The sequence below is a fragment of the Rattus rattus genome, chromosome 3 (genome assembly GCF_011064425.1).
Source record: "Rattus rattus isolate New Zealand chromosome 3, Rrattus_CSIRO_v1, whole genome shotgun sequence".
Taxonomy (NCBI): Eukaryota; Metazoa; Chordata; class Mammalia; order Rodentia; family Muridae; genus Rattus; species Rattus rattus.
In genome coordinates this window covers 86,166,758-86,238,846 of record NC_046156.1, presented here as the reverse complement: position 1 = coordinate 86,238,846, position 72,089 = coordinate 86,166,758, and the positions used below count along the sequence as shown (strand labels likewise).

Here is a 72,089-nt window from a genome sequence, read left to right as displayed (position 1 = left end):
AGAAGAACTGGAGTAGAAGCATGATCAGAAGAATCTCTTTCTACCCAGTATCCTTGCTTACAGGAACCCACTCTGGATCTTCTCCAGCCACACTTTAGCACAAGAGTAGGAGATCTCTGAGAAAATGCCTGCCCTGCTTTCTGGGCCATGCTCTGTGTAGTGGAACCCCTAAATTCTGTAGACATTCTGAGCCCATTTCTAGAGATGCACATGATCTCCACTGGGACATCCACGGCCAGGGGAAAGACTGCAGTGACAGATATGAAGCAGGGTGGATGTTGATGTAGTTGTGTGTCCTAAAGACCCAGCCACTCCACAGGCTAAGGCAGGAGACTTCCTAAGCTGAAGGCCAAGACCAGCTGAGACAATATACTAAGATCCATGAAGAATATAGAAGAAAAGTCCAGTGAGTACAAGACTGGCTAAATGTTGGGAACTGACTCTTCTTACACCACATCTCACTTCTACTATAGAGGAAGAATCCTAAACTAGAGCTCAGGCTTCCCAATGATTACAAAGATGTAATTGTGCCAGTTATGGGCTGTTCACCCATAACTGGAGGAGGCAGAGGCAGGAGGAGCACAAAAAAAAAAAAATGTAGTAGTCAAAGGAGGAGAACAGAATGAATCCTTTTTAATGTTAAATTATACATTAAAATATTTAGACATAGGTAACACTGACTCAAATTTATGCTTCTGTTCTTGACCTGCTGTAGTTGTGCCTCTAATCAGAAGGTGTGGGCAAAGATAACTGGTAAGAAAGTAGAGAAAATGAAGGAACATGTGATTCTTCAAGTTCTAAGAGCAGGTCCCACAGGGTGGCAACAAAAACCTTTGCTGCTTAAATCAAACAAGGCGAAGGTGTATCTTAAAGGCACTATAGGTTGGGTCCCAGATCACAGAAATGAAGGAAATATTACAATAAAATGAGTCATATAAAGTTGTTAGTTTCCCAGTGTATAAAAATTTAATGCTTACATTCAACTGCAGTCTATTAAGTGTATATTGTCATTGTGCCTAAAAGGTACATATCTGGATAAAAATATTTTACTGCTAGTTTGGAAAGACAGCTCAGTGAGTAAAGGTGCATGTGGCACAAACCTTGGAATCTTCAGTCTCTGGAATCCTTGGAAAGGTGTAAGGAAAGAATTAGCTTCATGAAATTGTCCTTTGGTTTCCACACATGTACTGTAGCACATGAAAATTAATTTTTAAAGAGTCATGTTTTTGAGTGTGGGCTGGACACTGGCTAGCAGGACCATGAGACTGTCCCTGCCTGTTTCTGCTGTGCTTGAGTTTCTTGCCAACACATTGTCATGCAGTGGTACCCAGAGGGTAATTAGCAGTGGCTTGGAATTAATGAAGGATATAAAGGTAGATGATAAAGCTGGTAGAAGATGAATCTGCAGAGTAATAAACTAGAGGAAATAACATCTAGAGAGGATGATGTGCTGAAGATTCATTTGGTATAGATGCAACATCCTGCCATCCTGTATATAACAGCAGAAGCTTTGACAGTAGAGAACACTGTAGAAATCTTACTCATTGATTGTACAACAAAATCTGTAATGCATTTTACTTTATATTTTGAGACAAGGCTTTCACTGTGTAGTCCTACCTGTACTGGAACTCACTCTATAGACCAGGCTGGCCTCGAACTCACATAGATCTGCTTGCCCTTGGCTCCAGAATGCTGGGACTCAAGGAGTGCACCACAATGCCTGGCTTGGTTTATTTTTAAAGTTTTATTCACTCTTCACTTATACAATACATTCCAACCACACCCTCCCCTCCCTCCCCTCCTCCTAGTTGCCTCCCTTTCCTCCCTCTCTCCCCCTAAAGTCTCTTTCACTTCTTGTCTCTCCAAGAAAAGAGCAGACCTCCCAGGGACATCAACCAAACATGGCACAAGATACAATAAGACTAAGCAAAAACCCTTTAAGGCTGGATGAAGCAACCCAATAGGAGGAAAAGAGTCCCAAGAACAGCCAAAAGAGTCAGAGATACCCACATTCCCACTGTTAGGAGTGTCCCAAACCAAGTCAGTAACCATAATATATATGCAGAGGATCTCTAGCATAGATCCATGCAGGCTCTGAGACTGCTACTTCAGTCTCTGTGAGCTCCCATGAGCCCTGCGTAGGATTCCTACAGGCCATGCTTTCCTAGTATCTCAGGTCCCTCTGGCTACTACAATTCCTCTTCTCTTACCTGGTTCCCGGATCCAGTTATAGTAGGCTCAGCTATACCAGTCTTGGGCATAGCCAAAAGATGTTTCCTCCTATCACAAGGACACTTGATCAATTGTGATCATAGAAGCTTTATCCATAATAACCAAAAACTGAAAACAATCTAGATGTCCCTCAAGCAAAGAATGAATAAAGAACATATGGTATATTTTAAAAATGACATCATGATATTTGCAGGCAAATGGAACAACAAAAACAAAACAACCCCACATCCTGAGGTAACCCACACTCAGACAAACATGGTATACTCACTTAAAAATGGATGTTAGGGGGTGCTGGAGAGATGGCTCAGCGGTTAAGAGCACTGACTGCTCTTCCAGAAGTCCTGAGTTCAATCCCCAGCAACCACATGGGGACTCACAACCATCTGTAACAGGATCCCATGCCCTCTTCTGGTGTGTCTGAAGACAGCTACAGTGTATTCATATAATAAATAAAGATCTCTGAATTAAAGACCAATCTAGTCTACAGAGCAAGTTCCATGACATCCAAGTGTAGGCAGTGAAGGAAAACATCAAAACCAGAAAGCTAGTGAAGATGTAACTGAATAAGGGGCTGTGTTTAAGCCCCAGCAAGCAGCAGAAGTTGGCAGCTTTGTTCACATATGTCTTTGGTGACAGGTACATTATTAAGAAGTATAACATTTTGAATTTTTTCCCTGAGCATTAATTTTTCAACTGTTCTAAATATTCAACAAACTAAATCAGCCAGTGGTGGTGCACAGCTTGGGAGGCAGAGGCAGGCAGATCTCCTGAGCTCAAGGCTAGCCTGGTCTACACTGTGAATTCCAGGACATCTACAGTTATTGAGAAACTATCTTAAAAATCCAAAAACAAAACTAAACCAAACCACAAACCAAATAAAAACCAAACAAACAAAAGCAAACCATGTCATAGGCAGATGCTGTTTAGTTGTTTTTCTGCGTAAACATAAACACAAACAGTGCAGATTTAACTGTTAAGGGCGCTGAGTTCTCTGGAGTGGTAAATGAGTTCTGGCTTTAAGGTCAGCAGCCTTGTTAGCCACTAGTAAGAGTTGCCTGTCCTTTGAAGTTAGGCACTGTTTTCACTAGTATCAAAATCCAAGCTGACATCTTCATGTATGACTGTCCCATTTACATTTATAATTACTGACATGCAAAAGAGATCAGCAGAAGGCTAAGTAGATGATGGAAATGTGAGATCTCCGAGAATGCTGGAGGTGGGGATGTTGTGCAGTGTGTAATGTCTACCCAGTGTGCATGAGTTACCTGGGTTTGATCTCTAACACTGCACAGAAAGGAAAAATTTCAACCTTTATGTTCCAAAAAGAGAAAACATTATCAAAGAAAAAAAAAGCCCCAGAACATTACCAAAATCTATAAAAATGCATGCTAGCCAAACAGGATGAATCCACACTAGGTACAGGAACTCTTGTGATGCTTCAGGTGAGACAGAAAAGGGGAAGCATGGCGAGGGAATTATATAATCTGTTTATATACTCAAGAGTTCAAAGATAACAGAGAAAACAGAAACAGTAGACAGAAAGGGTGACATATAGAGTACAGGACTGGGGATAAGAGTTCATGGCTCAGTGTTGGCTTAGCATGTCCAAGACCCTGGGTTTGATCCTGAGCTCCCCTACTCCATCAAAGAAAAAGGAAACACGGGAACCAATAAAACTCTTTAAAATACCTTGGTAAACATTCTAAGAAAGAGAGTGGAAAGTATTTTTTTTAAGATTTATTTTATGTATATGAGTACACTGTCACTGTCTTCAGAAGCACCAGAAGAGGGCATTGGATCCCATTACAAATGCTGTGGACCATCATATGGTTGCTGGGAATTGAACTCAGAACCTCTGGAAAAGCAGTTAGTTCTCTTAACTGCTGAGCCATCTCTCCAGCCCAGAAAGTACCTTTAAAGAGCTCAAATTTTAAGTCTTTTGTCTTTTGTGTTACAGTTAAAGCATAATATCTAAAGTTGGTAAAATCCAGAAGCTTAAAAGGTTGAAAAAGAAAAAAAAAAAACAAAAACAAAAACAAAAAAACCCAGTGGTGGTGGCACACGCCTTTAATCCCAGAACTCAGGAGGCAGAGGTAGGTGAATCTTGAGCTTGAGGCTAGCTGGGTTTCAGGACAGTCAGGACTACACAGAGAAATTCTGTCTCAAAAAAACCAAACCAAACCAAACCCCAACCCCAATCCCCACCACCAAGAACAACAATAAAAACCTATAGAAAAATAAAGCCACCGGGTGTGGTAGGTAGCACAGAAGGCAGAGGCTAGGTAGAACTCTATGAATTTGAGGCCTATGTAGTGAGTTTAGACTAGCCAGGGAAGAAACAACAACAAACCTTGGCATCCACTAATCTATAGGAGGGTGTTGGTAAATCATTTTAAGCTTTGGGAGTAGCCTTGCAGGCAATGAAAGGGGGAGGGAGGAGAAGGCTGAGCCATTTCATTACAGCCTTTCATACTGTTTCTTGTTCCTCACATGGGCCGTAGTTCTTTAGTGAAAGCAAATGCTACAAAACAGATGAGGACACAATGAGGAAATAAGAGAATATTTATGTGGCTTCCTCAAAATGCTATACTGTATAGAAATATATTCAACATAGTTTCAATCCTCATTAGAGCCCTTAGAAAATCCAAAATAATATGTCCTAAGACAAGTTTGTAAAACATGTCATTTCATTAGAAAACATTTCATTTCTATCGAAAGCCTTTAATACTGCCACCTTGTGGTGGCAAAATAACTCTGGAAGAAAAAGAATAGACAAAACACTTGCATGATCTAAAATTTAAAACTGCTTTCTGCTGTGTAGTGACACAGGCCTATAATCCCACAGTAGGGAGGGAGAGGAAGGAGGATGGCTTTTAAGTTAGAGATCAACTTGGTCTACACAGTGAGTCCCAGGCCAACATAGTGAAACCCTGTCTAAAAAACATCAAAACCAAATAAAGTCATAAAGATCTAATATAGTGTCGCTGCCCACCACAATACCTGTTTCTTTTTAACATGTAAAATTAATCCATTTAGTAAACGTCTTTCAAAAGACTGCGTAACTTTTAATTTAAACCTCATCTGTTCACGCCCCCCACTTCCCGGTCCATATCAAGCCTAGGGCAAGTGATCTACCACTAAGCTCTTTGTTCCCAACAGCAGCATTTTAAAATGGAAATATAAATCATGTAGTTGCAACACATGATGGGGCTAGACTGCCAAGAGTGATGCCAGCTTGTGCTATCAGGCAAAGCCTTGTCTCAAAAAAACACAAAAAAATAATAATTAGCTCCTCACTCTTTAGAACACATCCCTTGCCTCCCTACTGCATGGCTACCACTGCTCAATGTTTTCTAGTTTTGCCTGTTCCAGATCCACCATCAGATTAGCAAGTAGCACAGGGTCATGCTTTTGGACTTGACTTCCTACCATCAGCAAAACCTTTCTTGCTATGTACTGTCATATCTCGTATCCCTTTCTTCTTAGTGGAGAGTGCTAGTCCATTACATTGATATATCAATGGAATGAACTGATTCCAGTTTGGACCAAGTGTGAATAACAAAGCTCCCAGTATTCAAGTACAGATTTTTTTATGTGGCTCCACTTGAGCAACTATCTAGGGGTGGGACTGGTTGCAAAGAAGGTAATGTAACTTCCTAAGAAATTGCAATGCTTCGAAACAAGTTGGACGTAGTACTCCATCAGGCATCCTTACAGCAGCAAATCACTTTAATGACAGAGTATCTAAACATTTTTGGACATATTTCTTGTGATTTAAGATGTTGAACATCTTTTACAATATGAAATATTTTCTGCTTACTTTATTCTACTTATTTTTTCCTTATGAAGTTATCTGTGCAAAGTGTTGGTCATTTTAAACTTGTCTCCTAGTTGAGTTTATACATTGAGATTTCACTGATTTTCTACAGCAACATTTAAAGTTTTCTCTAATTTGGAATATGAAGTTAGCTCTTGGACAAAGTCTAAACATTCTCCCCGCTTCTAAATGACACCCAGCAGAAATGGCTCGTTTGAACTGCTCTCAAGTTAAGGAAGCATGGCCTGAAGACAGGAGATGGTTCCCAAGGGCCAGGGATAAAAATGGTCAGCTGGAGCTCCCAAGCATCATTTACATAGTTCTCTTGTGTCACTTTAGAGCTAGGATAAGGCTTAACACTGAACCACCTTATAAAGAAAACTGCTGACATGGTGCCACAAAATAGGAAAAATTAGATCTGGAGCTTTTGAAACAAAACATGCTGACCCTCTTCCCCCCACACGTTGTAGGTCACCCACTTCATTATTTCAACTTCACAATGCTATATTCAGGCACACCCTTAATGGCCAACTGCTCTAAAAAAGTTTCTCCAGTGTTCTTGTCTTCATTCTTGTCTCATAACCAAATCGACAAATTTAAAGGACCAAATTGATGATATCCCTTAAGATTCCTAAACCATACCTCCAAGATACCATGTGCTGCTCAGCCTGGGTCCTCCTCAATATTCTGGCTGTTTAGTCCTCACTGTCCTTGGAGACTTCCTCACTCTCTCCTTCACATCTGGGATAAGGACCCGTCCTTTCTTCCCCATGTATTCACTCATTCAGTGTGTGTAGGACTGAGGGTGTGGCTAGGTGATAGAGCACTTGTTAGCAGGTAGAAGGCCCCAGTTTTGCTTTGTACTCTTAAAGAGGCAAATAAATAATGAAGACCACCCCCGATCAAAGAATGTTTTATGTCCCTGGCAACCGACGACATGATTCTTGCTATTATCAGCAATTTAGACTCTGCCTCCTCACCTTCACCTTGAGACAGTATCTCATTTTGTAGCTCTGGCTGTTCAGGAACTCAGCAGATCTTCTACTTGGACTTAATCTGCTAGACTAAAGGTGTACATACTCAAAAAAGAAAAGAAATTCCCAAGACTTACTTCCTATATGTGGTAGTGGGCACTGAATCTAGGGCCTTGAGCATATTAAGCAATGTTATGCTTTTTCTTTTTCTAAATGTGTGCTGGGGTATGAGAGCTTTTAGAGATCTTGTACAGTAAGTACAGGGTAGAGGTTGGGTATGATAGAGCACACCTGTAATCCTAGCACTTGGGAGGTGAAGGAAGATTTTGATTTGAGAGCATTAAGAGTCATAAAGCAAGATCTTATCTTTAAAAACAAAACAACCCACAAAGAGGTAGTACACCTAAGAGGCTACAGAGGCAGAGATGAGGGTCACTGTTGATTACCTGCGCACTGCTGTCCAGGCAAACCTGTAATTATGCGCTGATGCGGTCAATCAGCACCATTAACCAATTTCTACATTACTCACCTTTATGATTTGGGCTCTGTGCAAAATCTGTTATCATGGAAAAATATTTCAATAAACGACACTTCAAAAAGAGCTATGCCATTAATCTTAGAAGACACAAGATTCTGCTTCATAGTATATGAACTGGTATTTGTAAAACACACAAGGACCCATTTCCATATCTTGTGGATGCCAGACATCCAGATTGGACATGGAGAAAAGGAACGAGCTTTCATCTATGAAGGAGTAATGTTTCTCTCCTTCCTACAGACAGTCCCTAGATTTGAAGTAATGAGGGAAATTTTAAAAACTCAAGTTGAAAAGACTTTTAGGTAGTCATGTGAGAAGTTGCATCATCATCACACACTTTTATTGGGTGCCCACAGAATTCAGGCACGTTCATGTTTACAGAGCTTTGCTGATACGCTGACCTTGCCCTTAAGGAGCTTACAATCTAGCAGGAGAAAGACAAGAAACGCAGGTGTGAAAGCAATGAGTGAACAGACACTACAGACTGAAAAACCACCATAAACATAAAACACATATTGCAAAATGAGTTAATGGGGATGGCAAGGATGGGAGATAGCCTTTGCTATATTCCTGACTTCCTGAAGGTCACAGGTTTAAACTATTTGAGGGACAAGAGTGGAGTTGAGAAAAGCCAGGATACAAATGAGATAAGTTCTCCCTTACTCCCTGCTCCCGGGGGTCACAAGGACTACAGGGATAGTGATAAGACAAAGGTTGCAGTGCTCTTAGCACCTCTAGCCACAGTGGATTTGGACCAGAACAAAGCTACTAGTTAGATGACATCCTGGCCTGGTTCAAAGGAGGATCAAAGTTTTTTCTGCACCAGCTCTATCACACACATAATGCCTCAGGTCAAATGTTTAAGATGGCCAGAGGTGCCACTGTGTTAAGGAGCAATAGGCCAGCTATAAAAATAGAGATGTGGCAGAACTGCAGGAGTTACACCTGCAATACTGGGAGGTACTAGATTTGTTGAAGATTTCGCCTGTTACAAAGGCAGCACATTGGCAAATCAAAGGGGGAAATGGCTAGAGGTAGAAGCTATCCAGAATACCTGACAGTTATGTCTAATGCAAGGCTGAACAGAGATAAAACCCTTAATACTGTAAGGGGAGAGGTTATCTAGAACATCCCATCAACTATGAGTCAAATTATGGAAGGTTTCCACATTTCTTTGGAAAAAGACACTCTTTAGTTTGGAGAGTTAGTATTACTATATGCTTAAACAATAAAAAGGCAGGCTGGGGATGTAGCTCAGTGGTGTTCAGCATGCTCAGCGTGCGCGCGCGTGCGCGCGCGTGCGCGCGCGCACACACACACACACACACACACACACAGAGTAAAAAAGGAAGGCATATACTAATGAGGAAGGGCTTTGAGGAATGGAGAGGCACATGAGGGGATTATCTGCAAGGCAAATAACCACAGATTTACCATAAACATGTAGATTATTAGATATTCCTAAGAACTGCTTCAAATTAGAGTGAAAAGCAGATTGAATGAAGCATTGGGTAAAACTAGCAACTATAGTCAGAGTTCATTAGCTACTGCTGTTATGTCTCCCAAGCCTTTACCCATTTTGAGGTATTAAGGGTGCCAACTTAATCTATCAATGGTATTTACAGGTGGAGCATTTGGAACTAGCCAAGGTCACTAGAATTCCCATGGTCATTAGAGCCCCCATGATGCAAGGTTTATGGGATAAGAGGACACCAGGTAAAAGAACACACACAAAGACACACATATACACACTAGTGCTCCACCTCTTGTCATATGATGTTCTTGATCACTAGAGGACAGCCATTGCTACATGCAGCTCCTGACCCCGGACCCAATTCAAACCTCTTTAATTTTTAAGAGAAAGTCAAAACCAGTCCAACAGAGCTTTCCAGAGCAAAAGTCAACTACAGTTAGGGGAAAAAAGGATACAAGCCTTAAGAGTTACAGAAGAATATAAATAGAAAGGTCATTCCTAATAATTTTTCTAGTGTGTGCTATGTGTGTGTGGGTAAGAGACAGGGCACACTATGGGCACCAGAGGCCAACTTTCAAGAGTCAGTTCTCTCCTTCCACCATGTGGGTTCCAGGGGTCTAATGTGCATCAGGCTTGGTGTTAAGCACCTTAACCCTGTGAGCCATCTTACAAGGTCCCAAATACCTTTATAAATATTACAAGTATAACTGATAGTTTGGGAAAACTAAGTAAGTTGGAGAAGGTAATATACTTTGATATACACAGGAGATGAAATTTGTGGAGAAAAGACAAGAAACAGGGCAGGATCAGGAACCGCAAGGGGCTGCTGCAGTCCTGGGGGGAGGCACTTTCCTGTATACTTAGCTGGTCTCACAAAGCACAAGCTATTAAATTAATGTCAGAAAAAGAACAGCTTGACATAGACATCCAGAGCAAACCTATTATTTAAAGGGCCTGCTATTTTTAGGACTATTCACGTTAATGGAATTGCTGGGTTAAGTCTCTGGAGGTTGGGGAGCATGTTAATTCTATTCTTCTCATATATAACTAATGCATTATTTAATAGTAAAACAAGTCCAGTGGACACCTACTTCTCATCACCGTACTAGGCTTTACAGCATTCTTTATTGAGAGTTAATGTGCACTACATAGGAAAGTGCAGCGGCATGTGGAGGCTGAGGCATGACGATCGTATGAGCAGACAGAGACGACAGGCCTGTCTCAGCAACGTAGTGAGTACAAACTTTACAAGAAAGGTTGTACTATGGCCATCAATGTGCACTGTGATTTAATTTGGATACCTATGCAGCAACACTTTTCTATGTATTTAAAATAAACCATACATATGAATGTTAATATACATGTATACACACACCCCTTCTCTCATACATGTATGTGCTAGGTAGGCTTCCCACATACTAGACAAGTGTCATACAACTGAACTGTATCCCCAGCCTTAAAAAGAACAGGTTTTAATAATGTATTTATTAAACAAGTTTACAATTAAACTATTGAGGCTAAATTTTAAGCACAGATTTGCTAGTAAAGTATTTGGATAATATTGAAGAGTCATCTGGATTTCTTTATATTAAATTATTGGGTGATATGTAATAAATGTTGCCAATAAGTAATCACATAAAAAAGATGTAAGGACACTCAAGTATCTAGGCCTCTAAAATAGTTGGCAATAATTTAAAAATAAATTTTAAACAATAAAAAGGTTTGACTGTTTATTTTGTACTGGTTTACAAATTTAAATAGTAACTCAAAACACTGCCTAACAGTGGAAATAAAAACCTAGACCTTAACCTGGCCCTTAACAATATGTGACTTTGGATAAATCTTTTCATAACTCTTTAAGAGGGTTAGAATAAATCACTTCATTGTATAATTTAGGAACTCCTAGAAATTGCAACACTACATGGAAACTGCATGTATGTGTACTTTGGAGGTAAGCTAAACCAGAATATTTGATGGGTTCTCATAGATAATCTTCACAAAAAAAAATTTAGCTTATACTGTGTGGGTAAATCACTTTTAAACTGTCCCAACTGTGAGATTCTGTAGCCTAATGATATGTAGACTGTACGACAGCCCCCAACATGACCTGGTACGCAAACCACAAACCTTGTACAACACCTTCTTGCTAGAGGGCAGGATGCATCAAATGTGAAGGGATTTTCCAAGTGTTATGAAGGTTTGGGGTTTAATCAAAAGAGAAATCACCCTGGGGGATGAGGGACCTGACCTTACCAAGCCAGCCCTTCAAAGGAGGGCACCGGCTTCCCCTGAGATCAGAGAGTCTCCTGGTAGTCTTAAAGAAGCAAGCAGCCAGGAGCTCTATTGCTACAAGGAAATGGATTGTGTCACATGAACAAACAGCAAAAACCCTCGTTTCAGATGAATTCAGACTTGTAAGGCCCTGAGTAGAGGATCTGACCAAACTTTAACTAGATTTCTGACCCACAGAAACTGTGAAACAAACATGTCATGTTCTAGGGCAGCAAGCTTGAGGTAATTAGTCTTAAAAGACAAAAACTTATTTCTAACTTTTGTTGAATCTGAAACAATAAAGAATTGGAAAATTGTATACTGATATTACAACAAACCCAGTCATTTTAGAGCTTAAAAGAAAAAAAAAAAAAAAAAAGCAAGAAGTACCAACTCTCTCGTGCATCTTAATGGTGTGTAGGTAGCTTCAATTACAGAAATGCTGTAGGTTTGGCCTAGTGCAACATGGAAAACACCAGGTTCACCATTCCACACAATCACTGATGCCTTTCAAAATTATAAAATAAACATATACTACTCATACTTCTTAATGTAATATTCTCACTTTTTAGTACTTGAGAGGGGCTTGGTGTCAAAAATGGCAGTTTAAGATCATGAAAAATAAGAACATTTAGCTTATTAGACTCACTACTACTCTATTTTCCCCTTATCAGATATAATAATGATTTCTGTTAAAATTAAATCAATTTCCTAGATCACTGAAGAATATTTAAAAAGTTGTTTATGTGGGACAAATTTCAGATATACAAAAGCACACCTTAGAATCCTAGGGGGAAAAAAAATCAATGTCCTATAGAGATCATGGTTAGACCTTAGACAAATATTTAGACCTTCAGATAGTAGCCCTTAGAGATGGGAATATTGCTCCTACACATTAATTTCTGAAGCAGGATCTTACGACAATAAAGTCCAGGCAGGATTTGAACTTGGTAATTCTCCTGCCTCAGCTTACAGAGAACTAGAATGACATGCTCACCTACCTACCAGGATTCTTTATGGATAGCTATTCTGTGTAACTGGCCTATTAGAACTGCACTGGCTACTGTTCACTAAAAAAACAGAATTTAAGCTTTCTGAAAAAAACAAAACACAACAAAATAAAAGGCCTTGTATCATTCTATCATTTGGAGCCACATGCTGGCTATGTTAGTATTTAAAACACAACTCGAGCTGTCTCTTAGTCCTCTTGACAATGTGAAGGAAGGTCAAAGCCTTGGTTAGTGTCAACAGGGAGACACTGCAGCTGTAGATGGTGTCAACTGAACAAATTCTGTGAACTGAAATAACAATACGCCCAGAATGAGATTACAGAGCTTATGACATGTCTTATGTTGGTTCTAGGAAAAAAGGCTTAAGACAGACAAGAAGCTAATAGGAGCCATTGAGGTATACTCTTAAAAACATTAAATAGAAAAAGAAATCCACACACCACACACACGCCCCATGTAAAACATTGCTTTAAGTTTTAATGTTTATTTCCCCAAGACAGCCTAGCCTGTACTCTACTTGAATAAATTTTACAAGCTAGTTTTCTGCTGCTTCTAGTTTTAAAGTTTAACCATGTTTTTTGATGACAAGGAATGCTGCAAAAATACTCTAGTTCAACAAAGAGTTATGATCACAAAATAATTTTTATCCATTCTACAGTGTTTCAGAATTACCAGTTGATTTTTAAACACAAAGTAGATATAGATGCTAATGGTGGCTAACCTGGTATGTTTCTTATAGCAAACTGTTGTTCATGCAACACTTGTGCTCAAAGGGGAAGGCACAGGATTTCCTACAATGAGCCACCTTATAAAGAGTTCTTTTTGTACAAATTAATTTATGACATATTTAATTTAGTGTGCATAACCTCAAAACTGAGGTATTATTCCAATTTATAAAAACCACTTGCATAATTTTTATGCAAGTTTTAAAAATACAAAGTTTTTCTCCCTAAAGTGGCTCAAAATAGATTGTTCATGGCTGCCTACATCTAAGATAAAAAGATTCTAAAACAATTAAACAGATTAGGCATATTATTAAAGGTGTTCAAACCATTACTTGATTTGTACATCTACTCAAACCTCTTCATCGGTCTTTATTCAGCAGTACATATGCACCAAATTCCATTTTAGAAGTTTCCATATCATTTTCATAGAAAACAAAGTTTGAAAACAAGTTAACATTTAAACACAGCACGGTATTCTATCACAACTGAAACTTTTCTTCTTTACAGGACTCAACAAAATCTAAAAATGAACTATGCTGTAGATTTACCTCATGCAAAGATCTTTATGTTATCTCTGAAAATGAAAAGAATGGCTTTTAAAGCACATTTTATACTATTATGGCAACTTGTGTACTGCAACACAGTCTATTGTGAGGGAAATTTATGATTTTTTTCATGCAAAAATCTACACAAATTAGTTTTGATGATATGGAAAGCTTTTCATAGCATCAAACACTCATCTGGTGCAAATGCACAGGGAAACCTTCCTGAAGTTTTCTGACTTGAGAAGCAACTAAAAAAGCCATACTAGGTAAAGTAAATAAAAACTAAATAAAAAAAGGGTTGGGGTCGGGTGGGGTGGGGTGGGGTGGGGGTAAGGTAGAGGGAGAATAGACAACACAGGCTGCAGAGTAAACCAGTGTCTGCTGCTAAACCGGTCTTTGTTCTCATGTCCAGTGTACATTAACACTTGGGATCTCACTTTGATGATCTACTAGGTTTGTTATCAGCCCCCTGAAGGCAAATCAAGCTTGCATGCGTCCACATACAGCACCACAACCATACTCTCTTACACAGTCACTCCAGGACTAGGAGTCTGCTTCACGCGTGAAGAGCCCTAGATTTGAAAGATGAACCTGGCTCTTTCTCTACCACGGAGCCAGACATTCATTCAACACTGTTCATTCATACACTGCTTCACAGCGAGGCCTGGGCTCATTTTCCTTGACTTATATGGGCATCGCTTTTATGCTTACAAGGCTTGATGATGATGGCATTTCACTTCTCAATTGATAGAGTAAGTCAATGCTCCGTCTCAGGCACCGAAGTGACCTGTAGCCCTTTACTCTCAACCTAAATAAGCATTTGTGTCACGCTTTCCTTACATTGCCACTCATTCTCACTCGCACCCACTCGCCACCTTGACTCATTTGGGCATTTTCTGTGATTCCAAATGAAATCTTCACATTTTCTCTCCCGATTTAATGCAGCAGCAGATCCCATGAGCCAAGCTTGATGGATCAAACCTTTTTATATATATGTGTATATATATATATATTTCTCGGTGCTGCATTGTACCTAACTTCCACAACATCTTTCTAAAACTGGAACCCCTCTGTTGGTACATTGGTAGATGAATTGAAACCAAATGTTCCACCTTGAACTGACTCTGGAACAAGGCTAGGATCTTCATCAATCTGAAGGAAAAGAGGAAAAAACAATGAGATGATTAGGTTTAAAGTATTAAAAAACCTGAATCACAGTAATAGTCCCATTATTCTCTAAAAAGATAGACCACATCTAAGTGATGAGTGTCTGCCAAGAATGTACTACCATCCTAACACCTGTAAACTCCTTCCTTAAGGGATGTGAAGAAACAAGAATATACATGATGGACACCTTATGAAATAGAACACTGGAGCCGGCCTCAGACTCTAAATGTGAGGGTAAATACTGGTACTCACTGTAACTCCTCTTATATCTAAGACAGTGTAAGGAAGTATACTCTCTTATACTTGGGAGGCGTGGTGGCACATGCACTGACCTCGGCACTCGGGAAGGGAAATCGAAGAACTACCTGTGAGTTCCATCTACACGGGGAGTTCTAGGTCATCCAGTGACACACAATATAAGAACCTGTCTCAAAAAGCACAACCTGAATCTCCAAACAAACAAACATGTATTAGCAGGAGTAAATGCTCTATTCATACTTTTAGAACTGTGTAACTCTGCTATTCCTAACTACAACTTAAGACTTCCAAATTGAGTATTTGGGTGGTGGTGGCACAGGCCTTTAATCCCAGTACTTGGGAGGCAGTGGCAAGTGAATCTCTGTGAATTGGAGGCCAGCCTGGTCTACAAGTACAAGTTCCAGGACAGCGAGAACTGTTATACAAAGAAACCCAGTCTTGAAAAACAAAAACAAAACAAACAAAAGGGGACATGATTAAGACCATCTTTCCTTGAGAGTATGTTTTGTCTGGATCTTATTTATGATGTATTTAACTGCATTTTAAATAAGATTTGTGTCAACATCCTTTTTCTATTTGTTTGGGTTTTAGAAACCAGTGGGTCCACCACAAGAGTAGTAAGTGCTCTTAACTGCCGAGTGAACTCTCCAGGCTGGTTTTCTCTATTTGCTTGGTTGCATCCATCCATCCATCCATCCATCCATCCATCCATCCACCCACCCACCCACCCACCATCTATCATGTGGGGGCATATGCCACATGGGATACATGTGGAGGTCAGGGGACAACTTGGGAGAGTTGGGGTGCTCTCCTTCCATCACATAGGATGGTTCTGGGTACTGAATTTAGATTGTCAGCCTTTACTCTATGAATCCCCTTGTTAGTCCTATGGCCTAATGGCCTATGATTTTCTTTTACTAATGCTTTATTCTTTTTAGTAATGTGGAAATGTGTTATGAAACTAGAGTTCTTAAAAATTTTGGTTATTTACATGGGCATTTTGCCTGCATGTATGTCTGTGAATCACAGGGGTAGCTGGTACTCAGGAAAGCAAGAAGGCGGCTTTGGATTCCCTGGAATTAGAGCTACAGATGGTTGTGAGCCACCAAGCAGGAGCTGGTAATTGACCCTGGGTTCTCTGGAAGAGAAGCCGGGCCTCTTAACATCTTCCTCCCAGTGCATTTCTCCAGCCCTGAAACTTGTATCTTGAAAAGTTGAAAACATAATTCATATAGGGTGTAGTGGTGTGTGCCTTACACCCAACAGGAGGAGCACTTGGAAGGCTAGATAGGAAGACTGCTCCAAGTTCAAAGGACAGGCTGGCATATACAGCAAAACATTTTCTAATAAAACCCAACCAAATAAACAATCCTTTACTTACTATTGTTATTTGGTGGTACTATGAATAAATGTAACTTTGTAACATTCCACATCATACTGTATATACCGTTCATTTTCATGATTTACTGTGCTCATCTTGTTTCGTCATCTTATTTGATTTTAACCACCAACAAAATTACACTTGAACATATGGATTAAGGTTTTACTGTAGGTTATACTAGTACTACTAGTTTTGTTTGCTTGACTTTTGATTTCTTTTTTAAGGCAGAGTTTCACATAGTCCAGGCTGGCCTTGAAATCACTACATAGCCAAGAACACCTTTCAATTCATTTCCTAGTCTTTCTTCTGCATTAGCTCTGAAGTGGTGGAATTATAGTTGAGTGCCATTATGCTTGGTATCACTATTTTCTGTTTCGTTTATAGACATACTATTACCAATTAAAAAGCGTGAGAACTGGAAAGAAATCAGCTTATCCAGTGCAACAAAAATTCTTATTGTTTTGTTCTTGAGTTAATGTCCTAACCAGATTTAAAAATACTAAAATTTGTTTTCAAAGACAGTAATATTATTGTCACATACCTATTAAGATTTCTATTGAAAAAATTTTTATATATACATCCTAGTTTACTATATTCTTTCATTCAGATTTGCTTAGCATATAAAACTAAGAAAACTATAAACATATTAAGTACATCATCTGAAGAGAAGAACTGGTCAATGATCTCATAGGCCAATTTGTAGATGTCCTCATTTTCATGATTCTGAAGTTGTTCAATTTTCTCCAGTCCTGCAAGAAATTTTATGAAGTGAACAATAGCAATTAATGTGTTGCTAGAAGTTACGGTAACTTTGAAACACATAATGCAATCTCTGTACTATAAAATTTCTGGGTTATCGTCTTTAGGGGTCATTTCACTGATGAGCTTAATACTGAGATTTCATGCACATAGAGACCACCTTAAAGAGACCGACAATCTGAGCAACAGTATATAAATATGCCAATTAATAGTGTGACATCTATTAGGTAAATTACAGACCAATGGGCACAAAAAGTGTAAAATTACTTTTGATTATTAAAAATAGATAAGCACATATTCTTTCTAGCATCTGCCCAGCCTTTTAATATCTATGAAAAAGAAACTGAAGATACTGGCAATAAGTACAATGATTCTGTGAGCTCACTAAAAACAATCAAGCCGAAGATAGTATTTCAGGGAAAGGAAAACTGAACCTTAGGATGTCTATCAAGTCATAGGCAGGGCGTTAAAAAGCACATACACACTAAGCTTACTAAGATGTTTACAGAGGGATACTTTAAAAGACTACTGAAATGAAAAGTTACTTTTCCTCATGAAGTTTTCTTCCTCTACTCAGTCTTTGGATAGAGGAAGTTATCTTGGTAGCTTGTAACTACTCATTCTCTTTTGTTGTTTCTTTTATTAAAAACTTCAGTTACTTCATAGGACTTTATATACTACTTAAAATCTATTATCTGTTATCTTTCCTACTGTTCAGTTTAATAAAAACAAAATTCAAATGCCTAAATAATTCCATAAGAACAGTTACAGATTTCAAAGCCCAAAACTATCTGACCAGTTATTACTTGCCTTCTTCATTTAAACTTTTCATCTGCAATTTTTTTTCTCAAAAATCAACAAAAGTTTGCTTCCCTTTCCCTCAATCTAATCTCAAACACCTCAGATAATCATTCAAGAGTCCTAGTGTTTTCCTGCTGTCTACATCATCGCTGCCTTCATTTACTGTAGCCTGCTTACTGTGTACTCTGCTAGTCTTTCTGTCTCCTGTCTCCAAAAGCCCCATGGGTCAGACATCCACTTGAACATATCCACTAAAAAAAAATGTACCAAAGGCCTGCCATTCTTTATGGTAGACCCTACTGAAACTTATAAAACACATACTCCTTACCATCAATGAAGCAAGTAATGCTCAAAACCTTTTCTATCTTAATATATTAAATTATTCTACTCACTAAAATAATTTTTATCAATTTTTCTTACTAATTAGTTTCCCAAACTATTTCCTATGTCCTCTTTCTACTTTGATGATTATTACACTACTTTTGTTCTATTTCATGTTAGCAATTTTAATATTCTTATGGCATTAATCTGTTTCAATTTTTTCTTCATTTTTTTTCAGGGGTGGAGAGAGACATACTGGGGCTTCAAACATACTTTAATAAGCATCGTACAGTGCTTACAGAGCTGTATGCCAGTGTCCTAATACTTATTCCTTATTGCAACAGTCTTCCAAACCTAGGCTTCTCACTTAAGTTTTTATAGGTTCTCTTACTCTTTCATCCATGTTCCAACTTCAGTCAGACATTTATTTTAGGCTTATTCAGGTGGACATTTACATTTTGCTCCACATCCACAACTGGCACAATTTTTTGGCCTAAAGGTTAACTTTAAGAGTTAAAAGTATTGTGTTGTTCACATTCTAGGTGGCTCTGGACCAAAGCAAGATTTGGTAACTATTGTCCTATAGAATAAATAAGTATGTGCTGTTCAAGAAAACTCCTGACTTCCCAACATCTCATCACTGGCTGCTTTTCAAGCTTCAACTCAAGGCAGTTGCCATCCCATATTCTGTGATTCAGCAATACTGAATTATTTATAATTTGCTGAATGCTAATTCTCACCTCAGACTTTGCTCATGTTGTTATCTCTGCCTGGAACACCTTTCATCCCTTTTTACTTTATTAATCCTTATTCATCTCTCACAATCCAGCTCAGGTGCCACTTCCTGCTTCTTCCAGGATGGATTAGGTATCCCATTTTGTTGTACATTTCTATTAGGGTAATTAGCACATTAAATCAGTTCATATTTCTCTTTAAGTCTAAACTACATGCCTTGCGGGGCTGTTTTGTTTACCACTGTCTTCCTACTACTTTAGTATGGTGTTTTTATTATATGGCAACAATTCAGTTACTTAAGAATATACAGAAGGCTAAACAGGGCTGTACATATAGAATATAGCATACTTTATTTTTATTTGATTATCTAAGACAGAAAAATATGGAAACACTATATTAACCAGAAAATAAAGGTAGTTACTTACCACCACATTCTTCTATGAGATTGGCTATGGTTTCCGCTTGATCTTCAGCCATTTTTAATATATTACTTAGTCCATCAAGCACTACTTGCACGACTTGTGCATCTTTTACAGTCAGCAAATTGCAAAAAGGTGGAATAACATTTTGTTGGATGAGATAGGCGACCTGAAAAATAAGGGTACCATAAAATAGGGGTCAATTGCCAACTTTTTAAAATTAAAATATGCTGACTTCTAAACTCTGAGTATGAAAACATGAACTCATTTCTCCCATGTTAGACTACAATAAACAATATTCTTTTTTTTATACCCAAGATCTTTTCTCTTTTAAGAAATTATTAAATCACCTAAGAGGACGACTGACATTTTTTAAATACTATGATTGCTCAAGTAACAACACTATCTGCTATCTCTGAGGTGTTTTAACATTCTCAAGAAAGATGAGAGGCTATTTTACAATGCAACAGAGGAAGACATCAGGTGCACTAATTTGTCACTCTACACTTTATTCCCTTGGGATGGGGTCCTCATTAAATCTGGAGCTGAAAGATACTGTCTTGTCCCAGTGTCTGCTCCCTGCACCCTCATGTTCAGTGCTGGAGTAATATACCCTATTACAAGGCACTTGGTGTCTAAGATTAGGGTGTAGAAGTATCTTCACAACCTCCATGTTTACATTTAAATAGAGATTTTTTAAAAATGAATTATCAGTTGCCAATTGGCTCTTCATTTCCCTTTTTACCTGCTCTATGGACAAGATGAGACCCTTGTACCAGGGTTGCTCTCCACGTGTATAATTTACATTACCCTTTGGATGTCTCCTTGCATTTACACCTATGCTCCTCGCATTCGTCACCCTGCTTCCTAGTCCCAGCTCTGTGACTGGAGTGTACTGTCTCCTTTGTTTTGGTGTTAGTGAATTTATTTGTAGTTGCTCATTTGTTCAGATTCTCGAATGTAGTTTCTTTTTGCTATATTAATTTTAAAAGTCGTTATTTCTCAATACTATTTAAATAAAAAACAACAAACCAACCCTCACTTGGTCTTACTCTAGATGAGAAGACTCTTGCATGGAGTCTGGGAATCTGAGTTAGTGGGCAGCAGTACTGTGCCTGGCACACATGAAGCTCTAGGTTTGATGCCCAGCACTGTAACTGTTATAAAAACATGTCTCCTAGGAAGTATGGGTAAAGGAAGTTAAGGAGATATTTATATATATATACATACATACATACATACATACATACATACATACATATATATATATATATATATATATATATATATATGAAAAAAAATCACACACCAGAGTTTGGAGGCAGAGCTGAGATACAGAATACAGGCTGTGGTCCAATCTTCAGCATGTGTTTGTATGCGTACATGGATACACAAATACACACACAAACAGCAAATACAACCTAAAACCAAAACTAATCTACAAAATATAATAGCCGATCTTTTAAATAATGAGTCACCGAAATACAAAGGTATAATTACCTATACTGTTATTTTTACTGGTTTTGTTAAATAATTAAAAGTTCAACTTACTTGGTCTTTCCTCCCACTAATTGTTAAGTTACTTATGGCCCAAGCAGCTTCTTTCTGAGTGCCAAAATCTCCCTTAAAAACAAAAGAATACGAGAATACAGGGTAAATTTGAAAAGATAATTTCTGAAATGATTTTTTTTTAGCTGTTTATTTCCAAGTTTCTCTGGCGGTATGTTATATATATGTACAATTTTTATTTACTGATAAGTCCTGAACAACCAATCTATTTTGAAGAAATAAAAATTACTTTGTTTATTCTCCTGGGTGTGTGACTTAATATTATGATTCAATATCAGAATAAATAAAAGTTGAATGCAATTTCATTAAAAAAGTACAAATTGAAAACATTTAAAAAGGGACATAGAGAATTTAATAATCTTACCTTCAAGATTTTACCAGCAAACTAATTTAAAACATGGTAATAATGCACACCTTCCTACATATGGCTTCAGCACAGTAACAAACAAAAATTAAGCTCAGTTAACATTCTCAACAGGTACAAAATACAGAAAATCCACAAAATGAAACAATAACCCAAGCAATTAAATTCAAGACTAGAAGCCTAGAAAGAATGCTTTATTAAGCAAAAACACTTATAAAAAACCTACATTAAAATGGAAATGAGGCATAGTATCAGATTGAGGATCTTTGAGGCAGATAATGGTGTAAATGGGTACAATCCTTAGAGCAGTAAAAGGGAATTATGCAAGAGCATTTTGCTATTTACCCAGTCATACTAACTTGGGGAAAAATGGTCAGTCTCCACAGCTAGTCCAGGATACCCTTAAAGTCCATACTGTACTGCGTCTGCCTTAAAAGTACTGGGATGATATTACCATACCTCAGAAGCTATTCCTTAAAGTATATTCTTTAAATGTACATATTATACATGTATAAAAGTATATATTACTATACATATATTTATGTGTTATATATTTTAAATAACATTTATACAATATATATTTTATACAAATCTAAATTATTTAGAAATTGTAGATAAAATGTAACACTAATAAATATTATATATCATTTTAGATAAATCTAAATATACACATAGACATACAGTGTAATTGAAGTTATAGTACTTGGGGTGATAGATTATGTAGCAAAAACCCCAGTACCTTGCATGAAATATCCGAGTTATTGGTCAGAGGGGTTCAAGAGACTACTCAAACAATGTAGGCTACTCCTTTTGCCCTTGACTGTCTCTTAGTGACTGAAGCCTCTATTTCTGATGGTACTTTACACATCTGGACAGAAGACTAGGAAGATTCAAGCTAGATCTAACCTAAAAGCATCCTTCCTGTGGTAAGACTAGGAAGATTCAAGCTAGATCTAACCTAAAAGCATCCTTCCTGTGGTTTAGCTTCCAGACTAGTAGAGAGCATGAAAGCTGTCAAAGGAAGGGAAGCGATCAACAGTCCTATCCAGCCATGTGATACCTATGAATCACAACAATGACCAGCATGGTTAGACATCACTAAATGTGCAATAAATGGTACTCGTATATTAGCAGTAACCAATAGCTATCTAACTGGACTTAAGACCTGCTAACACAAGGGAAATCATATGCTTGGTACTAGAAACCTAGTCAGCTACCCCAGACTCACAGTAAGGTGATTGATCTTAGAAGAAATCCTACTACTGCTACTTTTCTGGACCAGTATAATCCTAATTGCATCTTAAAACCTACTCTTATGTCCACAGATAAATGCAGCTCTCGCAAACCTCATCAAAGCTTTTCTTCACAGCATAACAAAACTACAAATGGGCTTAACACAGAGATAACAGATCATGGAGTGTCTAGCTCCAACAGAGAGGGGTGGAAAGACTGTAAGAGTGTAAGAGGCAGAGGACCTCTGTTGTGAGGTTGTGCCTCCTAGAAAAAGCAGGGAAGCTATACCCATTATAGCTGATTACTATGGCAGCCTGGTTACAATTCTAAGTTATAACAATATCCTTATATTAATGGCAAAAGGTTGACATCTAACAGTGTCCCATCCCTAGACAAAGAACTACAGAAAATTATTCGAAATTAGAGACAACTTTCCTAATAATTGGGTGACCAATACAAAAGGTCAGCCCTGAAATTATATACATTCAAGTAGCAAAAATGGACTCACCATGCTGTACTTAACTATTTATGCATTTCTACATGTAACAATCAAAGCAAGAGGTCATCAGTGTGATGGCAAAGGGGAGTATGGGAGGAATTGAAGAGTATATAGAGGTTAGGAGGCAAAAAAAAGGGGAAGTCATGTAAGTACATTTTAATTTAAAAAGATAAAAAGAAAAAGAAAAGCCAAAGAACTGTGGCCAATACACAAAGAATGGGAGAATTAAAAAGTCACCATTTTGCTACTCCCAAGCAACAACAATGACTATCTGAAAACAAAGTCTTTTTTCCAAATCTTAATGAGCATAAGGAATAATATGACATACAGGAGCATGCTCTCTGGCCACTGGATTCTGGGCAAGTGATTTGTTCATGCAATAGTTCCATCTGACAAATGGGGATAACCCCTGACTTGGACACTACTCTGTGAAGAAGAGGCTCTTCCTTTGTTCTATCTGGGTCCCAGGGATACAACTCAGGTCCCTAGGCACTGGCAATTACGTTTTTACCTCCTGAGCTATGTTGCTGGTTCAGCTTTGTCATATGAGAAGTGGTAAGATTTACACAATGCTTATAACAATATGACAGCATTTGTTATTGGTAAGGATACTACTTGTTTTAACTCCAAAGCAATGGCTATCTTGTTAGAGTAATGACAAGAAAGGGACAGTTTTCAGATAGAAACATTTGTACCATATACTACTGTTGGGTTCAAACACCAGTACCAGGCACATTTGACTGTAATTTCCATGCCATTGTATAGTGTCTTGTTAAACAGAATAGTACTTACCATATAATACTGCCTTACTACGATACATGTTTTCTTACCTTATCCAAAAGGTGTATTATCATTGGTACAAGATTGGCATCAATTACTGCCTGAACCTGCTGTTGATTTCCTGCGGTGATGTTGGAGAGGAACCACACTGCTTCCTGTGGAACAAGATCCTTTCAATATTTCTCATTAAAAAATAAAACACATATCTAAACTATGAAAAAGTAAATAGCTAGTGTCACAATTATTTTATTATTAAATGAATTCTGTAATAAAAATCTTAAAGAGTTTAATTCTACCTCCCCTCTGTATCTAAAAAAAAAAAATCTATGTGATTAAAATTGTGACTCTGGCTAACCTAAAACTCCTAGAAATCCACCCGTCTCTGTTTCCCAACTGCTATCACGCCTAGTCCTCCATAGTTAATTTTATGTATCAAATATATAATTTACACACTACATAATATCTTTCCCTATTTTCTTTGAACCAATCACTACTGGCTTCTAATTCAAGTCACGATGAGCTAACCCATCTAAGGAATTTTACAGGCAATGTTGTTTGGAAGCAGGATGACTCAAGAAGCTTGGCTGACCAAATACCAAGGAAGACATTATAAACTATACACCCTACAACTACTGCATATGAAATTCAACCTCCTTTTCTCAAATAATATGCTTTACTCTCTCTATTCTCTCTACTCTACCTTAACAATCCCATCCTAGTATATAAATCTCAATTAGCTATGATAATGAAGACATCAGAAATACAACTGGATTCTTTTAGCGTTCTTATTTATAATAGTCATTGCACCAGTTGTTGGCTTGCTTGATTGGTTTACTTAAATGATCTTTGAATACTGCCCTTAACACCACAAAGATGCTGTGCTATTGCTAGAATGATAATGGTCACAAGTTTCAAAGGTAATAAATGCATTACTAAAACCTGTTTAGTAATCAGTAACAATATCAACTATAAATATTTCACATCCATGGAAAACAATATTAGAATTTACCAAATTTAAATTCACCAATATACTAATTAGCATAGTGAACACTAGCATATACCAGACTCTTTTGGATCAGATCACAGGACATTTAATGATCCTGTTAGAGAGTTTAGGGTGCTGGGCTACTTAGGTGAGCTGTTTTTGGGTTATAATCATCGGCGATGTTGTTATCAACAACCCATGTTATTTCTACAACAGCCTCAGATGCACTCCAATATCAGCATCACCATTCAGTGCCCCCTTTCATAGCCACCACACACACACACACATGCATGCACGCACTCACACTAATAAGTACCAAGGAAACAGTAAACTAGGAGAATTACTATATGTATTAAAACTGTCCACTCATAGCAACATTCGACACCCAGATATCTCTATTTCATCATTTCCAAAAGAGCCAAAAATACAGTTTATTGGTGATAGTGTAGCTCATGTGCTTAGTATGCCAAAGGTTCTAGGTTTGAATCCAGAAACCCATGACCGTATTATAAAGAATAAAGTATCTTCTCTTGAGGCCTATAATATCTTATAGTAAGAAGTCAGTGTTATTAAGACATTCCTTAGAACTCAATTCCACAAATAAAAAGTACCATTTTATTAATATTTTAAAAATACTCACCTTATTAATTTTCTCTTTGGGATGAGTGAGGAGTGCTGGGAAGTGTGAGAGAGCATCACAGTTTAAAACTACTTGTGTTTGCTCATCAGTTCCAGTGACAATGTTGCCCACAGCTCGCAGTGCAGCAGTCTGAAACAGGAGATGCAATGAGATGTTTGATATTAAGAACTCTTATCAACCAGTGTCAGGCAATCTGGGACAGATTCAGTTGCTCATACAGTTCTTTCACTGCAACTAACCTATCCTTTCTGAGCACTGTATTTCAGGTACTGATCTAGGAACAACAGTGGAAATATGAAATATATAAATTCTAGGCCTTATGTAGCTTAAGTTATTTCAACAGAATTGATATCAATAAAAGGGCAATTACATAATAATTACTACCATGAAGAAATACTCTTCAGCTATTAAAAACAAGGACATCATGAAATTTGAAGGCAAATGGATGGAATTAGAAAATATTATCCCGAGAGAGGTAACCCAGACCCAGAAAGACACATGGGGTATGTGCTCACTAATAAATGGATATTAGCCATAATGTATAGGATAGCCATGCTACAATCCACAGACCCAAAGAAACTAAGTAATAAGAGGGACCCAAGGGAAGACTGATGAATTTCACTCAGAAGGTGAAACAAAATAGTTACCATCAGAGATGGATGGAGGGAGGGACTGGATGAAAGACGGAATGGTGACGGAGGATCGGGTACAGGGAGAGTCAGGGAAAGAGGACCAAAGACCTGGGATGGGGGAGGCTCTAGGGAGTCTATGAGGATGACTCTAGCTGACTCTTAGCAGTGGGGGATGTGGAGCCCCAAGCACTCTCCTCCTGTAGCCAGGTGGGACTTCCAGTAGAGGGAGGGGAACATCAACCCATTCATAAAACCTTCAACCCAGTATGTGTCCTGTCTACACAATATGCAGGGATAAAGCTGGAGCAGAGACTGAGGAATGGCAAACCAATGACTGTCCCAACTTAAGACCCATTCCAAGTGAGAGAGCCAACTCCTGATAGTATTAATGATATTCTGCTATGCTTGTAGACAGGAACCCCATGTCTTCTGAGAGGCTTCATCCAGCAGCGGCTGAAAACATGCAGAGACCCATCATCTGGTGGAGCTCTGGAGTCTTATGGGAGAGTCAGGGATAGAAGTGAGTAAACCAAAGGGGCCAAGAACACCACAAGAAGACCTACAAAGCCAACTAACCTGGTCCCATGGGGGATCAGAGACTGAATCATCAACCAAAGCGCCTCCCACACATTTGTAGCAGATGTGCAGCTTGGTCTTCACATGGGTCGCCTAACAATTGGAGCAAGGTGTGTGTGTGTGTGTGTGTGTGTGTGTGTGTGTGTGTGTGTGTGTGTGTGTGTGTGTGTGTGTCCTGTCATTGGATCCCCTTCTCCTAACTGTAGTGCCCATTTGGGTCTCAGTGGGAGAGGATGTGCCTACTCCTGCTGGGACTGGACGTCCTAGGGTGGGGTGGTACCCATAGGAGGCTTCAGAGGTGGTAATGGGGAGAGATTTATAAAAGTGGAACTGGGAGGAGAGGAGGGAGAGGGCTGTGATTGGGATATAAAGTGAATAAGTAAATTAATATAAAAAAAGCAAGTAGTAATTTTTATGTTCAGTTAATTTTCTTATCCTCTAATTTTTCTAATTTTGTTTATATAAACTTATTCTTTCAAGAGTTGACAATTTAGTACTTACTAGCTCAATCCCAGGTCCCACAAATTGCAACCATCATCTCTATGTTTATTAATGTGTATATTCTGTCTATATCTTATACAAACAGAAACAAATCACAGCACTTGGTGGTACTTGTCTCTTTTTATAACCAAGTACAAACTGGTTAGCTTTAGTAACAGTTTGCTTCCATTTTGGGGCTATTATGAATAATGCTGCTACAGGCATTTGTATTAAGGTTTCTGAGTGGACCAGTGCATCTCCACAATCTTGAATGTACAGAACAGTAGGAATATTGTCACACAGTACTGTGTCTCACTTTTAAGGACTGTATACTCTAATGCTGCCATAGCAATGTGACCCTTCTTTGTCCACATTGCTGTCTTTTAACTGTAGCCATTCTCAATGTGAACAGTTGTCTAGTTCAACTCACATTTCCTTAATAACTACAGTTTTGGGGCATCTTTTTTCAGGTGCTCACTGACCATTTTTATGTCTTTCTTAGAAAATTGCAAATCTTTTAGCCACTTTTTTGTTCTTTGTTTTGGTATTTATTTTTTTAATGTGTTAGGTTTTCCGCCTGCATGCAGGTCTGTGTACCACGTGCATGCCTTGTACCTGAGGAAGCCAGAAGGAAGGGTTGGATCCCCTTGAACTGGAGCTACAAACAACTGAGAGCTACCACAAGAGTGCTCAGAGTCAAATCTGGGCTGTCTGGGAGAGCAGTTAGTATTCTTAGTTGCTGAGCCATTTCCCCCACCCTAGGTTTTTAAAACGTCTTAATTTTTGAAGAAGTCAGATACATGAAATAATATGCCAAACGAGATAATAATTATGTCTAAATTTTTTTTTTTTTTTTTTGATTCTTTTTTTCGGAGCTGGGGAGTAGGGATTCAGATTAAGCCTACACGACATGAGAAGCTTAAGAAAACATCTGTTACTGATAAAGTACAGAGCATTAACTTTCTCTGAAGACTGCCTAAAAGACAACTCCTAGCCCTATACTAAAAGCCATAATTCTAAGGCCAGTATTAAGACTAAGGAAGTACTGTGTGAGTTTTTGGTGTGTGTGTGCAATACAACTAAAGTACTGTTTGAGTTTTGGTGTGTGTGCAGGCACATATGTGTGTGTGTGCGTGCATGCGCGCAGTTTCATGTAGCTCAGGCTAGCTGTGTGATCTTCCTTCTATCTCCATTTTGAAAGTGCTGGGATCATGGGACTGTACTACCAGATTCTGGGTAAAGTAAAAACAAAGTAAAACCAACAAAAATAAAAATAGCAAACTTATCACTTGTAAATTTGGGTTTTGCTCAGCAGGTCAGAGTTCTTGCTAAATCAAATCCTCAGAAACCTTGTTAAAGAGCCAGTCAAGTTCATGTGTCCACTTGTATCCCTAGTATAGTGGGGATGCTGACAGCACACCCAGTGTCCTCTTCTGGCTTCTGGGTGCATACTTGCTGCGTGTGTGTGTGTGTGTGTGTGTGTGTGTGTGTGTGTGTGTGTGCGCGCGCGCGCGCGCGCATGCGCGCATAAATCACACATATACACAAAAGATGCAAATTTAATAATAAACATGTAACAAAGATATTTACAATAAATCATACATTCAAATAACTAGCATTGGTCAAATCTTTCTAAATTAGCTGTTTCTCTTTTTTTGGTTTTATAGAGTTCCTAGCTATACTCGAACTCTGAAGACCAGGCTGGCCTTGAACTGAAGAGATCCATCCTCCTCTGCCTCCCAAGTGCTGAGATTAAAGGGGGATTTTTTCTTTAGTTTGTATACACATGTATAATGAGCTTGAAATCATGTGTTTTCCTCTGTTGTTTTCCTTTTATATAATTATTATTTTGAGGCATGGTCTCTCACTGAGCTTGGAGTAACTGAACTACCAGGATCCCCCTGTGCCCCCTCAGTCCTGGGCTTACAGGCACAAATTGCCACATCAGCTTTTATGTAGGTGCTGAGGATCTGAACTGGGTCTTTTTTTCTTTTATTCCCTTTAAGCTTCATTGTTGATTCTAATGTCCAGCAAAGGGCAAGAAAGGTAACTTAGGCTATAGCTTTCCTTACTACAACTGCTCAGTCAACTTTAGATCATTCTAGGATTAAAGACCACTTTTACCTTAAAAAATGCAGGGAAGGCTTTCTGGTTCTGCTTTAGCCCTGCAGTTTGACCATCACTGTGTTTGAGTGTGCATGCACGTGCCAAGTACGCTTATGTGGATGTGGTACAGTAGAGGCTGAACTTCGTACAAGTGAAGCAAGTGCTGCACAACTGAGTGGGGGCGAAGGAACGGAAAAAGGAAACAAGAATGGTTTCAGATGCCACCCAAGGTGCTACACTAATTATGCTTCTCGGTATTGAAAATCAGTTCTTCACAGTAGTGTCTCCCTGTCTGGTAGGGAAGGGCAGTTCTTAATAAACTACAGTAGTTTTATCTCGATTTCTCCACCTTTAAAACTAAAATAAAATAACTCACCTTTTCCCATCAAGGACACATTACATTGTTAGGTGAATAATATGCTTTAATTAAAAAAAAAACCAAAACTGTTCATCTTTGAATGCCATGCTTAAAGCATGGTGAGAAAAACCCAATTTAATCAAAATAAACCTACCTGAACTTTAACTTCCTGGTGGCTGAGTAGCGGAACCAAGTGAGGAACTATTCCGGAGTCTATTACCATCTGTATCTGCTCATTGCCAGCATCCGTAAGGTAAGATAGGGCCCAGACAGTATCTACCAGTATCTAATAAGTAAAAGAAAAGTTCAAGTATTTCAATATTTTCTCGTTGTAATATTTCCTTTTGATTTTTCTTGGGGAGGGGCATAGGATTTTGAAACAGGGTTTCTGTGTGCAGAACTTGCTCTGTAGACCAGGCTGGCCCCAAACATAGAGATCTACCTGCCTCTGCCTTCTGAATGCTGGGATTAAAGACATGAGCTACCATACTCGGAAATTTTAATAATTCTTAACCATAATGTGAGATCTTTCTCTTCTTGCTTCAACTCACTAGAACATCAATCTCTATTCTATAGCTGTGTTTAAGATGTGTAAGTTATAGTCCAAGTCCCTTATCAGTATCTAATCCTAATTCAGCAAACTACACATGCAAACTATATAGCATATTAAATAGAAAACCAACCAACCAACCAACCACAGATAAAGATCAAGGTAAGAAATATATAAAAAACAGTAACTCCTGAAAAAATAATTACTTCATATCACTGCTACTATGGGGGAAGAGGGGTTTTGATTAATTTATAATAATGATGATGCTTCGACACATGCGAGTCATGTGTTTGATACTTCTTTGTATTCTAAACCCTACTTCAAACCATGGCCAAAGGACAGTAGGGTAAAAAGACAGTAAAAGGTGATATATAAATAACACAATTGTTTATAAAAAAAACTCCCTCAGGAATAGCAACTATATCTGGAACTCCAAAACCCTTTGAACTCTGTATCAAAAAACAGAAGTTTAAAACCTTTTCAATTCCTAACCAATATTATGATTAAGACACTAAAGGGACTGTAAAAGGGGGAAACAGCACAGCATAGCTCCTTTAGAAATTTAAGAAAGCAGTTGAGCATGGTGGTGCATGCCTATAACTGCTCTCAGGAAACAAGGAAGGAAGAACAGAGTGTGAAGCCTTCCTTAGTTACATACTGAATAGGGTCAGGGTGGAGGCATTCAAAAAAGTTCTAAAGATACACACATTTTTTTTCCTCAAAGAAAAAGAAGCCAACAAACAGCCAACCATGGTGGTGCACATGGCAGCTTTAGGCAAAAGGATTTTGACAGAGGACAGCCTGGGCCATATACTAAGACCCTGTCTTGATAAGCAAAACAGAACACCAAATAAAAGAATTTTTACAAAGTGGTATTAACATATGTAAAACAATTACATTTTAATTTACAAACAAGGATCTTTGTCTAGAGTTTCATCATAGGCTAAAATTCAAGCTATTTGCTCTTGACTATACATAAAACTTGATACACTCATGACTATATATAAAATCTTGATACACTCTTGACTATACATAAAACTTGATACGCTCCAAGGTTCAATGTTAAACAAGTACCTAGATCCAAATTCCTCAAATCCAACATGAACTCTTACACATTTGTACCTGATCAAATTGATAAGTTTTCTAATTATAACTACAATATAATTTCTTTTTTTATTTCTTTGAGGGCTGATTTAAGAGTGAACAGTTCTAACTTATGAAGGCTATACATATAGTAAATGTTATTTAGTAAATGATATAGTATTTGTGAAAGTCCTAAAAAGAAAAATTCAAACAAGAAATTAATATTCAAGCCCAATTAAAAACAAAACACTGAAGCACAAGCTCATCTTGTGGTGGACAAACAAGAGGTAGGTAAACGAATGGAAAGAAAAACAAAGTTGTTTGATATTTCAATAGTTACCAATGTTCTTGCGAATCTTTGAAAAATAGAACACTGAAATTTATATTTAATCAAAGAACTTTGCTATAACAGGAGAAATAAGAATGAAAAAGGAACAACAGGTTTTCATAGTTTGATATATATATGTATGAATTAGTATTTAAGCTAAATATTCATTTATGCTTCAAAATACAAAAATACAGCCATGTGTATATATATTCTCAAAAGACAGACTACCAGAGGGGGTTAACCATAAACGTCATGAACAATCAATCATGATGAGAGATGACTAACTGTATCTTTATAACAGTTTGATTCCTCACTGAAGCTACAGAAACAGAGAAAATGTAAACAGAACAAATATGTACCTCAATTCTTGAAATGGTAAAGGATGAGAGAATACAATTACACATTGTTTTCAGTTCTTTCCTATATCTAGTGGGAGTCCAATACATATACATACATACATACATACATACATACATACATTAATATACAAAGAGAAGAATTTACTCACATTTACATCTGTGTGATGAATTAATACACAAAGAGCTGGAAGAATCTGAGGAAAGAAATATGTACAACTTAAACATACACTGATTAAAAGAAAAAACACATAATGGTATTTATTTTTTTTCTTTTGTTTACCTCCTGAATTGTCTCCATTGGTGGTGGTGGGTCCTTGTGGCGACATAAGTTGACCATGACCCAGGTAACATTTCTTAAGAATGTTATAGGAATAGATGGACTTATGAATGAAAGCAGAGGTTTTACAACTCCAAGGCTTATCACATAATCTCTACACTGAGGTCCATCACCTGTAGAAAGGATTAATTTAATAAGATGAATCAACACTAAGCTTTCCAGAAAACAAAGTATTGGGTACAATGATGCAGCTACTATTAGTTTAATAAGATTTCTTTAGTTTTATATAATATACTAGGAATTTAACTGGTAGACATTCTAGGTCTTTGAGCCAAGAGAATCAATATAATATTACTCCTGTCTGTCTGTGTCTTTATAAGCTGCTCACTTATAGGCTGTCCAATTCAGCAGTCCAAGAATTCTTTCAAATACCTTGAGCAGACATGTTATTGTTACCTCAATGATTTGTTCAGTTTAACAAGCTTTCAAATTAATACAATATATGTCTAAATAACTACTGAGGAAATGAATACAGAATTTATATTTATGTTATGATTTGGTAGGGCCTAGTGTGATGGAGATCGGTTTAGCTTCATAAGGAGTTCAAAAGTCAGCCTAGGACACGAGACCCACTATCAAAAGCAAAACTAAACAATCCTCAAGAAGAAAAACTTTCTTGCATTACAACATCTGGTGATATATTTGACTTAATTCCAAAATGCAAATAATTTTATAGTTGGGGGTTGTGGTGGTTTGAATATGTTTGGCCCAGGGAGTGGCACTATTCGGAGGTGTGGCCTTGTTAGAGTAGGTATAGCCTTATTGGAGGAAGTGTGTCACTGTGGGGCTGGGCAAAGAGATCCTCCTCCTAACTGTGTGGGCGCCAGTTTTCTCCTAGTGGCCTTTAGATGAAGATGTAAAACTCTCAGCTCCTGCACCATGCCTGACTGGATGCTGCCATGCTCCTACCTTGATAATGGACTGAATCTCTGAACCTGCGAGCCAGTCCCAATTGATTGTTGTCCTTACAAGAGTTGTCTTGGTCATGGTGTCTGTTCACAGCAGTAAAACCCTTACTAAGACAGTAGCCATAACACACGGGTCAAAAGCATTAGGAAGGTTGAGAAACTAATTTAACAGCTTCATACCCAAAGCATTACAAGAATAAAAGAGGGGAGGCACCTAGCTATACAACATCATTTCTAAAAAAGCAGTGTGCTCACACTAAGTTCACAGACACGCTGCTCACAAAAAAACCTCAAGCATAACATTTTCAAGTAGGACCTAAAAGGGGCAATAAATCAGAAGAATGCTAAATACTTAAGATGCAAATAATTACAGTGGAAAATACCTATAATCTATAAATTTAAGAGGCTGAGGCGGGAAAAGTGCTCAGAGTTCAATGTAACCTGGCCTACAGTCAGCCAGGGAGAGACATAGCAAGACAATGTCTCAAAACAAACAAACAATACCCTCCAGGTAAGAACAATAAAGACTCTGTGACAAGTGTTGAGGGCTGTTGAGATGGCTTGGTGAGGAAAGGTGCTTGCTAACACCCTTAGTTCAATACCCAGAACACACATGGAAGGAAGATGCCATCTGCCTCAAGTTGTTCTCTAATCTTTACATGTGTGCTGCAATACACATGTAAACATGCACACATGGTATGTAGTTTCATACAAACCTATAATATTTCCCAATGCCCACACTGCCTGTTCACAGACATTCTGATGGGGTGAATGCAGAAGCCTCAGGAAAAGTGGGACAGCATCTGAAAGAATAAATGAAGTGGCAATTAAAGATGAAGAAAATATAAGGCCCTTTTTTTTTTTTTTTTTGACAGAGCATAATACAAATCATCAAAACTATTTTAAAATATCACTTTGTTAAATGAATTTTGTTATTGAAATAACTGACAGGAAAACTAGCATCAAGGTAATTTGTAACATATAAACAATTCCAAACTAAATTCCATATTTTAAACAATTAAAACTTGGACTCAATTACATTTGCTTGTTTGTCATTAGAGAATGAACCCAGGGCAGTCTACAAATTGTCCTCAGATTCTACCACTGCACTGTGGCCCTAGCTCAGACTGAAGCCCAATTTCAAGAATCATTCCTTATAGAGTGTTACCTTCAAAATCAGTTAAAAAAAAAAAAAAAAAAACCTGACTTTTCAGGTAATTTTTTTAATACATTTATTTAGATAGTGTATGAGTGTGTGTATTGGTGTGTATGGCTGTGTATGTGGGTATATGTATGTAAGTGTGAATATGTGGCATGTGTATGTATATCTGTGTATGTATGTGGCATATAGATATGTATGGCTAAGTATTGCGTACATGTACTATAGAGGTATGTATGTGGTGTGTATGAATCAGTATTGTGTATGGGTATCTGTGTGTGTGGTATATATTGCTGTGTATATTGTATATGGTGTATATGTGTGTATAAGCTAGAGGACAAGTTGCAAAAATCAGTTCTCTCCTTCGATCATGTGGTCCCAGGGAGTAAACTCAGGTCATAAGACTTGGCAGCAGGTACTTTCCCTGCTGAGCCATCTTTCCTGCCTTGCTTATGAAACTTTTGGATAAGAAATTTAAATCAGGGCTAGAGAGATGGCTTGAGATGGCTCAGCAGTTAAGAGCACTGACTGCTCTTCTAGAGGTCCCAAGTTCAATTCCCAGCAACCACATGGTGGCTCACAACCATCTGTAATGGGATCTGATGCCACTTTCTGGTGTGTCTGAAGACAGCTACAGTGTACTCGTCATATGTATAAAATAAATAAATAAAATCTTTAAAAAAAGAGAGAGAAGAAAAAAAACACGATATGATTCATTAGGCTATTGATTGTCAGGGAACATTGAGTTCTTCAGTCAGAAAGTAATTCTGTTGCTTAAGTGGAAGACAAAACACAAAAACAGGTTTCTATATATCTGAGCAGACTAACATTGCACTTCTGACTTGACTCTTCTTCCTGCCTTTGGACAGTACTCTGAAGAACACATAATCTACATAATATAAATTATGTAGATTAATTATGGTCATAATAAAAAATATCTCCTTTATCTCATTAGTTTGGATACTAAACAGAGCAATGATAAAAAAACTCCAAAGTCAAGTTGAAACATCTGCAGTTGGGGAGTCGGTGAAAGTTGTCTCCTCCTCCTATGCTAGCCTCTTAAGTGTTGGAATTAAAAGCATGTGCCACCATGTCTGGCCAAAACAGTTTATTTTTTACCAATGAGAGGGAAAAAAAATTACAATTTTGTTAATTAGCAACTTACTGGACTGAACCACTGCTTGAGTCTGTTCAGACGTTCCAGATGCAATGTTTGTCAAAGCCCACGCAGCTTCAAACTGTAAAGAAGGACTACCAAAGAACAAGTGATTTTTAAACCATACATCTCATATCACCTACATGTCTACCAACTATTCCTTCTCTCTAGTATTTGAAATGTCTTTCCAGCCTTAAAAACATAACCCAATTATTTCATTCTGAAAGTCAGACATCCTTACTTAGATATTTACTTTATATTATTCCTTAGTTTTCAACTACTTATCATGCCGTTTTCAAAGTTCACAAGTTAAAAATAATTTTCAAATTTGTTTTTGGTTCTTACCTTGATTTTAACTTTCAATTCTATCCCACAACCTTTTCCTTTCTTTTTTAAAGAAAATCTCTCTTGAGCTAGAGAGATGGCTCAGCAGTTAAGGGCACTGGCTGCTCTTCCCGAGGTCCTGAGTTCAAATCCCAGCAACCACATGGTGGCTCACAACCATCTGTAATGGGATGCCCTGTTTTGGTGTGTCTGAAAACAGCAACAGTGTACATATATACATATACAAATTTTGTTAATTAGCAACACACATATGTATATGTATATATACATACATATAATTAATTAATTAAGTAAGTAAGTAAGTCCTATTTAAGAAAAGAAAATCTCTCCCTACAAAGCCCAGGCAGGCCTTGAATTGAGGCTTTCTAACTTCTCAGATCACACACATATATCACTATACTTGTTTGGTTTCCGAAACAGGGTTTCTAGTGTCCAGAATTGCCACTGAACTCATTATGTTTAGCCAAGTATCACTGTGGACTTCTAAACCTCTTACCTCCACTTTTTGAGTCTTTTCCCTTTAAAGATTAAACTAGAAATTTTTCCCTTTCTAAGGAACACATTGAAATTGAAAATAATAATAATTATATACTTACTTGTCATCTCTTTCAAGACAATGAACTAAAATAGGCAATATTCCAGATTTTATTAAGTCATCAATTGGTGGATTTCGATCACTGGATAAAAGCTTCCTGTAAGATAGATACCACTTGTAAAACTTAGTGACATGTATTACAATTAAATTCAAACTAGATATAGACATTGTAAATCTGAAGAGATGGCATAAGTATTCTTGGAAAGTTACTTATACTTTATATAATATTTTCTCTAATCATGAAGATCAACTAATAAATTAAATTTACAAATAATTAGAAAAATAGAGTAGAAACTTTGCTACTTTTATTAGCATAACACTAACTACTCCCTCACCACAGTTCTGAATAGGGCAACTATAAAAGACACCTCCTGTCTCTCAAATAGAAAAATAGGCACCAAGCTTTTATTTTTTCTTGTTTAAGTTCCATAAAAACACTTTATCCTATTTTCCTCGGTATCTTCAGCATGTCTTTTGAGTATTTTTTTATATTTCTGTATTTATTCCTTTTTAAGTTGCTGTATAATATTGTTATAATAATTATGTTTCATAATTAATAGTGAGTGTATAGACTAGGATGAATTGAACACTATGATCACTTTAAACATAGCACATTCTGTGCGTGTTTGTTTGTATTTGTTTGTTTGCTTCTTAAACATAGTTTCTCACTATGTAGTCCCAGATGTCTCAGAGTTCACTATGTAGACCAGGCTGGCCTCAAGCTCACTATTCTGCCTCCTGGGTGCTGGAATTAAAGGAGTGTGCCATTGTGCTAAGCACAACTAAAAATTTTTATGTGCAATGTTCAAAGATCATTTTAAACTCAGAAAAAAAGTTAGACACACTCAACATAACATTAACTCTGCTAAAAAGGAAATTAATAGGTTTTCAAAATAACCAAAATTATGCATACTGAGGCATATAAAAGACAAGGGTCAAAGGGTGGTATGTTTAAAGCGATCACAGTGTTTGTCTCATCCTACTCTATACACTACTATCATGAAAACCAAACAGTACTTTTTATCTCAGGACCTTTAAAAAAGAAATAAATATAGCAATCCAAGAAAATACTCAGAAGATATTGAGGAAAAACAAGATAAAGTCTGTTCTCATGGGATCTACAGAGTAAAAATAAAAGATTCGTGCCCATTTTCCTATGTGAGAAAGTACAGGTTTAATTGTACGGAGTATCCTAACAGAAATCTTTTCCTTACTGGAACTTGCTGTACAACTATGTAACAATATGGCTTAAGAAAGTCTAGTTAGGCTGGAGAGATGGCTCAGTGGTTAAGAGCACTGACAGTTCTCTTGAGGTCCTGAGCTCACTTGCCAGCAACCAAATGGTGGCTCACAACCATCTGTAATGAGATCTAATGCCCTCTTCTATGTGTCTCACATATATAAAAACCTTAAAAAAAAAAAAAAAAGTCTAGTCAGAACACCATCCTATTATTTATTATCTTAGGAATATGAAACTCCTTATCTTACCTTTCAACTGCTCCATGAGGTGCATTTACCTGACTCTAAGCCTGGTTTCCATGTGACCTCATCTCTAAGCACTTCGTATTCTAATCTCCTCACTACGACTGGCTTGCCAGTATTTTTATCACTATTTCAGACTGTATAGGTTCCTTACCACCTCTCAATGCTAAGAGTATGTATCACAGCATAATCCCACACTGGCTGCTGGGTGCCACTACTTTTAAATAGCTATTTTCTAGTACATTCTAAAAAATTACTATTACTTTCTTTTTTTTTTTAAAAGACAGGTTCTCATATATCTAAGACTAGCCTCAAACTCCCTATGTGGTTAAGGATGATCATAAATTTCTGTTCCTCCCACCTCCACCTTCCAAGAACTGTGACTACAGGTATGTGATAATATACTAGTTTTATGCAGAGCTGGGTATTAAACAGGACTCTGTACATACTTGGCCAGCATTCTACCATCTGCACTATATCCCCAGGCCAGAATCTAAACTTCTCAAAGAAAAAAATACATCACACTTTGCTAGTAGGACATCTGGAACTGGCCCCAAAACTACAAACTTGTTTTCATAGTGTGGGAACATACAGTGTATGCCACTGGGCAGGGTGGGGAGGCAGAGGAAAATAGACACCAATGGTTGTAATCAGTGCTGGATTCAGCATGGGACATGGCAGGAAAGATGTACCCACTGGTGCAATGGTAGCCTGACTGTTAACAAAGGTAATCAACTGCTTTCTAATTGAATCTGAGTCCTGTTCCACAGAAGGGAATTCATACCAGGTACTGTAAACGTGGTCAAAAGTCTATGGTTAGGAAGTTGATAGGCCTCAGAGGAAACTTCCTACAATTGTCATTTGGCTAAATTATCATGCCGCCAAACTGTATTCTATATGTTTATACCCATAGATTTGTGTTTGGTCAGAGTGGAGGTTTTGTTGTTTGTTTGTTTTTTCCTGTAATGGCTAATACAGTATTGAGAGTGACTGTTCAGTGTTCAGCCCAAAATGGGGCATCCACATCTACATGCTATCCCTTCTAGGATCAGAGAGCATCACAGAAGTAAGTAGAGAAAGTATGTAAGAGCTGAAGGACCAAGACACTGCTGTGAAATGCTGTCCTCAAGATGGAACATTGTCATGGCACTCATGAACTCAAAACAGCTATGGTTAAAAGATCAAGCCTTCCAGCACAGATGAGGGAGGGGCTCAGCAGGTCTCACTCCTAGCTAAGGAGTTGGTGGCAGCTGATGGCTACTGAGAGACAGTCATTTCTTTGGAGGGGTGGCCACTGGTAGGTTATCCAAGTCCCAGTGGATGGCCACACACCCATGAGTATACGGAATGAGAAGCACTAATTTTACTTAGAAGGTTATTTAAAGAAACTTCTTTTTAAAAGGGAGGACATGAAGTTTAGAGGGAGATGCTGAGGAAGAAGTCATGGAAAATTAGAGGAAGTGAGAAGTAGATATGTTCAAAATACACTATATGCATACACTATATTTACTTTTCTATAAAGAATAAAAATATTGTATTAAAATCAAGAAAATAATACTGCTTAGTATTTTCACAGTATTGCTCACAATACAGTGCTTAGCACAAGTGTAGATAAAAAAGTTTAAAATTTTGTTAGTATTTCTCGACTAAGGATGTAGGAAATTAAGTATAAAGAGTTAATAGATAAAAATGTTTTAGTGCATTAACCGGAGCAATTTTAGAAATCAGAACTTTCATTTTTAAGGATTTATTTTATGTATGACAACTTTCTGCTTGCATTTGTGTTGTGGGTCAGAGGAATGCCTAGTGCTGAAGAAAGAAGTCAGGGGTGTCAAGTCCTCTAATCCTGGAGTTATGGGTAGTTGTGAGCTGCCATGTGGGTGCTGGAAATTGAACCCGGGTCTTCTCAAAGAATATCAAATGCTCTTAACCAGTAGGCCATTGCTCTAGACCCTGCTTTTCTTATCTGATAATAAGAGACAAGTATCAAATAGAATATGAAATCACTTTGATACAAGGATCTTGATTTGTGTTACAACTCCAATAGTTTTATCTGTAGTTTCTTTTATAGTAACATTGTTAACACAGTGAAAAAAGATAAATAAGTCCTAAAATTATAATGAATTAGTTTGTTCTTATATATCTCTGAAGTTGTCACAGGAATTCCCTGGAGCCCACAGTTAAAAATTTGACAATTAGTGTCTTAATCACCCTTCTTACAAATATAAATGTACTGTTTCAAAACATGATTTCTCATGCCAAATTGTCTAAGAAGTCTTTAGCCTATGGGATACAATAATGAAGCAATTTTCCTATTTATTTTAGTTAAGGTAAACACATATAAGTAAGACATGTAATAAAATATAAAAGATGCACATTTGATAAGATCACATGGATCTGTGAACATTTTTGCACTCTGAAATCTTATCAACTACAATCAGTAATTTGTTAAAAAGTTATTTTTGCATGAATAATCCGTCTATATCAATATACAAAGAAATCATGTTTTTTAAAACAGTATGTTATCCTCGATATACTAGTTAATTCAGAGATCTTTCTCAATAATAAACCGCTGTGAGTGTGTGTGTGTGTGTGTGCATGTGTATTAATATATGTGTGGATGCACATATATGTGAAAGCCAGAGGTCAACCTCAGAATCCATTCCTCAGGAGTCAGCCTTCCAGTTTTTTAACAGGTTTCTCAGTGACTATGCTGACTGGTCAGGGGAGCCCCAAGGATATTCTATTTTCCACTTGCAGTCCTAGGATTACAGGTCAGCACTACATGTTCAGCTTTTGACATGGATTCTTGGGGCTTAACTTGGGTCCTCGTGCTCACACAGTAAGTACTTTCTAGACTGAGCTTTCTCCTTAGCTCCTTACTAAGTTTTTCTGACTTTTTCCAAAAAAAGTATGACAACACAGGTTTCACAACTAAAATGTGCAAAATGACTTGGCATTTCTGGCCTTAAAACAACAGGCACAACAAACCTAGCATACATGCAGCAATATATCTTAATGCATGCTTACGACTCGGTTCACTGTGGGGTGTGAGTACTGTTAGAAGACTTAGCTAACTTAAACAGGGGTCTGAAGAACTTGAATTTGATCATTAAACTCACCTAGCAGCTTGAACTGCACTTAATTGAATTCCTTGGTTATCACTTGAAGCATTCTATGAAAAAAAAATAAGTAAAACAATTTATCACAAGGATACACAATTAGTTGTTTAGTTTAGAAAGTACAAAGAGAGGAGAATAAAACCCAACTTACTTGAACAATAGCTTCTAGAGAGGTATTTTGCTGGCAAGAAGTTAAAGAGAAAACAAAGTTAAAAGGTAATATTCAAATATTGTGTTTATAGAAAATCTTTCACTAAAAGTTTTAGATTATCAGAAAAGCATAACTTACCACTCTATAATCACCGTCTATATCAGAGTCTTCACAGATATCTTCTTGTGGTACATTCCTTCTCTTTAAGAGATGTTCATCTCTTTTATTCTGTAAGAGATAATAAGTCAAAGAATTTCAGAAAAGCAGTTAACTATTTTCATATAAAAGTAATCCTGTACCTACAAACTGAAAAAGCGCCTTTTAAACTTAAAAACAAATGCAAAAAAAATGAAGTCAAACACCAACTTAACACTCATCTAAATGGATCCCAGTCACAAACATTCATTTCCAATGTAAAAACAAAATAAAAGTTTTATTAAAATGAATAGTGTGCAGTTTAAGTCAGAATCAAATACATACATACATACATACATACATTCATACATACATATAAATATACTCAAAAGTACTAAGCCATTTTACACATCATTTGGAAGTATGTCTTTATCACCTCAAAGCAAAAGTTGGGCAGTTGAAAATTAGCCCAAAAATCAACAAAAATCAAGGATCATTTGAAATTTACTTGAAATGTTTTAGAGCAAACAAAAAAATTATACTCAACTTTAGTCTACTTACATATTTTAAAAGTAATATGATAAAATTAATATGTAATAAGTTACCAAGACAGAACTATTACCTATTAATAGAACTACTTAGTTCAACTTGTATCTCATATCTATTATTGGGAAGTGGGTAAGCTCTATTCTGCCACTGTTTTCAATAGCTTTTCAGGCTTAGTTAAAACAGTAACAAAACTTGTTTGGAAGAAAAAGAAATGCTGAGCACCTGAGATTGAACAAAAAGCTTACCTATATTTAATACAATTTCATTATAAAACAGGTTGTATGTTTTACAAAAGATATAATTCTTAGTATTTTCTATATATGCTGTTATTAGAACTATTTCTGAAAATACCAATAGTGGCTATACTTACCTTTCTTAATTCAACTACAACTTCATTTCGTTGTCTTCTCATAGTCTACAAAGAGTAAAAATAAATAAATAAATAAATAAATAAATAAAATATATATAAAACCCATATTAATCATCCAGAAAAAGCAGTTTTTTGTTTCCACCTCCTATACATTAACCTTTCTCTAACTGCATTTTCTGATCTTTCATAAACATATTCCAAATAGATGGTTGATTCATCCTTTCATTTGCACAGATACAAAATCTAAAGCCATGTTTTCATGGACTATGTAGTCACTTATCCAAAATCTTCCTACCTTTCATTATCTCTTCTGCAAAGTCTTCCAGCCAACTTATTCTCTCTCCAAGACCATTGCAAATGCCTCCTAATATATGTCTCTCTTGTTCTTCTTTTTAAAAATATTTATTGTATGTGCATGTGTGCACATGCACACCCAAATGTATATGTGTACCACGTGTGTAGGAGCCCAGAGATGTAGGAAGATTGTATCAGATCCCCTAGAACTGACTGGAGTTAAAGGCAGTTGTAAGCTGCCATGCCAGTGCTAGGAATAGACCCTAGGTCCTTTGTGTGAGTAAGCGAGTGCTCTTCACCCCTGGACTAATTCTCTGAGCCTCTGTCTTGCTCTTCCTTCCTAGCCTGTGCTTGTCAGAGCTTGTCATCTTTTGGTATAGTATTTTTAAACACACACACACACACACACACACACACACACACACACACACCCGGGGGGGGGGGGAGAGCTCGCACTCATGCACGTTCAAGTGAGCAATATTGGTACACAGCATTTCCAAGATGGATCAAGATTGTTTTAGACTTAATATCTCTCTGTACTTCTGTTTCTTCATCTACAAAATGGTAGGATAGGAGGATTTTTTTCCTTCTATTTTTTTTGTGGGTGGATTTTTGCAACAGCATCTCACTGTGTATTCTTGGTTGGCCTGGAACTCACCATGCTGACCAGGTTGGCCTAGAACTCACAAAGACCTGCCTGCCACTACTTAGAGTGCTGGTATGTGACACCACTCTATCACTGAGCTTTATCTCCCATACTTTTTTGCTTTTATTTTAAGACAGTGTCTTACTTCCCAGGATAACCTTGAACTCACCCATGCCCACTCTGAAATGTTGTCCTCTCACCTTAGTCTTACGAGTTGGGATTTACAGGGCTGTGCTACCAGACCCCACTCAGCATACTTACATTTACAGTAAGGCTTAAATAAGTGAATACGTGACTCAGATACTTCCTGTGAGCTGGTCTTATCATTACTGTTATGCCCTCAGGTTGGCATGCTCTCCCTACCATCTGCACTGTTCATTCAGTTTTTTGAGTCATTCACCAACTCTCCGTATCTAATACGATCCTTTATCAAGCTTATTTTCTTCATGTTATGTATCATAATCTAAACTACTACACAATTTTATTTGCTTATTGGCAACCCCCACTACAATAGTAATCCTTTCTCCATATAAGATAACAAGGATAAGCATTATTTCGTCTCAATTGTCTTAATTTTATTTGTGCAAAAACCTTGGTTCCAATTTTTGATCACATCACTTTATTCTGTGGTCTTCTGATTTTTTGGTACAGATAAGAATTTTAATAATTACTAAATTAAAAGCTGCTAACAAAATAAGTATTGCAAAATTATAATAAGCTATGAAATACTGAGAGTTTTAAGATCTAGCATCTCAACCTGAAAAAGAACTCTATTCTCTTACATATTCATACAAATGTGAAAACTGAAGCTTGTATTACTAGTCCCAAAACAGGATTAGAATCTAGTATCATACAAAGCCCTTAGCAGTAAGATGTTTTCCAAACATCTGGAAGTAAAATTCAAGTCAACTTGAAAGTCTAAGGCTCATAATTAAAGTAAAAGCAATTTCTGTAATGTGAAAATCTTGAAACCCAAAATCCTCTAAAAATCCAAATTTGGAATGTTGACATGTCTGAAATGACAAACTATACACCACAAACTGTCTCATGCTCAAAATTATTTGACACATTATATAACTTTATCATTTAGCTAATGAATATATATCACATGAAATATAAATGAATTTCATGTTTGAACTTCGGTCTTATTTTAAATGTACACAAAATTTTGAAAAGGTAAAGAAAGATATTCTGGCCCCATGCATCTTGGATGAAAGATATTCAACTTGACCAATAAGCTTTGCTTATTGTAATACAAAACAAACAACTCTATAACAAAAACTATGTTCTCATGTAGACTATTGGACCTCTAACATGAATTACATAAAGAATGCATTCAAAATGGTTACTAAGACAGACTTCTGAGGGACAGTGGTATTAAATGCCTGGGAAGGTTTCATTAATAAGCACTGCACCTTAAAGAAGACAGGAGTGTAATGAACTTAACTTTCTTCATATTAGGGACTATCATATAAGTCCCTCCTACACCATAATATATTCTATTTATTAAAGTTTGAGGTTTTAATAATTTAGAATTAAAAATGAAAACCAAAATGCCTCAAACTCAAGGCTGGCCTGGACTATATAATCAAATCTGTTTCAAAACCCAATCGATCTACTTGCCCCTACCAAACAAAACAAAACAAAACAAAAAAACAAAAACAAAAAACAAAAACCCCAAAAACAGAGAAAGCCACTGATAAGAATGGACTCAGTTTAACAATGCAGTAACAACATACAATTCCAAAAGACTACCAAACTTGCTAGAGGCGTATTTATAAACCATAGAGCTAAGCAAAGGATAAATGAGGAAAGGAAGAGGGACTGTAGTAGAAGGTTGCAGTAAAACTTTAGTTCAGAACTTTAAAATTTATAATTTTTAAATTTGCCATACAGTTACAAAATCTTAAATTGAAGCAAAAGAAAACAATTATAAAAAGTTTAAGCAATTGTTTCTTAAAGAATCCAAAGTGTTATTTCTTTCTCAAAGGTATGCATGTTTTTTTAATTAAAAAATATTGGGGGTTGGGGATTTAGCTCAGTGGTAGAGCGCTTGCCTAGCAAGCAGAAGGCCCTGGGTTCGGTCCTCAGCTCTGGAAAAAAAATTTTTTTTCCATGTTTATATCATTATGCTTGGGATTTAATATGTTCCCTGCTCTTAATAGAATACAAGGTCTAATACCTTTCAGTTAATAGCTATTTAATTTCCAGTTAGTGACTAACTAACTCCTGTTAATTTTCAAGTCACTTTTTAACCACCCTTCTCTGAATCTCTAAAATTAATTCATAGTATAACACAGTGTAAAAATTTTGGTATTTAAACTTTTCTTGGGCAAAACCAAGATTTATATTAATTAGAACTTATTCTCTTTAGAGAAAAAAATTTAAAACATTTTAAGTTAGTCATATAAAGAATACTTTGATTTTCCTTCAGTATGTTACTCATACCTCAGGGAGGTTAACTTAGGTAATATTAAAACAAATGAAAACAAAAAATTAAAATATTAAGTCCAGACAGAGGTGGCCCACGTCTTTCATCACAATACTTAGGAGGCAGAGGCAAGAGGATCTCTGAGTTTGAGGCCAGCCTGCTCTATAGAGTGAGTTCCAGGACAGAGAAACCCTGTCCCTGAAAAAGAAGAGAAATTTTGTGTATAATGGAATACATTTTAATGGACTGTAATAAAGACTACATTGTTCAAAATTTGTTAACCATCAAGCTTCACACTTAAAATTAACCAACTGTACAGCTACTAAAAATTTAACATATGTAAATATACATATGCCTCCCCACCCAAAACATTAATATATCATCATTTCTAATCTGTTAGAAAGGATTTATTCCACCAAGTATTTTTATAGACACCTATAGTATCAGTAATCTGGATTCAAGGCAAGAAGGCTTATAAGTCAAAGGCCAGACTAGGCTACATAATGAGAGTATCTCAAAAACAAAACCACAATTCAAGAAAAGCTTATTAACCTTCTTTTGAAAAGCACTAAAAATACAAAGATGGACCAGATACAGCCATACCCTTAAGAAGGCAGTGCTCAGGCTAGTGAGATGGTTCGGTGACTATAATCATTTGCCAACAAGCTAAGGATTTTAGTTGGATCCCAGGGATCTATATAATGGAAGGAAAGAATCAACCTCACAAGCTGTCCTCTGAAACAAGTGATGCACGTGCACACATACAATATAAAGTTTTTTTTTTAAAGATGGTTATATTTGTATGACAGAAAAATATAGTTTGCAAAGTATTAAGAAGACCTAACATTTAGCAAATAATGTACCATGCAAACATATGACTCAATTTTATTTATTTATTTATTTTATTTATTTAATAAATTAACACACACGCACAGGATTGTAGTACACACAATTAAAGTAGAAGAATTTCCAGCTCTAGAACACAGTAACATCTTTAAACAGAAACACAAACCTAAGGTAGTTTAACAGAAATACTTGCTCTTTTTATTCTTTGAGATAGCATCTCACTATGTAATCTTGGCTAGCCTCAAAATTGTAAGAAATTCACCTGCCTCTTCTTACCCAGTGCTGTGATTAAAGGTTATCCATGCCTGGCCTAAAAGGTAAATACTTAAGATGACAGATGAGCTAAATTTGTGACCAAATGATTTAGATGAAGATGTTCCAAACATATATATATATATATATATATATATATATATATATATATGTGGGTATATTATATACATACACACATATTTAATTATTATTATTTACAAAAAGAAGCTAAGATAAAATAAGGCATATGTAGCCAAGAGTGGTGTTACACACTGTAATCCAGTACTAAAAAGGCCAAGAAATCAGGAAGATGAGCTGATCTCAGTTCAAGACAATCTGGGTAACACGGGGAAATACCCTATCTCAAATGAAGTACACACAGACAAAAAAATAATGTTCAACATTCTTAACTATTAGGGAAATGCAAAAAAAAAAAAAAAAATCAAGGTTACTTTGGGATTCCATCTCACCCCATGGCTATCAACAAGAAAACCAAAACAACAAATGCTGATTAGGATGTATGGAATACGAAACACTTAATACATTGTTGGTAAGAATATTAACTGTCACTATGGAGGGGGTTGGAGAGATGGTTCAGTGGTTGAGAGTACTGGCTTTTCTAGAGGACCCAGGTTCAATTCCTAGTGCCTACATGGTAATTCTTAAGTGTCTGTAGGTCCAGTTCCAGGACATCTGGTGCCCTCACAGAGATATACATGCAGGCAAAACACTCACGCACATAAAGAAAAAAAAACCCTGACACTATGGAAATTAGTGTGGAGGTTCTAAGAAAAAAATCAACATACATGTTATATGATCTAGCTATACTATTTGTGGGTATGTATCTACAAAATCAAAGTCAGCTTACTATGAATCCCCGTGTACCCATGTTTACTGCTGCACTTTTACCAAATGCCAAGTCACAGAATCAGTTTCAGTATCATCAACAGATCAATGTATAAAGCCAAACTAGTATACATACACAATGGAGTTTGAGTCAACCAAAACAGGATGAAATTGTGTTGTCTGCAGGAAAATGAGTTGAACTAGAGATTATATTACATGCAATAAGTAAGTCAATATTTGTCACAATGACAAATATTACATGTTCATTTTTTTTCTCATCTGTATAATTTAGGACAGAAGGAAAGGGACATGAAATTCAGGGTATATATAACATGGGAGAGGGAAAAAGAAATGAATGGATAATAGCAAATCCAATCAAAGCACATGTATACATTATGGAAATAAAGCCTATTGCTTTTACAATTCATATACACTAGTCTTCAAAGGTGTTATTTGCAGGATCTATGGAAGAATGTCAGATGTGAATGGAGGGAAACAAGAGCCCATCAGTTTTATGAAAAGTCAAGTATACTTTGTTTCATTGCAAGTCTCAGCCCAAAGAAGCATCAGCATAGAAACATTTTGTAGGCACAGGTTATTTACCCAATTAATATGGCCAACCAAGAGGTAGTGGAAGACTAAGTTTTTGATGCCTATAATTAATTATACATGGATCACTTCAAAGTATGGTATGTAGAACTATTTCCTATATTGCTTTAATAACTTGCCAATGCTAAATGGCTTCCTGCACTGAACAAGCTCTATACTTTTATCCTTTCACTTTTATTGAGAAGAAATTTGAATTCGATCCTCATACTAATAATGTGCACTAATTAGAAACTTAATATCTCTACCTATAAATACTATTTTTGAGAAATTAAACTATGGTCTGAAAATAACTAAACTTTTTCCTCATTGAATAGTCTTAGTGAAGGGTTACAGTGGGAGTTTTCTCCACAGTAGTTAACACTGACTCACCAGAGTTGACACTTAACACTATTGGAACTTGAAACTTAAAATACTGTGCTGTTGGAGAAACCAGAAAGTGGCCATGAACGCAATGGCAGTGACTGAGGACAACAAAGAAATGCACTAGGCTAAACAGAGTAGGATGAATGGATGAACAAGACTTTACTGTTTGCAAGAATGTTCATTTTCTTTAACGTTTTCAATGTTTCTAATAGAAGAAACAAAAGTTGGTGAACTGTTATGACTAGTTGAAGAAAACTCAACGCATGGGAAATGACAGTGGGAAAAATTACTACAAATACACTAGGAAGTGAAATCAGATTTAATCAAACTAAGGAAGTCAGGGGAACCCAAGAACACAAGATGGACAAATCTTATTTCTCTGCTGATCTAGTGCATTCTTAGATGAGAAAAACAACTCTAAGTTTTAAAAAAGAAACAATGTTAAACTGGGCACAGCAGCTCATGCCTATGATGTCAGTACCAGGAAGAATAAAACAGGAAGACTGCCTTGAGTTCAAGGTTAGCCTGAGCAACATAATGAGACTGCTTCAAGAACAAAAAGCCCAACACTCTGAGAATGGAGAGCTGACTCATCCACTAGAGCACTGGCGGAGAAGTCAGGTTTGATTCCTAGCACCTACTTTATCTCACACCCATGCCTAACTGCAGTTTCAGGAGATACAGTGCCGTCTCCTGACTTCCATAGGCACTAGGCACACACATGGTACACATAAATACATAATAAATAAATCTAAAACAAAGAAACAAATCAAAAGAAACATCCACTTAAACAAAACATTTAAAAGTCAGGCATGATGGCATAATCTCAGCACTTACAAGGCAGAGGAGGCAAGAGGACACTGCAAGGGTAGGGCCAGTCTGGTCCAGGATAAAATGGCTACCCAAAACAAAACAGCCCTCACATTGAATAATTATAGTAAAATATGAAAATCAAGACATTAAGGAATGCTTCCCTCTTATAAGAACAAAAAAAACTTAAATTCAAGATGCTCTTATGAAAAAGTATGTTTTAAGGCTTTAATATATTCACAGCTGCAAAACAGCAGCAAAACAGTCTTCTCTAGGTCCTGCTTTTAAGTGAACATATATAATAAAATCAATAAAGGCATGCATGTAAAAGGAAAAAGAAGGAAGCAAAAACAGAAAGCAAAAAAATATGCCATTAACAACTTGTAGGCCAGAGGTTGAGGAATCCCATTTATGTGACTGTTGAAAGCCATACTGATTGAGTGATTTTATAAGGTGTCCCTGGTAACTGCTCTCATCTCATGGGTCATCTCAACCTGTTTCTCTAGATGGAGGAAATGAGCAAACTGCCAAACATAACAGAGTATTTCATGGGTGCCTCTGTGGTCTCCTCCCTTGGGATTTTGTTTTTTTCACTCAGTCCCTCAAACTTGCATTCTGTCCCTGCAAGTATGGTTTTTGGAGTTCCTGGGCAAAGCTGGTCATTTCCTTGGATAACCTTTCAGAATTACTCAAAATGGGCTGTCCCATGTCCTAGAGACCTCATCAGAGTAAATTTTCCTTTCTAATTGCTTCTATTCATTATTTTTAAATAAAAAATAGTTTTAACTATTATTTTATGTGTATGGGGTTTCTGACTGCAGGTTTGTCTGCACACCATTTTCATGTGTGGCTCTTATAGAGGTCAGAAGAGGGTGCCTGACTCCTTGGAACTGGAGTTATAGATGGTTATGAAGCCACCATGTGGATGCTGAGAACTGAACCTGGATCCTCTCTGGAAGAGCAGCCAGTGCTCTTAACCACCAAGCCATCTCTCTAGCTCCTCTTAATGAATAATTTTAATTAAATAACACTATAGGATTTTGTAAAAGAATAAAAGTCATTTACTTTAAATTATTTCATTTTAGAGAGTCAGGAACAGATTTTCTTAAGAATATCAAGTCTTAGATATCCTGGATCTAGTCCAATATTTTTTATAACACACCACAACTCTTTCTACCCAAGGTCTACCTGTAGTATATATCTCTTCAAACAAGCTAAACTTTCCTGCTATTAGCCCTTAATATGCATCTACTTTTAAAACATTATTTATCTTTCTTTGTGATTTTACATCCAACTTTAATAGACAAATCTTCATTAAGAGGTAAATTACTGAATTATTTTGTTTAAGAACTGTTTAAAAAGCATTCTACAGGAACTAGAGAAATGGCTCAGTGGTTATGAATATGTACTGCTTTTCTAGAGGATCCAAGTTCAATCCCCAACACTCAAGTCAGAAAGCTCACTACTGGCCCCTTCAGGATACCTGAGCGCATGCGTGTGCACGCTCAGCTTTTTTTTTTTTTTTTTTTTTAAGAGTACTTTTATTTTTTTTTAAATGTTCATTAATCCTCTACCTACAAGTCAGCATTTAAGGAGTTAGGAAACATAATGATAAAATTTATATTTCAGTGATAAGACAAATAAAATGGAATATAAAGTATATTAAATAGGCTAAATATTAGAAAAATATAAAGCTGAAAAGTTATGTGCATAACAACAGAGCATTCAGGGTAGATAGAGCAACAATAAGGGAAAAAAAGAAACTTATGAAAGAAAAAAAGCAAGGTAAGGAATCTAAGATAACCACCATGGAATAAATAGGGGAGAAAGAAAACAAATGGCCAACCACTGTAAAGATTTTGGCATTTACTTTGTACTAAGAAGCCAATGCTAGACTGTGAGCAACAGAGAGCTAAATTCTGTCTTAGGGAGTAAAAAAATCTAACAGGTAGCCACACCTTTAATGCCAGCACTTGGGAGGCAGAAGCAGCAGGATCCAAGTTCAAAGGCCAGCCTGATTTACAGAGCAAGTTCTAGGATATCCAGGGCTACACAGAGAAACCCTGTCTCAAAACCAAAAAAGGAGAAAGAGATCTTCCTAGCTTCTATATTAAGCTGCAGTACTCCAGGACAGAGACCTGAGTGGGACCATGAAATCTAAAGTATATACATTAAAGCACACCCACACCCCTGCTTCACATACACACATCATGACTGCAATGGGATGATGGCACTAATGTTTTGGCTCAAGCAACTTTAGACAGAAATGTAATTAACTAACATAGAGGAGAATTAATGATTACCAGTAGGTCCAGGGAGCGGTGTGGGTTATGTCATTTTTGAACTTGTTAAATTTAAAATGCTTACGATGCATAAAAATAACATGTCAAAATAATCAAATGAATCTAGAGTTCAATAAAGTTGGGAGTAGCCAGGCATAACAGTACCTGCCTGCATCCCCAGCACTCAGAAGGCTGAAGTAGGAGGACTGAAAGTTCCAAGCTAGCCTAGCCATTATAGTGAGACCATGTCTCAAAATTTCAAAATAAAAGAGTCAAAACAAAAAGAGAGAAAGGGAGGCTGGATGGTATAAATGTAGAAGGCTGTCAGTACAAACATAGTACCATATAACATATAATAGACCATGGAACTTAAGAGATCACCTATGGTACAAATACAGTACCATACGGTAGGTATACCTCTTAAGAGGTAGAAGAGTAAAGAAGGAATAGTCAGGACTGTTCTGGAGCCACACAGAAAAAAAGAAAAAAGAAAAGAGAAGAAAAGAGGAGAGGAAAGGAGAGATGGGCTTTTCCCATAAGAGCACAGTGATATCAAACAATTCGCTGATAAAAACTACGGGACCTGTGAGGTGGCTCAGTAGGCGAATGCTACACACAAGCCTGGCAGCCTCAGGTTTATCTCTGGAACCCATGCAAAAGTAGAAAGAACAAACTCTGTAACACTGTCCTCTAACTTCTAGATGATATGCATGTATGTGTGGTGAAGCACGTGGGTGCATGTGTATGCACATACTTCACATGCATAATAATGTTTTAAAAATAAAGATGAGGACTGAAAACTACTCATTACTAGATATACATTAAAAGTACCAAACAGATAATTAACATAAGAATAAAGATTCCAAACCCATCATCTACCATGACTTATCGTCTATTTCTGCTATTATTTATTCCTACCACTAGACAGACATTCAAGCCCCTTAAAATATTGCTCAGGGTTTAAGAGTCGCCAACTCATATTCCATTCACTATGCTATAGTATAACTGAGTAAATTAGAGAATAAAATTTAGGTATCTAGAAAACACTAAAATTTTTCAATAAAAACACCCCCTTCACTTTCCAGCCTACCCTTGATTTCTTGGAACCACACTGCAAACAGAGTCTCATTTCACTTTCACCCCTTGAATACTGTGAACAGTACTGCTGTGGATATGGGTACACAGAAATCTTGCTTTCAGCTTATCTAAGTATATACACCTAGAAGCAGAATTGCTACATCATACGGTATTTCTATTTTAGTCTGAGGAACACCACCTTTCTAAAGCACCGGTACCACTTTTCATTGTTATCAACAGTGCACAAAGATTTCAAATTCTCCATAACTTTACCAACACAACTTTCTTTTTTTTTTCCTTTTAAAAATGTGTCCAAGATTATCTTTCATCTACTTGTTTTAATTTTTTTTCTTTTTTTTTTCTTTTTTTCTTTTTTTTGGAGCTGGGGACCGAACCCAGAACCCAAGCGCTCTACCACTGAGCTAAATCCCCAACCCCTTTAATTTTTATATTACCTTTGCATGTGCAGATGTCCGTGCCCATGCGGCAGCCCGTGTGTGGAGGTCAGAGCACAACTTGTGGTCATTGGTTGTTTCCTCTACCATGGGGGAGCTCATGGTCATTAGACTTGCTGCTGAGCATTCCATGGGACCCATGTTTGACTTTTTACAGTAGCAATCCCAGCTTCTTCATGTGCCAAGTTCACCCTATAGATGTCCATTTGTAAATTCTATACCTCATTATTGTTTTAAATAAAAAAGATCCCTTCCAACTTTGATAGACACTATTTCAGAATAAAAGAAAAACCAACTTTCTACATACTACCTGCTCAGAAAGAGGAAAATATAAACCTGATATTTTTTTTAATCTCATTTAATTACTAATCCTCACCAGACACATATTTTTTTCCTCTCTAAAAATCTTTTCATTCAGGCATAGCAGCATACAATTATAATACAGGTAATTAGGAGGCTAAGGCAAGATGATCTCGGATTCAAAGCTAGCCTGGACAACTTAGTTAAGTCCTACCTCAAAAATGAATAAATATAAACTATTTCCTTTAGTGTTAACTCTATGGCTGGCTCATTAAAGAATGCTTCAAGTCCTGTTCAAGAGCTGACAGAGGTGGTCACTTGAACTCAAAAGTTCAAGGATGGTATTGGCAGGACAGGGAGTGCCACAACTGTCTGAAGCTTTACAACAATTGAGGGAAGCTGACATGGAGTAAGCATACAAATCCCTGTAACTTTAAGGAGAGGGAAAAGGCATTCTGACAGCTAAAGTAGCTTGTGTGAAGGGCCTTAAGATTACAATTGTCTAAGAGCTAGAGGAAAATATAAGATACAGGTAGGAAAAGTAGATAAAGACCAAATCCGAAGGGCTTGAAGGTCTCAACTGGGCACTCAGAAGCTAAATGTGACACATATGAAACTATTAAAGCAGGGGAGCATGGTTTTGTGCTTGTTTGTTTTGCACTGCTGGGTATGAAGCCCAGTACCCTAAACATGCTAGGTCAACACTCACCACTGAGGACTACTCAGCCTGAATTTACTTTTAAAAAACAACAACAACAAAAAAAAAAAAAAAAACAGCCCTGGGTATTTTCTGAATTGGAGAATGGCAATCTCAAAACAATCAAACCCTTTTGTAGACAGGACAGTAAAGAATCAATAACAATCTGCAACACTGTAACATTTGTAGCAAGTAAACAGAAAAGAATGAAACAAATCACCATAAAGTAGCAATCCTTTCTGAAAGAAACTACTTTTCACTGATGCTTCCTGAAGGTTCCTCATGTGAAATGTTCCCTGTACTCCCTACTTCAACTGACTGGCAGGGGATTAGGAGAAAAGTACCTGATAGCCCAGAAAAGCCAATCTACAAACAGAGCAACAGAAGACAGGCAAGCAGGCAGGCAAATTGATAGACTGGTCTGCTTTAACTTGGGCAGAGTTTATGATTGAGTTAAACTATCTTTAGTAACTTAACACACTTTAACTAATACTAAGACTAAGATAGTCTGTGGAAAAATGAATAGCTCACTTGGCAGCAGGTAAGCAGTATGCTAAATATACATGAATTCTCACAACCTTACTTTTACTATCATAGCTAAGACCCCAATCTAAATAAAGGAGGTCTCCCTATTATTACTTAAAAGTTCAGTCAAAACAAATCCCAAAAAAGGTGGGATTCTAATTTTTTTAAAGCATTTAATTTTTTTAAAAGATTTATTTATTCGTTTTACTTATATGAGTGCACTGTAGCTGTCTTCAGTCACAACAGAAGAAGGCATCAGATTCCATTACAGATGGTTGTGAGCCACCATGTCGTTGCTGGGAATTGAACTCAGGACCTCTGGAAGAGCAGTCAGTGCTCTTAACTGCTGAGCCATCTCTCCAACTCCGGGATTCTAATTTTTTATGAAAATATTAAACTTTCCTAATGTTGTGTAGCTAGTAAGATGTAATCCTTAGTCTTCTAGTTCTAGACATCAAGCTTTCTATTCAAGGGAAGAGTTAACAAATAAAAAACATTAAGGACTGCCTTTCCCTTCACACTGAAGGTCTGTTAAGGAAATAAAGCAGTTTACTACAACTCTAGCCCACAGAAGCTAACTACTCTCACATGGTCAACCTAAGCCCAGGGCTGAGAGAACTTGACCTGAATACAAATTAAGCCCATGTTGTCCACTGCTTTTAGGCTCATGCTTCTAACAGAATCTCAGACACAGATGGTGAATAATTATCTGCAGAACAAATGCATACAATAAAGAAAAGTAAAAACCAGTGACAGAGCTGCTTGCACAAATTCAACTGTGACTACTGGGTAGTAGAAATTGTCATGACCCCAAAGTATTCTTTTAATTAATCTTTCTTTGTTATCATAATACCATTACTGAAATAACAGTCCCATACCATAGTTTACTCACCAAAATGCAATGCAGTGAGTTTTCATGACTGCTACCATCTAACTCCTAGTGACTTTCATCACCACAAACAGCCCTATACCTAAAGCATTTTCCTCATGTGCACTATCCTAACTTTTAGCAGCCAGTAATTACTTTGTCTTCATTGAGTTACTTATTCCAGACATTTAACACTATATTATGAAGTATCTGTGCTGTCCATACCACCACCACCTTCTCAACACATCTTCCAAAATCTTTAGAATTTCTAGATAAGAGTGTCTTTAGAAGTCAGGTGGCATATATCATACCTACAACCCAGAAATCAGGAGACCGAGGCAGGGGCATCATAAGTTGATAAACTGGAGGCCAGCCTTGGTTACAAAAGGAGACTGTGCTCAAACAGAATGTCAGGCAAGTGTGGTGGCACATGCCATTTCAGTCCAGCAGGCAGAGAAACCCTGTTTCAAAACAACAACAAAACCAACCAACCAAGAATGCCATTAGAATGCTTATATGAGAGTGGATTAGCATATGATGAGCATACTCAGAGATTTGGGACTTAACTTCATCATCATTATTATTTGCAGAATTGTTAATCAAACCTAGCACATTGCCCCGGCCAGGAGGCAGAACCTTTTCATCTTTACATCCCAGCTTCTGGGTAAAAAAGAGTTCTAAAGTGATCACCAACCACCAATAAACTTAATCATGCTTATGTATGTAAATGATGTGTATAAACCAACACCCTCAACCCTAACAACAATTATCTGGTATGTTTTAGGAGCTGAGTATGTAGCAGTACCTGAAGAGTAGCACATTGGCAGAGGTCATGAAAGCTCTGGCCCTTCTCATATAACTCTTCTGTCCACTTGGCTGTTCAATTAATTGTAGCCTTTTAGTATATGTAACTGTTTCCCCTAAGTCTGTGAGCTACTTTAAGAAAGTAACTGAACCAGAGGAGGGTACCCATGGAAAACTGGATTTACAGCTAGGGGATCAATCAGAAGGCAAATAGCATATGAAAAGTGGGGCATATCTTTGGGGACAAAAGTGTGCGTGTGGGGCAATCTATATAGTATATTCTAAACAGCTTCTGAAACTGATTTAGAGGACATTGAGCTGGTATGTACTAAAAAAAATGCTTTAGAGATCAATATTTAAAAAAAATCCCCTTCCCCCAAATTTATGAAATCTCCCAAATCTGGTACCAGAAGTATTACATGTAGAGCAGTTATGCTGTATCTGTATTCATAAATGGGATTGTGGTTTGTTTGGTTTTGATTGACTTCTTACAGGAAGCATTTTTTAAGGTTATATCCATACTGTTACTTACATCAGCACTCATCCCTAGACTCTGACTCTAATCAAAATGCCAGCTGTTGCTTGGATTTATCTGATTATAAGAACAAGATCTCCCATTATGCTTGGAACTATTTTCAGCTGGTTCTTTTCCCTAAAACAATTACATAATTTAAAATCAGCTCCTTCTGCTTGGAGCTATTGGGCATTTCAATTTTAATATCACCAAAAAGATCACATTAGACCACTAGAGCGCCAAGCCACTTGGGTTTCCATAGTATCTACTGAAGAACCAGGTATGACATGACTATGTTGAAAGATTAGATTAACATTTTGCTTTTTTTTGTGGACTACCAAAAGTTCAAAGTGGTTAAACAGGCAGGTCAAATAGCAACAAGTCAGGGCCATCTATATTGACTATGCAGAGACCACTCGACATAGGGATTCCAGGGTACAACTCTCAAACAGATTTACAGAATTGCTACTTGGAGGAACTACAAACATACCCATTAAAATTAAAGCAGGCAACAGAAGCAGCAACAGGGTCAACTGACACAGCTCGGTTGGGAGAGTAATAATGGAAGGACACCAACACAGTTTACAACATCCTCCATTTTTGTAAAAGGGAAGAAGAATTTGTTTTGGTTCAAGAGATACAGCCCATCATAACAGAGGGCATGATGGCTAGGACAGACTCAGTAGGCAGCAATAAGAAAACCTGCTTTAAAAAAACAAAACAAGGGTTGGGGATTTAGCTCAGTGGTAGAGCCTTGCCTAGCAAGCGCAAGGCCCTGGGTTTGGTCCCCAGCTCTGAAAAAAAGAAAAAGAAAAACAAAAACAAAAAACCATGCCCTTTTTAAAAGATCAATAAATTTGATAAACCAACCAGAATAATGAGTGCAAGTATGTACACCATAGTGTCAGAATTGACAGCTGAAAGGACAGGTGGGACTTGAGGGGGGCGGCAGAGATGAATTGGACCAAAACACAAATTTGCCAGAATAACTAAATTGTTCCAGTAGGCCCCCACGTATTCAACACCTTGAGTCAATCACCTTCCTGAAACGTGACATCCAATTGCCTGGACAGCTGAACATAAGCCCTATCCAGTCAGGTGCTTAAACTCAGGATGGGGGTGTGGCCTTTAAGAGTTCATGCCTAGAGTGCACAAAGCCCTGGGTTCAATCCCCCAGCACTTCAAAAATCTAGCATAATAGCACATACCTGTAGCCCCAGTCCTGGGAGGGGAAAACATCAGATTTCAAGCTCATCCCTATAACGTGGAATACCTGACCTGAGGGTGTCAAGATTTTTTTTCTAAGAAAATGTTTTTGAGATTTTTATGTATATTAGTGTTTGACGACACATGTCTGTGTGTGCAGTGCCCACAGAGGCCAGAAGAGGGCATTAGATTTCCCCCGACTGAAGTTACAGATGGTTGTGACCCACCATGTGGTTGCTGGGAATTGAACCCAGGCTGCTCTTAACTGCTGAGCCATGGCCCCAGACTTAAGTTGTTTTTCTTAAAAGGGAATAATCCTAGATCCGTCAGAGATCATAGGAGCAGAGGCTTTTCTTCCAGTCTAAATCTGAGTGCAAGAGCCCATGTTCTCTTAACTGCTAAGGGTCTCTTCATGCCCCTCCCTCACTGCATTGTGAGAAGGAAGACCATTCTCAGCAGGCTGCAAACATTCCAGAAAATGTAACCACTGCTTTGAAGGGAAGCACAGTTACTCTGAAGGGCCCCAGAGGAACTTGAACTGCAGAGATTTATCACTCAGGCTCTTTAGGAAAGGGAGAGTCAAGGCTCTGGGTTGCAGGGTGTTACAGAATGCTCTGGAGGGTGTTAACACTCTACACCTAAGAGCTGGGAATGTTCTCTTCCCCATCAACATGGTCATGGAAGAGAAAGTCACAAATTTATCCACAGGGGGTGTGTGAAGACAGGTGTTGCCTGATCAGCCCTCAACCCCAGAAAGGTGAGGTGATGAAGTTCAGCGGTTACAAACAGGGATGTGAGGCCAGTCAGATGGTCAGTGGAGCCTGCTGCCCAAGTCCCAGAGCCTATGTGGTGGAGAAAAAGAACAAGCTCCCTCTCATACATGCCCACACTGACAAGTAAATGCTTTCAAATCATTTTTTAAAGAAAAAAAAAATCACAAAAAAATTGCTTTTTTAGTGTTAAAAAGTATGTTCATAATCAAATTAGGAAACACTATATTATCATACGATTTTGGGTTTAGTTAATAAAAATTCAATGAAGTAACTAGTAAAATGTAATTTACATTTATATTACAAGTTGAAAAAAACAAAACAAGAAGACAGGGTCTTAATTGTGTCTAACAGATTGGTTTTCCCATGTTCCCGTCTGTGATCTCCTGAATGCTGAGATTATAGGTGTGCACATCACACGGAGTTTACATTACATTTAAAGTAAAAGTGAAAAGCAACCAAACTTTGTTCTGATGTTATTTTTCAATAGTCAAGCTACTCGTATTAACAGTAAATCATACTAGACAGTGTGAATTAGAAGTGTTTTCTAATGCTATACAGATGGCTCAGTGGGTAAGAGCACTAGCTGATCTTTACCCAGTTCAATTTCCATCACTTACATGGCTCCTTAAAGCCATCTGTAACTCTAGTCCCAGGCAATCTGATGCCCTATTCAGACACTGTACACATGTGGTATGCAGACATACATGAAGTATAAAAAACACCCATACACATAAAACAAAATACTGTTTTCTGGTTAAACTTACACTCTTGTGGGAAAGCAGCAACAAAATCTACATAAAACATTAAGCTGGGTGGTGGTGGTGGTGGTGGCAGCGGCAGCAGCAGCATATTCACTAAAATCCCAGCACTGGGAAGCAGAGTCAGACCGATAGGATACACTGTCCAGGACAGCCAGGACTGTACAGAGAAACCCTGTCTCAAAAAAACACAAACAAAGCCTGATGATCTAAGACCAATTTCCCTAAACCCACCTGCTAGAAAGGGAGACTCAACTCTTTCACACTGCCCACTGATCTGACATGCCTGCTGTGGCAAACATGCATTCATGTACATATATACACTCATACACATAAAATAAAGATAAAAAAATTTCAAGAGTCTATAGTAATTACAAGTAACAGATATCTGTAACAAAAGCAATGCTAATAAGTTACAAATGTGATATAAAAGTATCGTCCATGGGGTCAGGAGTCCTGAGACATTTAAAACAATTTTTTTAAAGGTCAAAACTATCTTTCTGACAAAACATACATTAATATGTGTGTGCGTTGATGTATGGGTACATATATGAATGTTAACATTGCACTGATGTAAAGGGGTTAAAACTGCTAGTGCTCTAGCATAAACTAGGATAAACCAGCATTATGCTGTAATGCTGTCACTGTATTTCAGTTAGGCCAAGTTACTGAAGAATGTCCTTGGGCCTGGAGAATGACTCAGCAATTAAAAACTCTGGCTGCTTTTCCAGAGGAATTGGGTTCAATTCTCAGTACCCACACAGCTACTTATAACCATCTGCCACTCCAATCCCAGGGGATACAACTCCCTCTTCTGGCTTTCAGCAGCACCAGGCATACACAGAGCACAGACATAACATACATGGAGACAAAGCACCCGTACTCTTTGATGCCACGTATGGTAGTATATACCTTTAATTTCAGCACTTGGGCGGTGAGGCCAGCCTGATCTACATAATGTACATAGTGAATTCTAGGCAAGGGAGGGCTACTTGGCAAGTTACATACCAGCAAAGGCTACACAGTGAGACCTTGCCTTAACGCACACGGAACTTTTATCAACTACTGACAGGAGTATTCATAAATCACTCCTGCAGCAATATCTACAATCAGATGTAGAAAAAGTAGTTGGACAATTAGATTGTGAATTGAACTAACCATTTTTTCCCCAAGAAAGACCATTTTTCACTTGAAAGAATGACAGAGAAATTATAGTTATTTTGATTCAGTGTCTGGCAGATTTAGTAAGCCTATGGCTTCAAGGAAAACAATCTACAGTATTTACTGCTAATGATAAAATGGGGGCTTTCAAGTAAAGATTAGTTTTAGAAAACTGTGTCCACGACCATGAGCTTGACATGTTTTGAACAATAATGATTTTTCTGAATTGTACTAATATCAACTGTGAATTTCTTTTTTCTTTCTTTCTTCATTTTATTAAAAAAAACTTTTTAGGTTGGGAGGAAATCTTTTCATTGCATAACAAACTGTCAGCATTTGGAAGATCTGAATAACTTCAGTGTAGTTTTGTCAGTGGACTGTTTTCCAAATAACTCAATACATGTAACAAAACCATGAATAGAAGTGTAAGGCAGACTAGAGTCTGTGGTTCAATCAATATTTAACTTAACAATGTAAAGAGTATACTGATACAGCTTCAGACAAATGCCAACCGATCTTTGTGAAATAATCATCCACACTATAGTATCATTGATTAAGTATCCTAAAAAGGTTTTTCAAATCCTTATCTATATGCTAAATTCAGAAATTGATATGAAAATTCAGCTATCTTCTTTTTTTTGAAGATTTAAATATTTTTTATTGGTTATTTTATTTATTTACATTTCAAATATCCCCCTTCCCAGTTTCCCCTCCACAAGCCCCCTATTCCCTCCTCTATCCCCCCTGCCTCTATGAGGGTTCTTTCCCACCCACCCACCCACTACTCCTGCCTCTGCAGCCTAGTGTTCCCCTATCCTGGGTCTTCAAGCCTCCACAGGACCAAGGGCTTCCCCTCCCAGTGATGCCAGATAAGGCCATACTCTGTTATAGATGCAGCTGAACCCATGGGTCCCTCCATGTGTACTCTTTGGTTGGTGGTTTGGTCCCTTGGAGCTCTGGGGGGGGTCTGGTTGGTTGATATTGTTGTTCTTCCTATGAGGTTGTAAACCATTTCACCAGCTGTCTTTTCTTAAAGATGGAAAAAGGTTAAATATGAAATTCTTCTCATGAAATTCTTCATTTTGGTTTGAGGGAAGCCAAGTTAGTTTCCACTAAAAATTTTTTCTATTCATTAAAAACAAAACAAGACAAAACTTTGAGGGGTTGGTTTCTCTTTTTCATCACGTGGGTCCCAGGGACTGAAACCAGGTCATTAGGTTTGACATCAAATACTTTTGTCTGCTGAGTTATCTTGCCAGTTCAACATTTAAAAAGTACTAACTTCGGGTTGGGGATTTAGCTCAGTGGTAGAGCGCTTGCCTAGGGAAGCGCAAGGCCCTGGGTTCGGGTCCCCAGCTCCGGAAAAAAAAAAAAAAAAAAAAAACCCCAAAAAGTACTAACTTCAGCCCAGCATGGCCTTTAATCCCAACACTCAGAAGGCATAGGCAGGTAGGTCTATGAGTTCAAGGCCAGCCTGTTGTATAGCCATGGCTACAAAAAGAATCCCTGCCTTAGAAAAACAAACAAACAAATACCCAAAAAAGTATTGATTCTAATTTCCAAATTGGAAAATATTGAAAGAGACCCACAAATAAAAACTAAAAGTCTGTAGTGAGTCTTTGAACCTCAAACATCTACAGACTTCTGAACTAAAATACAGGTTGTTCTTTTCTTCCTCTCTTTCTCCTCTTCCTCCTCAGTCTTGCCATAGGCCAGGCTGATCTCAAATTCATGGCAATTCTCCTGCCCCAGCCTAGTCTGTCCAGACAAGATTGCCTGGGACTGGAATTATGAATGGACATGAGGAGTCATGTGGGTGACAGGAACTGAACCAGATAGAGGATCACCGAGTACTCTTAACCACTGAGCCATTGCTTCTGCCGAGGAAAATATTTCAAATTCACACTAGTTAGTAGCCAGAATGATTCTTAGGTCATTGACATTTACTGGTAATATGAGCAGCTTGATTAGTGAAAATGCTAAAATCTCTATGTGCTTCTAAGTATGTGCCACCATGCTATGCCCAGCTCTGATGCATTCTGTAGATGCCACTTAAAAGGCTAATCTCACAGTAGTGTCTAGTGTCTCCCTGAATACTGACTTTACCAAATCTAAATGGAAAGCAGGTGTGTTTTTAGTGTTAGAAGTTCATAAATGATACAAAATTCCAAGAATCTCTGTGCAGAAAGGAATAGTAATGCCTCACCTATAGACTATGGTAGAAGTACATTAGGTTGAGAAAAATTAAAGATAGTAGGATATAGTATTAAAAATAAAGAAGACTTTGATACACACCTGATATAACACCACTCCCTTGACTGTTAAGCCAGAAGCACATATTTCTTCTTAACCTCCAAAATTGAGATGAATTAAATGTTAAACATACCTGTAATAGGTGCTCATTCAAGCATGTTCCTGCCTCTGGCCAGCACTAAACCAGATGGCCATCAAATCAGCAATGCATGTCAAATTCTTATTATGCACTCTCATTCAGTATAGGCCTCAAGTAAATGTCTACTACCCCAGAAAACGCTGAAAATATTTTAATAACCCACAAATTTGTTAGGGATAGCTATCCATGGAGCTGAAGAGATGGCTCAACAACTAAGAGCATCAGTTGCTCTTCCAGACCCTCATGATAGCTCACAATCAACCACCTATAAACTGAGATCCAGAGACTATGTATGACACCCTCTAGCCCAGCAAACAACAGGCACACATGCACTACACAGACATACATGCACGCAAAATGTCCATACACATAAAACAAAAATGCTAAAAACAAAAACCCAAACAACTATATAAAGAGGGTAGTGGTAGTGGGGCATGTCCTTAATCCCAGCACTTCAGAGGCAGAGGCAGGCAGTTCTCTTTGAGTTCAAGGCCAGTTTGATCTATACAACAAATCCTAGGTTAGCTAGGGGCTACATGATGAGATCCTGCCTCAAAATAAAAACACCTGAAACCAAAGGATTATATTGGAAAGCCCAAATGATTATATTAGGAAAGTTTGGGCTCAATTGCCCACCCCCCAAATTAAACCAAAAGTTGTTTCATTCTTTCAAAACCACTCATACATTCTTATCAATAGTGCATATTTATTTGGCCTAGTAGTAAACCATGAAAAACAAGGATGTCTTAGTATTTTAAGAAAATTATCAATGACGCAATTCTGTAGTTGTCATATAAACCAGAAAAGCTGATAGGAAGCTAAAGCAATAATTTAAATCCTAGAGATATTTCTATCAGAGATCATATATTGTTTCATGCTTGAACTATTATTTGAAGAATTAGACAGTAGTTATTTTAAGCACAGTAAGTATGTTCCAAGATTTGTGATGAGAGAGGTCAGTCTCTAAAGTTGTAAGACTTACTAGCTTAGCAATGTTTTTCACTGCGCACGCACTTTGAGCCAACAAAACTATTTCCCCAAAACAAAACAGCACAGCACCTTTATTAAACCTTTCCAACCTGACTTCATATTTTAGACTCAAAATTATGTATTTTTAATACTCATACTTAGCATAAGTTGTTTTCACAAGATCGTGTTACTTTTCTAACATTCTATATATGAACCAGCAAACTATTGGAATTTTTATAAGAACTTTGAGAGTTTACTAGAAATGCTACAAAAGAATCCCTCTCTACTACCAAACTTAGATGATCTTAACTTGCTTACTCTTGAGAAATCTCATTGGCAACTTGGTCTCTACCCATTTCCTATATTGTACTGCATAAACTTCTTTATGTTAGTCCCCTCAAACTGGCACTGAACCATCCTCTACCATACTACAGGGAAAAAGTCAAGCTTTCATGAATATCATCTGGTAACTCCTTAAACATTTCAAATAAATACTCACAAACACTTCCTTTGATTTCTGCCTTTCAAAAAAATCATGAGTATTTTTTGAAGGAGCTGAATTGATATACTGAAAGGTACTAGTGAATATTAAATAGAAATCTATGAGACATAAAATTATGACTTCAGAAGGGTCACATCATTGTGCCCAACTGCCCTCTAGTAGGCAATTCCCCAATGACTCTTTAATGTAACAAAGTGCAAAGTAACATAAGTTTTATATTTATACAAACAAACACCTTAAAAACCACACACACATAGCTGACTGCAAATAAGAGAGCAAGAGATTCAATCATACTGAATCCTATTAGAGTCCTCTCTCTCCAATAAAAGATAAATTAGTGAGTTGTCAGGCATCTCACTAACACTAACCTACTATGTCCCCAGCATTCATAAAGCAGAGGTCGTGCACTATCATTTTTGTAGATGAAAAGAATCCAAGACTTAAATGATTCTTCCAAGGTCACACACAAAGTTAGAGATCAGGTAAAATTAAACTAAACTGGCAGATTTTGTCCTCATTGTAATCAACCTCTTCCCCACATGTTTCAATGACCTCATTCTGCATACAGTTGTATATTTTACACATACAGTGTCTAATAAGGTAGCTACCATCCACATGAGACTATTACTCACCTAGGTTATAGCTGGTCTAAACAGAGAAATGGTAAAACTGGCTTTTGAAAAATAAGAAGGGAATCATATGATGTCAAATATTTCATTTTTAAAGCTGGATTAAGTGGCCTTTAGGGTATATTAGGCTAACGCTCGCTGTACAGCAATAGCCCTGCCTTCTCGTAAATAATAAATACATAAATAAAAAAACTCAACCTAAAAAGCAGTATTTTCTTAGAATCTGTTATGTAACACAATGAAGTAACTACATCATGTTCTCTCTATACATTATATAGATTACATATATAACACAATGCAGTAACTATCTGGAGGGGGAGAAAATGTACATACAGGCTTTGGAAAGATTCAGGCAGAGAAATAACAATACAACAAACAGACTGTCTAGAAGTAATAAAAGATGTTTCTGTCTCATTACAAGAACTCATCATTTCTAGAAGCTTTTGTTTTCTTTTGCGGTATTGAGGATCAAACCCAAGGCATTGTACATACTATGATTTACAATTGAACAACACCCACTTATATGATCTTGAGTAAGTCACAGAAATAATTTTTATTTAGTCACATCATATTTATAGGTAGAAAAATGAAAATATTCTAATTTCTAATGCACATAAATGGATCCAGTCATTAGATAGTGGCAACCGATATGATATCAAAATATGTCTAATATGCATTTATACCTAACTTTAAGTCACCTATCATAGTAGCCAGGTAGATTCAGTATTTATTAGTCTGTAGTGGCAAGAAATACATAGTAAGGGTAATATCGTGTGTATGTGTTTGTGTTTGTGTATTTGTCAGGTAGTCACAAAAACTTAAAACAGGGTGGGGTGGCACATGCAATCCCAGAACTTGGGAGGGAGTATCAGGGATAAAGCCAATAAAATATAGTATTTAGGAGGATAAGGGAGAAAGATTGAGAGTGTAAGGCTATCCTGGGCTACAGCTACAAAATGAGACCTTGTCCAAAAAAAAAAAAAAAAAAAAAAAAAAAAGAACAAGAGGGAGGGAAAGGGAGAAAGTAAGTCTGGTAACCCTATAAAACATTAGATGTAAAGTTCCAGTATCATCTAGCACTCTAGGTTTGTAACCAAAAGAAGTAAACATGTTACACAAGAATGTGTATATAAATGCTTATAGCAGTAATATATACCTGATAAAAAGGGTTAACCACAGTTCCATAGAGATGAACACATAAACACAATGTGGTATAACTATAGGCAAGGACATTATTCAGACCTAAGAAACATTCTTGTTACAGTATGGATGAACCTTCAAGTCAGGTAGCCACAACATATCATAAAATGTACATTCTATTTACATGAAGCATTCAGAATAGGCAATCAAAACATTGTTTTGAGCTGGAGTAGCTGAGAAAGAATGACTTATATCAGGGGTTCTTTAAAGAGCAGTAAATATTCGGAGATTTGACTTAGGTGTTGATTGTGCAACTATTTAAACACATTAAAAACTACTTTATGGACTGGAGAAATGGCTCAGCAGTTAAGAGCACTGTGCTCTTCCAAAGGCCCTGAGTTCAATTCCCAGCAACCACATGGTGGCTCACAACCATGTGTAATGGAATCAGATGCCCTCTTCTGGAGTGTCTGAAGACAGTGACAGTGCACTCATACATACAATAAATAAATCTTAAAAAAAAAAAAAACCCAAACACTTTATCTGGGTGAATTGTATAGCATGTAAATCACATTTCAAGGAACCTGTTAGAAATAGGAAGCAAAAGAATTAGATTGGTTGGTTACCTGATATTTTTCTGAAATTTCTAACTTTACAGTATTTATCAGTTTTATATTTCCTAACTTGTGATTTTCCCATTCTAAATATTTTTATTAGTAAAAATAAATCAGCATTGTTCAACATACAAATTTAATGACAACTATGAATTATACATTTAAAAAGTTGGCTTCTGGGGTTGGGGATTTAAAAAAGCTCAGTGGTAGGCGCTTGCCTAGGAAGCGCAAGGCCCTGGGTTCGGTCCCCAGCTCCGAAAAAAGAACCAAAAAAAAAAAAAAAAAAAAAAGTTGGCTTCTGTTACATATAAATTACTCCAATAAAAATATTAAATTTGGGAGCTGAAGAAATGGTTCAGTGGTTCAGTTCTAAGCACCCACATAGCAGCTCACAATTGGCTGTAACTCCACTTCCAGGGGATGGGCCACTGTCCTCTGGCCTCCTTGGACACCAGGCACACACATGGATGCACACACACACATCCGGACAAAACACCCCTATACATAAAATAAATCCAAAAAAATTATTTTAAAAATTTCTTTCACTATAAAAAATGATCACAAAGCTTCATTAACCGTCAAACGATCTCTGGGAACACACACCCTGGAACATACAGTTCTAACTACTGCAATAAGCTAAAACAGGACAAACTACATTAAAAGACTGAATGGCATTGGGAAAAGTAAACAAAAGTTGCCATCTCTAGCCCGCAAATGCTCAAGTTCAGAAACGGACCACAGCAGTCTGAAGATCAGTTACAAGAACACATGGGGATAAGAAGCTAAACTCTTAGCTTAGAACGCCTTGTGTTTTAAAAAATAATTCCCTATATTTAAAAAAAAAGTCACAATGGAAAGAAACTGTGTGTTTAATACATCGAACCTTGGAAGTAGCTGTGTCTATGACAACGAAGCCTTCTTTTCCCTTTTAAAATAATACGTGATGGTGTCAGTCCACAGCCTACCCGATTCCTCACTGCCATCACCACCAGGAGGTGGAGGGAAAGAATACTGAAGACTAGAGGATGACAGCTTTGAATAACCCTTTGGGCTTTCTATGTAAGAATGCAAACTGGTGATCTCTTCTCCGAGAGGAGTAAAAAGATCTGTGGACAGGCTCAAATAAGGGGTTGGGGATAGGCGATCCTTTGACTGGAAAAGGGCACATCGTGAGCTACATCTTGAATCAGCTAGGACCAGAGTGAAACCCAGGCCGCTGGAAGGCACTGCTAGCATCACCAGGACCGCCGCGAGAGGCGGGGGTGCTTTTTTTTCTTTCCAGCGGAGAAGTTGACTCCTGTAGTTTGGACGTTGGAGTAAAACCAAAGTCGGGGTGATTAGAAAAACCTCCTGAATGTGGAAGCGTCTTAGGCCCTGAGAAGTTACGAGGTCGCCGCTCGCTCCCCCATCGCCCTCCGCCCGCGACGCTTGGCGTCGGGGCCGGAGCAGAGCCGGAGCTTCCGCCGCTGCTGGGCCTCCGCCGCAGCCGATATTCCGGCCGCCCGCACTCGTGTCTGGCCGGCTCGGCAGAACAGGCCCAGGCCGCACCCGGCGGGCCCGGGCGCTGTCGCCGGCGGAGGCGGAGCAGGCCCGGCACAAACTTCCCGGCGCGGCGCCCGCGTCACGGCCGCTCGCCCGCCCGCCCAGCGCCATGCCGGCCGCCGCGCCCGCCCGACTCCGTACGAACCCCGCGTCCCGCCGGGGCCGGAGGCCGCAGACCCCACTGTACCTCCAAGTCGCGGCCTTTGTTCTTAAAATTCTTGAGCCGTTGGTTGTCCAATTTCTCGTTGTCCGCCATGGCCGGGCCGGCGACTCTCCCCCCCCGCCCGGGCCCCGCGGGATCCGCCCCAACCACCGCGCCGCACCGACGCTCCCAGGAAGCCGGCCGCCGCCTGCGCCGCCCGCCCGTCCGCTCCCTTCCTCTCGCCCGGCCTCCGCGGCCTCCGCTCCTTGGCTGCCCTCGCCTGCCCTGAGCCCGGGTACCACAGCAGCTCTGGCGAAGACGACTGCGGGGCCGGCGGCGGCAACGGCGGCGGAATGTGCTGCCGGCTGAGAGGGGGAGGCAGCCTCGATCTGAGGGCCCGGCTTTGCGGCCACGCCCATCGTCGCCAGCCCGGTCCGCCTATTGGCCGGCCGGGCTCCGGCGTGCTTGGCCAATCAAAAGGGGCGATGGAGAGCGGGGGCGGAAGAGCGAAAGGAAAGGGGAAGGGAGAGTCTGGGGCAGGAAAGGGCCGGGGCGCAGAGGCTTGGGAGGGGAGGGGCCGCGCGCCGAGGGGGAAACCGGAGGCAGCCAAAGAGAAGCAGACCCGGGAGAGGGTGGTCCTGGGGAGGGTATAGTGGTCCTGGTTATGGTGGTACGATTGTCCGGGTAGCCTTGGGTACTGGGGTTCTGAACTTCGTTCTTTTCTCCTCCGGTGTTACTTGAGCGCTTCATTCACTTTGGAAGGCAAAGAGGTGTGTCTAAGCTCCATGCGGAGTCCTAAACCCTGAGTCCTGTCCAGGGAACTGCGAACCATCCTAGGGCTAGGCGTCGGGACTAGGACTGGCTAGGGTGGTGTGCATTCAGAAAACTGAAGGGAAAACTAGAGGGACCGGGTAGGAAAAGGAAAGGGGCCTCTGACCAAGTTCCTGCAACAGGTAGAAACTAATTGCCTTTTTGGGCAGTTTCTCTTGGAAAATTAAACTGCTTGATCACAAAGTATTAATTTATAGAGAATGACGACTATGATCCTTGACATAGCAAATGCAACATTGTGACTCTTGATAAAGGAAGTTAATCCCAAAGATACCTCTTAACCAGGAACATTGTAACCAAAGGCGGAAGTAAAACAGATACAAAAAAGCCTCTCAAATTTTTCAGAAGAGCTCCGGACTGGTGACGCGGTTTGTAATCTTAACTACTGGGCGTGAGGAGGAGCAGTTAAAGAAGTATCCCAAGAGCAAGGCCAGCCAGACCAAGAGTCCAAAGCCACTCTGAGCAGTTTAGTGATACTCCCCCTCTCCTCTCCCGCATTCATCTCAAGATAAAAAAATAGAGATACAACTCATTAGAAGGGGCTAATTATGCTGGAGGCTCGAGGTTCAGAAAAGAGTGAGGAAATGCTTTCAAAATTATATTTAAGCTGAGCATGGTGGTCCATACTCTAAACCTAGCAAAGGCAGGTGAATATGAGTTTGAGGCCAACCTGAGCTACATCATAATACTCTGTCTAAAAACAAACAAGCAAACAAACAAACGAATTTGTGTTCATTTACCAACTATTAGTTCCTCAAATGTGTGTGATTTTCTGAAGCAGTGGCAATAAGAAGTCAGAAGGAATGGGGAAGCTAAATGTGTTTGAACTTTGCAAAAGACCCTATTACAAAACCCCTTGGGAACTTTTGGCTTCTGGTTCTTTCTGGCATATTTTGTTTGGGCAGAAATGAACGTTTAGGGTGCAAATATTTCATAAACACTTTTAAAGTCAAAGGAGGGTGTTTTTTTTAAAAGTATAATACAAAGACAATGGATTAGACAGGATAAAATTCTTTCGGGAATGAGGGATAAAGAGAACCACAGGATAGGAGTCTCTTGAAGATTAGTTATAATGGGAGGAATGGTGGCAACTAAACCCTTTAGACACAGAGTAATGCCTTTCAAATAGTCTTTGGTATTTTGCATACTTTCTGCTGGCCTTGGCAAACAAGCTCTTTGGAAGTAATTCACACCAAAGGTTAATTTGAATGTAAGTTGAATTCAGAACTTAAAATTCAGACGAAGTTCATTTTGTATGTGTGGTGAGTAGACATTTTTGGGTATACACATCTTTGTGCAAATGAGGACAGAGAAAGAGGTCCCACACTGGGCTGGAGAGATGGCTCAGTGGTTAAGAGCACTGACTGCTCTTCTATAGGTCCTGACTTCAAATCCCAGCAACCACCTGGTGACTCACAACCAATGAGTAATGAGAGCTAATGCTCTCTTCTGGAGTGTCTGAAGACAGCTACTGTGTACTATATATAATAAATAAATCTTAAAAAAAAATGAGGTCTCACATCGTTACTACTCTCCACCCTATGGCCCTGAGACAAGGTTTCTCACTGAACCAGAAGCTCATCATCTAAGATGAACTGCCTTGTCCACTTGCCTCCACCTCCCAGTGCTGGCCTCCTAGTGCTGGGATCAAGCATAGACGCCTGCACTGGCTTTGCTGCGAAACCAACTCAGGTCCCATACTTGGGGACTCTCTCCCTCATATATTTTTATACTCCAAAGATTGATTTAGTTGAAATAATACTGGATTTACATGCTGGGCACTAGTATATTTTAAAATATAACTAAACCAGTTAATAGTGGTGTATGCAATAATCCCCAGATGTAGGAGACTTGGACAGTAAGCTCCAGAATTCTGAAGCCAGTCTGCAGACACTTGAGAGATCCTGTGTCTGAAAGAAAACACATGAGATCTAAGTGTGGTAAACCATACCTGTGATGTCAGCACTTGGAAATATATGAGTCTGAGCTCTCTGTGAGACTAGGTTACAGAGCAAGAGCCTGTTTCAAAAATAGAATGAAAGAAGGGAAGGGTGGGTTTAGGATAAGAAAATTTTGGTGTAAGAGAGAGAGAGAGAGAGAGAGAGAGAGAGAGAGAGAGAGAGAGAGAGAGAGAGAGAAGGAGAAGGGTTTTTGACCTAAGGGTTTGTGATTATTTGAGCAGAACAAGAATGGCACATAGTATTATTAAGTAAAGGGAAGAATCCATTCCTAGATCTTACTAAATTATAGTTTATATTTGTTACAGTTGGGCTGGTGTTTTGAAGAGAGAAAAACACCAAATCATAGTCAGTCACTATAGTTTGTGTGTACTATGTCAGTGTTCATGTAACGAACCTTGTTTCCCCCTCTCAGAGGAATTTTCCTAAGAAAGGATGAAGAGAGTTCTTGGGAGACCCTTTGTACTTCACAAGAGAGAGTTGTTATAAAAAGGACAAGCCCGACTACACAATTTTGTTTCGTTTCCTGTCTAACCATAAGATTTTCCTCTCACACCTTCATGATTCCATCGGTC

The 72,089-nt window shown here is 38.0% G+C and overlaps 1 protein-coding gene and 1 non-coding gene across 2 annotated transcripts; both read right to left on the bottom strand.

The window, feature by feature from the left end:
* Positions 1–12,767: 12,767 nt before the first annotated feature.
* Positions 12,768–69,140, bottom strand: Kpna4 (karyopherin subunit alpha 4). Its single transcript, XM_032898263.1, has 17 exons — positions 68,771–69,140; positions 42,279–42,323; positions 41,363–41,452; positions 41,225–41,254; positions 41,074–41,126; positions 36,471–36,566; positions 35,539–35,624; positions 33,931–34,017; positions 32,250–32,419; positions 32,119–32,163; positions 29,804–29,935; positions 25,498–25,626; positions 23,923–24,027; positions 20,979–21,050; positions 19,434–19,596; positions 17,047–17,141; positions 12,768–14,738 (listed from the first exon to the last, which is right to left on the bottom strand). Exons 1-17 carry the CDS (start codon positions 68,837–68,839, stop codon positions 14,640–14,642), a joined length of 1,566 nt encoding a protein of 521 aa, XP_032754154.1. The 5' UTR covers positions 68,840–69,140; the 3' UTR covers positions 12,768–14,639.
* On the bottom strand, positions 24,943–25,269 carry LOC116897637. The gene has a single exon (XR_004387616.1).
* Positions 69,141–72,089: the final 2,949 nt, after the last annotated feature.

Bases quoted from the DNA above. Each gene is read 5' to 3' on its own strand.
- Kpna4 (XM_032898263.1), bottom strand. From the start codon at position 68,839: ATGGCGGACAACGAGAAATTGGACAACCAACGGCTCAAGAATTTTAAG. The intron at 32,420-33,930 runs GTTTGTATGAAA...TCCTTTCTACAG, and splicing joins GGCATTGGGAAATATTATAG to GTGATGGACCTCAGTGTAGA. The intron at 17,142-19,433 runs GTAAGTAACTAC...AATTTCTTGCAG, and splicing joins TCTCATAGAAGAATGTGGTG to GACTGGAGAAAATTGAACAA.